General features: G+C 41.0%; 4 protein-coding genes across 23 annotated transcripts in view; 2 read left to right on the top strand and 2 right to left on the bottom strand.

Moving 5' to 3' along the window:
- The window catches only part of LOC135257025 (heme-binding protein 2-like), a 9525-nt gene extending 4537 nt beyond the window's left edge, over positions 1-4988 (bottom strand). Inside the window, exons 1-3 of the mRNA XM_064339396.1 lie at positions 4627-4988; positions 3009-3103; positions 2526-2667 (exon numbers count right to left, since the gene is read on the bottom strand). Of these exons, the coding sequence (XP_064195466.1) occupies positions 2526-2667; positions 3009-3103; positions 4627-4843 (454 nt within the window). The 5' untranslated portion in view covers positions 4844-4988. The remainder of the gene's footprint in view (positions 1-2525; positions 2668-3008; positions 3104-4626) is intronic.
- A 16895-nt stretch (positions 4989-21883) lies between these two features.
- On the bottom strand, positions 21884-35911 carry LOC135257024 (mitochondrial basic amino acids transporter-like). 6 transcript variants are annotated; one of them, XM_064339395.1, is made up of 6 exons: positions 35552-35911; positions 27632-27675; positions 26798-26835; positions 25792-25829; positions 25330-25413; positions 21884-24563 (listed from the first exon to the last, which is right to left on the bottom strand). In XM_064339395.1, exon 6 carries the CDS (start codon positions 24561-24563, stop codon positions 23808-23810), a length of 756 nt encoding a protein of 251 aa, XP_064195465.1. In that variant the 5' UTR covers positions 25330-25413; positions 25792-25829; positions 26798-26835; positions 27632-27675; positions 35552-35911; the 3' UTR covers positions 21884-23807. The 6 variants fall into 6 exon arrangements, with proteins under 6 accessions (XP_064195465.1, XP_064195459.1, XP_064195463.1 ...); XM_064339389.1 differs by having other exon boundaries at positions 26798-27675; XM_064339393.1 differs by having other exon boundaries at positions 25330-25829.
- A 13-nt stretch (positions 35912-35924) lies between these two features.
- On the top strand, positions 35925-44979 carry LOC135257023 (solute carrier family 25 member 47-B-like). Of its 15 annotated transcripts, none has more exons than XM_064339378.1 (7): positions 35925-36057; positions 38906-39006; positions 40494-40537; positions 40634-40705; positions 41241-41423; positions 43460-43724; positions 43844-44979. In XM_064339378.1, the coding sequence occupies exons 5-7, from the start codon at positions 41262-41264 to the stop codon at positions 44119-44121; spliced, it is 705 nt and encodes a 234-aa protein (XP_064195448.1). In that variant the 5' UTR covers positions 35925-36057; positions 38906-39006; positions 40494-40537; positions 40634-40705; positions 41241-41261; the 3' UTR covers positions 44122-44979. The 15 variants fall into 15 exon arrangements, with proteins under 15 accessions (XP_064195448.1, XP_064195455.1, XP_064195449.1 ...); XM_064339381.1 differs by lacking the exons at positions 35925-36057; positions 38906-39006 and adding exons at positions 39932-40137; positions 41036-41131; XM_064339385.1 differs by lacking the exon at positions 40634-40705.
- Positions 44980-49606: 4627 nt separating this feature from the next.
- LOC135257022 (breast cancer metastasis-suppressor 1-like protein-A) lies at positions 49607-58018 on the top strand. The gene is made up of 10 exons (XM_064339372.1): positions 49607-49882; positions 50857-50947; positions 51112-51239; positions 51820-51899; positions 52028-52124; positions 53013-53102; positions 53560-53624; positions 53744-53783; positions 53977-54103; positions 54274-58018. Exons 1-10 carry the CDS (start codon positions 49747-49749, stop codon positions 54389-54391), a joined length of 972 nt encoding a protein of 323 aa, XP_064195442.1. The 5' UTR covers positions 49607-49746; the 3' UTR covers positions 54392-58018.
- Positions 58019-71651: the final 13633 nt, after the last annotated feature.

Raw genomic sequence — 71651 nt, 5'->3', positions numbered from 1 at the left:
TTTCATCCCTTTATACCCATTTTATTGTTTTTACAAGTATGTGGACACCCCTTCTAATTAGTGCTTTTGGCTATTTCAGCCACACCCATTGCTAACAGGAGCATAAAATCAAGCATACAGCCATACAATCTCCATTGACAAACATTGGCAGTAGACTGGGTCGTACTGAAGAGCTCAGCGACTTTCAATGTGGCACTGTCATAGGATGCCGCCTTTCCAACAAGTCAGTTCGTCAAATTTCTGGCCTTGCTAGAATTGCCGTGGTGCAGTGGTGTAATAAAAGTGGTGCAGTGGTGTAAAGCACGCCGCCATTAAACTCTGGAGCAGTGAAAACATCTGACGGACGAATATGGGTTTGGCGGAATGCATATTGTAATGTTTGGTGGAGAAGGGATAATGGTCTAGGGCTGTTTTTTGTCAGGATGCGTGGGGGGTTTGGACCCAAACGCAGAGGGGGAAAAATGCAAAACTCCAAATGATAAGAACAAAAGACTTTACTTAAACAAGGGAACAAAAGGGAACAAAAAGCCTCGCAGGGCAACTCTCAACAAACGGAGGAAAACTTCAAAACAACACAGGAACAAAGAAAAATTCAGAAAATCCAAAAACACAAGGAAACCAGAACATGGGCAGGAACACATGGAGCAGGTACGAGTAGAGGCTTACGCACAGACACAACCAGACATAACCAAGGATCCAGCACCTGAGTCAAGGAAGAGGGAAACTTAAATAGAACAGACACTGACGAGACACAGGAGGGCACCATGAACAATCAGGCCACAGAGAGGGAAGGGAAAACGAGACACGCAGCAAACAATAATTGGATAATTGTACATAATAATACAATTAAACATGGTACAAGCAGGACACAAAACAGATGTGCCGCCATCTGGCGGCCCAACAAGGAAACACGGACAGGAACACAGAACCATGACAGTTTTTCATGGTTTGGGCTAGGCCCCTTAGTTGCAGTGAAGGGAAATCTTAATGCTACAGCATACAATTACATTCTAGAGAAGTGTGGACTTCCAATTTTGTGGCAACAGTTTGGGGAAGGCCCTTTCCTATTTCAGCATGACAATGCCCCTATGCACAAAGTATGGTCTATAAAATATGGTTTGCTTAGTTTAGTTCAGAAGTACTTGACTGGTCTGCACAGAGCTCTGACCTCTACTCCTGAAATACCTTTGGGATGAACTGGAATGCTGACTGTGAGCTGGCTCTTATGCCCAACATAAGTGACTAACCTCACTAATGCTCTTGTGGCTGAATGGAAGCGAACCCCACAGCCATGTTCCAAAATCTATTGGAATGTCTTCCTAGAAGAGTAGAGGCTGTTACAGAAGCAACACAGGGGTCCAATTCCATATTAATCTCTATGGTTTTGGAATGAGATGTTCAACAAGTACTGTACATATGGGTGTGACGTTCAGGTGTCCACATACTTTATGTCATAAGTATGCCAAGGGTTCCGATTGGCGAAAACAAGGTATTATTACACTTAGATTTAAGCATAGCATCTTAGCGGTTCACTATTTTTCAGGATTAACTGAGTTGTTAACCAAGCACTTTGACACTCCTAAATTACCTATGGAACCTCTAAATCTGCAATATATTATTTGTGGATAAAATGTGGCAGTTTCTGTTGCTGTGAAGATTATGCTAATTATTCAACAAATTTTCATATCATCTTATAAAAAAACAATTTAGGACATTTATCCATGGCTCAAATAAGTGTACAATCACTGTTTTCATGTAATTAATTTTTCCCTCCCAGTATTAGCTTTAATAAGCTACTATCTGATATGCAAGCACATAAATAAAGTACATAAAATTGCTTTGATTTTGAACACATTTTTACATTACATTACAGTCATTTAACAGAAGCTGTTTTCCAGATTGAATTGCAAGTCTTTTGCATTATTCACACAGAATCTGTTTATACAGCTGGATATTTTCTGAAGCAATCCTGGTTCAAACCTGCAACAAGCCCAGGTCCCTAACCATTACATTACACTGCTGCCCCTATGTTAACAACTTGCCATGCATTCTGACCTACAAATGTATACTGAGTCATGAATACGCTCATAAAACTCATTTAAAAAGTATTTGATATATTTCAAAAGCATGGGAAATTCCTGACTTGAGTCAATGTAGTGGCTGAACTTTGTCAGAAAGGTTAGATAGAGCTGATGTATTAGGGGCACAATATAATACCTTTCAATGGCTGTATATCATTGTGGCTCTTGAGTGTTTATGGTCTATATATCCCCATTCTGGATCTGGAGTAACAGTCTTTGCACAACTGTATGTTGTCCTCTCCTCAGTAAAACTGATCCTGAGGAGGGGAGTTACACTCCCTGTGTAAGTACACATTATCGCACATGACCACAGTCTGCCACAAAACACGAGTGCTGCAGTAATTATTAGATGGTCACAGGCACCTTTACTCACAGGTACACAAAGAGTTTTGTGCAACCAGCACCCCCTGGTGGAGACAGACTGCCAGTAACAACATTACTCACCTGAGGAGTTCTGCTGGCATATGTATCTCATGAGTTTCATGAACCCAAGGCAGATGCTCTGCTCGTATGTATCCTGGTGGACCGTGACACACGCCCATTTGGCCTTCTCGTAGTGACGTTTCTCGTACAGCACGCCCCCACACTGCGGAGAAACATGTGCACCCACTGTTCAGCCGCACGAGTGTCTCTTAGGACTAGGGATATGGTAATGGACTGCATTAATAGCGGTTTTATCCAAGCGCTTACAATGATCTCTCATCGCCAGACGTTGGTAGTGCTTGCTCAGGACCTTGAAGCCCAGGCGGGGTTTCAACGCAACCTCGCTGCAGACAATCGGTCTTACCTCCTGAGCTATGTCGCCCTCTATGAGTGTGAGAGGGGGCTAGACTGGCCCACCTTTCTGAGGACGTGTCTGTAAGCGTGGGAAAGAAAAGGAGAGAGTGAGCGTGTGCAAAAATGAGATAGGGACAGGGAGGCATTCACCTTCTCCTTGCTAGTGATGAGGGTGAAGGGGACATTCTCACGGTCCTGTCCCCTCTCTGTATTAGTGGTCAACTGCTGGATCGGTTCTGCCATGTCTAAGGGGAATGGGGAAGGAAAAAAAACTGAAATAATTCAGCCATGGTTACCTTGGAATATTATCCCTGTTAAAGGGAAAGCATGAATGAGCTAAATGGGTGTCATCCTAGAGTGAGCGTATACAACCCTATTTCTGAAATGCTGCAATTGATACCTTGCGTCAACCAAACACTTGCATACATTACCAATATAAATCTATGAATTCATGCAAGAAAACCAGAAGCACTGCTGTTGCTCATAATATAGCCTTGTTTCAACAGGGGGAGTACAATTGCAGTAGCTCCCCTACTGCACACTCACATTGCATTGAAGGATGGCATTCTGTCTCTGACAGAAATCAGAAAATGGGTACCGTTGCTTGGGCATTGCCACTGAAAGTGTGTTGCAGTTGTTTTAATAATTCTCATTATTGCTACTAACTGGACCGCAAAGTGCTGGCGTCAGCAGCTGCTCCACATGCACAGTGCTGAATTCAGGAATCTAAAGTATAAAATACATTTCCATTTCGATTAAAGCTAGAAGTATATCCTGTGAGTTGTCATGGGAAATGGAGGAGGGTTACAAAAACACTGGACATTTGAAGCATTCAAATGAAACTGAATATTGTGAATGGTGATGTCACTTTATTGAATGTCTTTGACAGTATTTGTGATTTTTTCCCCCCACTGGAACCTTTGTGAGGTAATTTGATGTCATATTTTGTCGCTGGGAAATACTGATATATTTATTTGTATTATTTGTGAAAATGTAAAATTACACCCTTTGGGGTAAGACCTCCACTCAGCATCTTATGCAAAATAAATCTGCAAGTATTATAGGTGGGTTTTTTAGTGGATACAACCATGAAGACCATACTTAAGTGAAAATAGCATTTGTTGTCCATTGTAGTATCACTAACTAGGAAGCAGCAGATACTATGGTTTCTTAATTTAGCTATACACTAACAACTGTTGAAAATTGCTTCATGAATAAAATGTTAAATGTCTTTGTTGCATTGTTTGTCAGTGGCCAATGTTATAATTAAATAATAGTTTACTGTTATTTTGAAATTTATTTACATAACATTAACAATTTAATAAATAAACAAATGGATATTTGAAATGTTTCATTGTTTTACTTTCTATTTCTCATGTGTAATGGCTTATTATAAATAAAAAATGACTGACCCAATCAATTTTCATTTAAAACAGGCTATTTATTGTAAGTGTAAATAACAGCAACTATGACCAATATAGTTGATAAAAAAATATTTAAAATATAAATTATGAAGTCTGTAAAAATCATATAGTAATACAATATTGAGGTAAAAGGGCCACTTTTTTGTATTAGAACACCAAAGATGCCCATTCGTACAAAAATATTATAGAAATACTAAACAGATTTATACATATGTTGTAATTTGGTAGTAATCAGTAGTAGTAATAATAGTAAAATAGACATTATTCTTAAGTCGGACGTCTTATCATACAACGTGCGCAAAATTCAGCCACTTCAAACCGACCTGACTCCTGTGTAGTCTTACCTTGGGGAACGCTCACTTGATGTACTCTTCCAATATCTTGCCAATAATTTAGTAGTCTATCCTGCTCTTCCTCTTCCATGGCTTCCTCCTCTAAAACGCCATCGCCGGCCGGGAGTTCCTCTTCCGTAAAAGATTCCAGGTCTTCCAGTCTGATCATCCCACTACGTTGGCTGTCGCCTCCACCACCGCTGCTAAGACGACAACCTCTTCCGTCCATTTGTATAGTCTGTAAAATAACCTGTTAAGAGACGAAACAAATACGCTGGAATTTACAGAAAATGTGAATTGTGCTACTAGCCTAATGGCCTTTAGTTATGCATGACAGATTGCTGATGTTGCGCGCGCTGTGCTGCAGGTAATCACACGTTTATAAGCATTCGTAGGAAATCACATGACTCTTCCCTCTCTTTAAAAGAAACACAGCTACAAGCAAAAGTGTGTGGATAATGCCGGTGACTGTAGTCCAAGGACTGCAAGCATTAACCTGGCGATAAAGCTAAGTATTTAGATGCTTTCGTGAACTGCAACATATAAAGGGTCAAAAGTGGTCTCAAATATCAATTTGTTAAGTGGAGAAGTCGTATGGGCCTATGCATTGGCGCTCCCAATTAGTGTGTTGTTGTAGAAATGGGTCAACTTGTTATTTAACTGCACAGAACCTTTGCTGTGGTTCAGGCATATGGATTTCTTATTTATAGCAAACGATAGAGGGGAGATTCACCGTTAATGTAACGTTTGATATATGTTACAAAATGTCAAATTCTGTACAATGCGACTACCGTAGCCATTTCAGTTTTGTACGTGTGAATTCAGTCGTATACCATTTCCCAAAGGAACGGAACAATATGATAACCATTGCGGGAAATATTTACACAAAAACTGTTTTTGAGCGCGCTGTGTAAAATACAGTAAAAAAAAAAAGGTAATTTCGGGTATAAGGCTTCGTCTTTATGTACAATAAATCAAATCATGCATCATTTAAAAAGTTGTCTGTCCTTGAAAAGTTAGTGCTGTTTTGGGAGTGTATTCTAGCGGGAATTGGATGCTAGGTGACCAAAAAAAAAAAAAAAGCTTGATTTCCCCGTCTGTATAAATGCAGTTATGCTGCCTCTGAGTGGCAATAACAAACAACGTGCTTTCTGTTATATTCTTACAGAATGCCATCTAAAGAGAAAACACGAGGTTGGTAACCAGGGAGGCTATGGATAGGATTTGTAACTTGGAGATTAGGGACACTAGATGGTGTTCATAACTACATGTTGTGTCCTTTTGGGGAGACCTTAGGCGTTTCAAATGGTGTTTAATATTTATTAACACAATTAATTTACCCATGAACATATTTCACTTAAGTTAGTTTAATGTAAAATGTGTTCAGCTAATTTGCTTTCTGTGTTGACATAGCCTCGTCTTCAAGATGTACCAAGTGATTCATGGAAAAGAAACAACCTCCTGATCTCAGGCATTTATAATAAGCACACACCAGATTGGTCTGTATTCTTTTGAAGGCTCAAGTTTCTATGTGAATGTTCAAAGAGAGTAAAATTATTATTGTAAAAAAAAAAAAAAAGGCACTGGGAAAATCTCACGTATGGTGCATGCAGATTTTGTCAAAACGTTCCTCATTTCCCTGATTTCGAATGCATGTCTAATTACTGCAACATCTCCATCAAGTCATTAGGGTGGAGAATGGCACACAAGTCGTCTGAAATGCATGCACACAGCCAATGCTTTTCTCTCCAAGCTGGGTTCACAAGCCGAGCTGTGCATTGACTGTGAAATTCTGTAAAACGTGAAATTCTCTTTCCCTGGCTGACACTTTTATGCATTGACTCACCCATTCCCAGTCAGTCATCAGTTGCATGGTCAGATTTGAATCTGAGCTGTGGGATACTTCACGAAAGAAAGAGCAAGCTCTGGAGATACCTTCTGTGAGCCCCATTTAAAGCATGTTTGGCTTATTTTTTTGTGGTCAGGAGATTTTTGCCTTGCCTTTCTTTTCTTTGACTCACTCTGGACTACAGCACTGATGTTTATATGAGATGACAGTGTTTTTCTGATTGATGTGGGCGTACACACTAGCAACATCCCAGCGAGCAAAACCCAGAATCTACATATCTACAGGGGTGGAAATCTATTTTATTGCACAAAAATGTTCACTGTGATTCAGTTTTTCAGGACCTTTTAATCGTCACACTGGCTTGGCAGCAATCAGATTAGCAATACGCAAAAAATTCCAGAAAGCTTCTCTTTTAGCAGAAGCCCTCAACGTTGCTTCTGTCTGTGTGACCTTGGTACTGTCATGCGTAATCACTGGCTGCACGGCCCACAGCAGGCACTACACCTAATAAAGCACTTGCTTCAGGGATTTTCTGTGCTAAGAGGAACATTGCTAAATTACTCATTAGGCCAAGCGCAACGCAAGTGTCTTTACTAGTTTCAGACCGACGCAGTTGTCATTTTCTCGTCCAGCGCCCACGTTGTTTAAATAGTGCATTATTAAGATAGTAATATGCGCCTACATAGGCGGGTGCACAACGCGCGGTATTTTAAAAAAAATACATGTCATAGTGGTTAGTCATAATATTTATCAGAATTATCCGCCAAATCCACCATTATAATAGCAATCCGCCAAGGTGCAAGCACACCTGGCTTTTAAAGGGAATGGGAGATGACACTCTGATTGGTTTATTTAATGTTACGCCCAAAACACACCTATGATTAATTAAGAGACTAAGAACAACCCATTTGAACCATGCGCCTTACTTTGCTCTCAGATTATCCGCCGTTAAACTAGCAAAAGTGGATTTGGACACGCCCTAAATGCACTTGCGCCGTGCGCTTAGATTGTTAAAATATAGCCCATTGTCTGTATTATTGTGCTTCTTTGAACGCTTTGAGCTAAAGCAGCACCTCGCCTGGGCAGTGCTCTGCAGGCCTTATTCACCTTCACTGGAAAAGAGCTCTTTATCCATCACAGGAAAATCTTCAACAATAACAACCTCAACTGATCGGGTGGGTGTCTGAGAGACCATTGTGTCAAAGAATAATGTTTATTGCTTTTTCCCACTTGCTGCCTTCTGGTAGGCCTTGAACACACTTCTTTGTCCTGTAGCTGAAATATTTTTTGTCAACTTTTGAAAACAGGCACGAATAAAGCAGTAAGGCTGAAAGCATTTACAGTTGTTCACACAAGAAAACTCCACATCAGTGGTAGCTAGAAATGAGCTGACAATCACCAGTGATAATCTAGTACAAAATGTTGTTGAAATTTTTTTACAGAATTGAAAAAAAAAAAAACCTAACTCGAAGAACACACACCTGAGTCACTATCATGCCCAAATTCTGCACTCAAGAAGATTCCCAATCATCTTTGTGTTGCTTTTTACCTTTGCTGTTTGTGCCTTACTTCTACTGTATCTTCTTGTAAGGCTCGCAAGCACAATATCATTTTTAACTGCCGGAAATGGCTAACCTGAAACAAATGCAACAAAAGTAATTATATTCTAGGCTTAATGTGTGCTGATCATACGGGTAATTTAATCCCCATGGGGGTGATGTCTGTCTTGGGAAACACTAGACAACTCCTGTTCTTCTCAAGGCACAACTCACTCCCCACATCGATTGCAAGACATGCTGGTGCCTGGAGCTTGGTTGAATCAACAAAAGTTATGGCTCATTTGTTAATGGTTTTCTAGTTTGAATGTGTCAACTGTTGATGAAACTGACAGCAATGTTTAATTAGCAGTTATTCTTTCAGATTATGCCCATGTGTACTCTCGGTATGGTGAATGGACCACCGTTTCTTCATGACCAAGGAAACCAAGGTCTCCCACTGAGGTGCTGAATGAAAATGGCATATTGTATCCTGGCTTTCAATTATGTTCACAGCAATGGGCCAGGAAAAAAACAACCTCATATTACAGGTTGATTTGGACTCTGAAATTGCCTAAATTGCTTCTTCCTCCCTCTGTAAAATGACTGTATTGTGTCTGTGTGCTTCAACACATCACTCCTGTTGCTATAGCGATGTTACAGTGTGCAGGCTGTGGCAGTTTGTTCCATGAAAAAATCTTTACCTCACATTTGGAAAATTAAATCAATGTTTTTTTTTTTTTTTACAGAATTGTACTAAGATACTTTGCATTCAATATTTCAAACTTATAAGTAGTTATTTATAAAACCATACTTTGAGTTTGAAATGATCTTATCTCTACGCAAAGTCTAGACTTGACGTAAGTGATTTTCCTGCTGGTTATGTAGGGGTATTGCAGTTTGGGACGCATATGCATCCAAGCCTGTGGTGAACTTTGCATTAGCTTTATGAATAATTTGATAGGAATTATCAATTAAAGGTGTGAGGAATTAATTGTTTGTCAACCCACTATTTAGTCCACTGAATAATACGTGTTGCCTGTCTTCAATCTCCTCTACCGTCGCCGTGATCTTGTCTTTCAAAAAGTTTGCTTTTCTCTTTTGGTCCATGGTTATTCCTGACTAAACCCTCAATTGTGCTAGCATTATATAAGGGGCAATCGCTAATTGTAAGGCACGTTCAGGTGCCGTCAAGTTAATTTGAGATTTATAGATTACAGGTGCGTAAGTTACAAATAGGCTTCTTGGAACCTGCGTAAGCAAAGTCTTTTATGCTCAGTATCTTTTATGAATCGAACGTAAGCACACCGTCGGAAATTATCTTAAGACTAAGTTCAAGTATAAATCTAAGGACATTTTTAGAAATGAGGCCCCATATATATATGTACTTTTTTGTGCAAGTTAAATGTTATTATATATGCATATAACTGCTCTGGGCATTTCTCAACTTCTAACAAAACCTCATGCCCTGTATGACAGCTAAACATACTGCAGCATGTCTATGGTAGTACGGAATTAAACTGAATTTAACAAGTAGTTGTCGCTTGTAAACATTGCTGTCAGTCGTCGTCTGTGCTTAATTAGTGGCAATTACTTTATCAACTTAGATTATTGTGACGGTGCAAATTGTATAATTGTTTGCAAAGGGGCTTGACAAAAAGACTATCGCAACCTCTAGCTGGCGCAGGACTAAAGTACCATGCAAGAAAACAAGAGGATTCAAAAATGGTGGGTTAGTAATGAGGGCTGACTATATTTAACCTTGTAAGATACAATATGTAAGAATATGTAAAGACACATCACTGTTGACAGACGAGAGCCTGGGCAGTGTGGTAGCCTTAACACAGTGATGGGTTCAAATGTAATGCAGCCCTTGATGACATCATCACATCTCTTCACCCTTGAGAGTCAGACTAATCTTATAATCCATAGCTGCTTTTGGGAGGGAAATTGGGAACACAGGTTTTTCAATAAGTGCTGGATGGTCACATTTTAGGGCGTTACTATGGTGACTGATGATACATCTAAAGCATTTTTCATTGCCTGGCTAGATGGTGACTGGTTGTATTCCCTTACATACAGCATAGAAGGCTGTGCTGAATTACTTTTAGCTTCCATGGTGACAGACATTGTGACCTTGTGCGCAGCCAGCCTGTCTGCGCACAGTAAAAATGTAATATGTTTTCTTTAATAATAAAATATGAAATGTACTCAGGTGGATCCAAATTAGGGCAAACCTTATTATTACCTGAATAAATAGTGAGAGAGAGACAGAGAGTGATGACAAAAGCAAACAAGGAATTTGAGTAAATGCATTTTCTTTACATTAATTCGCATATATCCCCACATAAAATGATGCGATAACCATTTGGCACTAATACTTTGTTGCATGGATTGTGAAAATTTATGCATGGTTTGGTTTCTTACTGTGTTTAAGGAATCTCATACCTCTTATGTTTAAAGGTTAAATGTAAGTAATAAAGCTGCATATAAGCATTTGGATAGTCTTACAAGAACTTTTACCCAGTAGCTGTACACTAACTGCTGTGTTATTACAATGGTTTGCTACAGTATCAGTGTGGTAAAATCACATCTAAACTGTGTGGTAGTCTTTCAACAAATCAGAATTTTCAGCTTTGTTCTTGTATATCTTCAGTCTGCTGCCAAAAGGACTGAAACCCCCTACTGTTAGCTGTTGGTGATATAAACATAATAGCCATTTGCAAAAAAAATTGTACAGTATGGTCGTAAGTGAGCAATGCTATACATAAGAGTACAGTAGGTATTTTCGAACCGTGAATTAATAATGTTCTCTGGGTTTTGAAGACCTCAGAAGCAGGAATGACTGTAACCCAGTCTGTGGTGCATTGTTCTGAACATGCTGTGAGGCTAGCACTGAAGGTATTCTATTGCTGAGAGCTGCTGAGAGCATCACAATGCAACCATGAACATAGCATACTATCTGCATGCTGCAGAAAAGTAGATGTTATGTTGCAATGTATGTCCAAAATATTTCTGTAATTTATTTTATGTCAGTCCCAGGTTTTGCCAATCAAATAATTTGGCTCAAAAGTATCTTCCCAAGGCTCCTCCTATCACTGTAATACTGATGACACAGCTATTTCTCTCCTTTCTGACGCATGAAAAAATTTGTCTTATGATATTTTGAGTCACCATCTCAAACTTATTCGCTCCAAAACTGTGGTGTGGTACCCACCTGCTACATCTCCCCCTTAAGGGTCCGTCCTTCACCCTTGACAATAAAACACTGTTACTGCTAGTACAATGTTGCTGGCCTTCCATTACAACAGTAAAGGACATTCGGCATGTTGGAGGTGAAGGTGATGTGCGGGAAAGGAAATATGGAGACAGCTGACATGCAGGTTTGTGGAATTTTTATATGTGGGGAAAAAACAGGTTTGGCTCTGGTTAGATAATCATGTGAACCTCAATAAAAAAAACCCTCTCTTTGAGCTTTAAATAAAAGATGAGAATGGACTTTAAACACATGAATTGTCTGATTACAAATCTAAAATTGTGGAGTAAAGAGCCAAATCAATAAAAATATGTCTTGTCCTGTATGTGGTAACTAGTGACAACTTCAATGTAAATTTGAGACTTTGCACTGTGTGGGCCCAATTTATTACATTAACTACTGAATGTACTGAATGTGGAATTTGTCAGTTTTCTTTAAAGGCAGGCCAGAGACAATCTGAAATTGTACCTCTGTGTTTAAAACTACATGAGTATCCTCTTGCTTCCCCAAATACAAACAGAGAGTGCAAATGCTAAATCCTGCATGTCTGGTCTGGCACATTAAACTAATGTGATGTTTATCATGGCTTCATTTAATTTTCAAACCTTTGTGTATAAACTTGACTCTGAAATTTAATTTTCCTTTATTGACAGAGACACACTAGGTCATCTTGCAGTTATGAAACACTTCTAAGAAATCTCAGTTCATTTCTAAGAACCAGTGCTTTAGCCACTAGATGCAAGCCTGATTGGCAATGAGCAGGGCATTATGACAGGCTTTGGGAGACATCTGTTCACCCTATCAGTTTTTGGACTATTACCTGTTTCCTTCGGATAATATGAAACTCACAGAGGTCTGTGGCTTTGATGTGAAGATTTGATAACCTGGTGTCAGACTTCAGTGTTCAGTGCTTGGACATCAGACCCCTTCTTATATCTCTCTGTTTTTAGTGAGGAAGTGATAATGTCTTGTACATTCAAATTCAGCTGCCATAAAATGTGTTACACCAAAAGGTACAGTACATACCCGTCTACAAAAGCAAGTGTTTAGTGCCTGAACAAATCTAAATGTATTTTGTTGTGCAGGCCAGAGGCTGTACCCATAAATTAACGATTCTCAGTAATGTCCTTGGTGGACAACGATGCTCCAGATGGTGTGTGTGCATAACTACCTAGGACGCTTAGAAGTTTGGAAGTTTAAAGCTAATTTTGCCAATAACTGCTCCAAAACGCAAAATGAAATGCATTTAAATTCCTCATGTGCTCGCATGTACTTGGGATGACAGAGTATCAGAATGCGCTGGTGTATCCATAGTGGTCATTCCCATTAGCCCTGGCTGTGTGATGCTAGTTACACAAATTTCATTGAAGAAGCAAGCACTGACAAGGAACAAAATTTTTGTACAAAATGTTATAAGCCATCAAGTAAATGTAACAAACAAAATGGAAACAACTATATTATGGTTTGGGCATTTTAAAAAAATTAATCTGGCTGTTCTTGCTCCAGGTTGAAATATGCAGTCAACTAATCTATGGTTATGGCTTATTTGCCTTTCACTTCAAATAAATGCAAGAATAGTCCTGGAGTATGCGCTTATATTTTGCTGTTGCCCTTTTGTTGTTGACATCTTTCCAGTGTAGAGTTCCATGCTGATATGACCTGCCATTGCTTGTGAAACATTAGCAAGGTGAGTTGTCATATATATAGTGCCCTCCAACAGAATGAGAACATTACAGTGGAATTTGTTAATTTTGCTATACTCAAGACATTTAGATTCCCCCAAAGGAACTGCAAGGATGCACTTCTCCTTTTGTACGTGCAACCTGGCATCTGAAAATTGGCGCAACACCTCTCGGAGATAATCTTTCCTGTGACAAGACTGTCGTTCAGATAGAGCTTGACAACTTAACCCCCAGCTAGTGGTGTGTCCATAAAACTTTATAAAATGGCTGCAGTCATTGATACTCCAAACTGCAACTGTTGAGCATGAAACAACCCTTTGTGCGTGTATTAACAAACTTGGTCCTTTGCTTTGAATAATGGAAAAGGGATGTGTGTACTTTGACTGTTCATATTCCACTTCCAGTAAACTTTTTCCAGGCACTTTCAATGGTTCTTGTGACCACTCGTGGAGCACACCATTGTCCTGGTGTATTTCTGGAGGTTTATGTGGCTACAAGGTGTAATAAAATGCTACGCTATTTCTGAAGCAGTTGGGCCGAAATGAAGTTGCAAACAGCCTATGACCTCCTCATGTGCAACTGTGGTTAGCAAACGTGGAGCTTGAAGGAGCCACAACGTTGAATGTATTGCACTGGTCCCTCAATAATTGCATTTATACTCATTCAGTATTCAGGAGGATTATGCATGGATTTATATCAATGTAACATTAATGCGCTACAAAATTTCTAAATGAAAGTAGAGCATTCAGTTGAAACTCTTCCTCCATCAGGCAGAGATGCAAACACACACAATATACAGTAAAGTGAATTATTGAAAGCACTTAATGAGCACTCAATGTTTTATTTAGGTTTTTAGCGTAGCACGTGTTGGTTTGGTTTATATTTTAATTTAATGGAAATGTTCATTTTTAAAAGCAAAACAATCGGTGAGGGAAATTGTTGATTATCTTTGTGCTTTTTAAACGTGTTTGAAAAGGGTAGTTTTGTGTAAAAATGCTTAAGCAACTTAAAACATTTTATTGTTTTGAAACACCAATGGCCACCAAATACACGAAAAGGCAAATGAATGCGTTAATAGGGTTACATGCGTTAAAAATGTTTAAAACAAGTAGAAATGATGTTAGAAAAGTTTGGTAGTTGTTTCGTAAAGTAAATTAGTTTATTAGTTAGACGAGGAGACAGCGTTAGTTTTGTGTCAAATAGAATTTAAGAAAAGCGAAAGCGTGTTAAAATATTAAAACAATGAAAATAGCAAATAGTTACATCTTAGAATTGTTTAAAAAGCAAGGCAAAACATGACAGTTGTAAGTTATCAGGCTGTGTGTGAAAGATAGTTTCTTTAAAAAAAATTAAAAAAAACTATGACAGAAGAGACATTTACAGAAAGAAGACATTTAGAGACAGAAACCAGCAAAACTTGGGTGTGGCGTATTGTCATGTGGCAGCATAGATTGTGGTATGTATTGTGACGTGTTTATGTCATGAGGCAGCATAGACTGTGGCATGTATTGTGACGTGTTTTTCTCATGTGGCGAGCACAGGCCGTGGTTTGTCATGTGTTGGTTTGCTTCCTATCTTGCAGATAGGATCTACCAGGTCACCTGGAAGGGGTCTGCCTCTGCTTCTCATCCACTTGTTATGGGAGTGCCACAGGGATCTGTACTGGGTCCTCTGCTGTTCTCCTTATACACCAGATCTCTTGGTTCAGTCATTAATTCACATGGCTTTTCCTATCATTGTTATGCAGATGACACACAACTCTTCTTTTCTTTCCCCCCCTCGGCCACACAGGTCAATGATAAGATCTCTTCCTGCCTGGCTGACATCTCCACCTGGATGGCCAGCCACCATCTGAAGCTCAACCTTGACAAAACTGAGCTGCTCTTCTTCCCGTGCAAGACCTCCTTGCTTCGTGAACTCTCAATCACGGTTGATGGCACCACAGTGACTGCCTCTCACTCTGCCAAGAGCTTGGGGGTGGTCCTGGATGACCAACTGGACCTCAAGGAGCACATCAAGGCAACATCACGGTCCTGCAGATTCCTCCTGTACAACATCAGGAGGATTCGACCATACCTGACGACGCACTCCACCCAGCTGCTCGTCCAGGCTACGTGACCTCTCGCCTTGATTACTGCAACTCTCTCCTTGCAAGCCTGCCAGCTTGTGCCACACAGCCACTACAGATGATTCAGAATGCCGCTGCCCGACTTATCTACAACCTCCCCAAATTCTCCCACGTCACTCCTCTGCTGCGATCACTTCACTGGCTACCGGTCGCTGCCAGGATCCGGTTCAAAGCCCTGACCCTTGCCTACACTGCTGCCAACAGGACAGCCCCCATCTACTTGCAGGACATGACTCAATTCTATGTGCCTGCTCGACCACTCCGCTCTGCGGCAGCAGGGCGCCTTGTAACCCCTCCCACCCGCCCAAAGGGATCACAGAGCTTCTCCACCCTAGCTCCCCAGTGGTGGAACGAACTCCCCGTCCCTCTCCGAACCTCCCCCTCACTACCCATCTTCCGCCGTGGCCTGAAGACTCATCTCTTCAGACTATACCTAGACTAACCACCACCACGCTGTATATTTCACTCTTTTATAATAATAAAAAAAAATAAAAAACCCTTTCCTGTCACTTGTTACATGTTACCCCATCCCTGCACTTCTTGGTAATTTGTATTTGTCCTAATACTGTAGCTTATTCTTCTGCCTAGTTGGCTTTGCAGATGTTAGGCCAGAATAGTGTTCATTGTTCTCGGCTAGAAATAGCTGTACAAAATAAGTATTGTACCTTACTGAACCCGTGTTCAGCAGTTGTCTACGACCATGATATGCACTTTTTTTGTACGTCACTTTGGATAAAAGCGTCTGCCAAATGAATGTAATGTAATGTAATGTGACAGCATAGTCTGCCGCTTTTTAAGATGAGTCTTGAATAAAATAAAGTTGAGTTGAGTTGATAGGGCCTCCGATTTTAAATGTATAAAAAGCAAGCAAGTAAGCTTGCTATGATACAACGTGAACGTTTATAAAAAAAACAATGAGGTTTAAAACCAAGGATTTGCAAGTGTTGAAAAAAAAGGAAAAGCTATATTAAGTTTTGTGAAGTTTTGTTAAGTTTTAAAGTGTTAAGAGTTGAAAAAAAGGAAAAGCTATATTAAGTTTTAAAGTGCAAAGAGTTTTTTTTTTTTTTAGAAAGCTAAAGTAGAATAGGTAAACACGTTTTTCACTTTTCCTGCGACAAGGTTATGATTGCCTATACAGACATCAAACTATTTGTTAAACAAAGCTACTCTGTGTTTATGTATCAATCCCTATCTAAATAAATTATTCTTATTATCATAAGTCATCGAAATAATAGGTCAAGCCATTAACAAAGCGAACGTTGTGGGACAACGGTCTCTTTTAATTGCTCAAAATTAACTGCAAAAAGCGGGGAGCATGTTGGTGGGAGTGTCGGGTGCAGAGTTACAAATGAACCTCATCCACAGGGGATAAATTAGGTCAGCCAATCACATCAAGACCACATTATAACTTAATTCCACTGAGAAGCCATGATCTATGGACAGGAAACACTCGAAGAACAGGGCAGCCTATCAGGTATGTAAGTTGCTAGGCCTTTAGTTTAATTTTGTATCTATAACTACATGTATAAGAAAATTATTAAGACTCCATGTCTTGGCTTATTTCGAGTTCCTGCTCGCGACAGACGCACCCGATTCGACCCTTCACGTGTTTGACCCGTCAAACTTTCATCTTGCGTGCAGCCAGGAAGGGTCTATTCGTCAGAGTACGTTTGTCAGTTCTGTGTGTGTGTGTTTGTGTGTGTGCTTTTAAAATGTTTATTTATTTATTTATTTATCCTCTTTTAGCCGACAAACAGACAGAATCGACACGCGTAGTCGCGGATTTGGAATTTTTTGGACGCAATTAGTAGAAGCACAGGTTCACGCAGCAGTGGACTCCGAAATATACAACTTTCTACAGAGTGTGAAACTTTAATATTTATGTTCACTTTTTAACTTTTATTTTTCGGTCATATGAGTTGTGTTATTTATTTATTTTTAAAAGCCCCACGCAGCAGTGGACTCCGAAATATACAACTTTCTACAGAGTATGAAAATTTTAAATTTATGTTCACGTTTTAACTTTTATTTTTCGGTCATCTAAATTGTGTTATTTATTTATTTTTAAAAGCCCCTGAAAGTCAACCAGAAGCGGTCACTGAGGCCCCGACTTCTTCGACGGATACCGTTTCGGTACATTTACCAAGTCTGAAGAGAAAACGAGATTTTATTAATTTATGATTTTGTAATTTGTGAACCTGTAGAAACAAATGTTCTCAAATCATAATTAATGATTAATTTATTTCTTTCTTTCTTACTTTATGCGGCAGAGAATGGCATTTCAGACTCCGACACGGATTTTCTAGACGTGGATTTGGATCGAGAAGCGCTGCTTCAACCTTCGGAGGCGGTACTGAGCCCCGGAACCGCAACACCATCAGAGGGCTCAACGCCAGCTGCAACACCCCCGACAAACGTCGAGGACCAAGAAACCGAAAAATCATAACTGTGTATGCAAATTGTGTCACTGTTGAAGCGTGAGTTGGACGCTTCCAGACAACGTTTGAATATTTTAGAAAAAATATTAAATGGCACCGAAACGCCCGCGAGATACACGCTCTGAATCTGAGAGTAATAAAAGACACAATGATGAAAACCGGGTGTTGGATGCTAATCATGATACTAACCATGACACTAACAGTTTAAACTTGCAACAGCAGCAAGCAGAGGTTAACCCTCACCTGTTACACGTTATTAATGATCTTAATCGAGGCACAATTAACACGCATGCAGAGCTTGAACCTGTAGAGCATGGGGATGTTGATGTGTTTGGGGGGCTGCTACGCGCTTTGGACGCTGTAAACCGTGCGACAGGTAATTACGTAGAACCGGAGATAAGACCTAAAGCCGGGCACCCACCGCACGCGTATCGACCGCGAGCGCACTACGCGCGTATTACGCGCGTAACTGAAGCGTAGTTGAAGTACTGTTATTACAACGGCAGCGGGCGACGTCGTCTCCACCAGATGCGAACGCGTCGCGAACCGGCTGCGAAGCTCGCGCGACACAAGCGAACTGAAGCGTAGTTTTCCGCTTCTGTTCTATTTTTTCGGCTTGTCGCGCGTCACGATGGCCTGTTTATACACAGAAATATGCTCTAAAATGCTAGGTATACATGCTCTGATTTATATTTCATCCTTATATTACTGGGGGTGTGTCCCTAGTTCCCTCTTGCAGTAGTGGAGAAAGATAAAACCAGATAAACACCAGATATTTTATAAGCAGCTAAAACATACAAGCCTTTGTTTTTCTATTGTCCTGGCAGGAAAAAAAAATTAAAACTGGAACCTGGGAAAAAGGCAAACTTAGTTTCGCTATCTTATTTTGTGGAGGGGGCGGGGTAAATTTGAAAATACACCACAGAAAGACGTAGCCTATTGAATGATGTAGAAGTGAATGCACCGAGCAGCGGTTTGTTAGCTCGAGTGTTGGAAGGTAGTTTTTAACCAACCATTGCTCAGCCTATTTGACTTTTCCGATGTCTTCGTTCGCCGTGCTTTCAAAAAGGGCTTGTTAATAAATTCAGATAATCCACAGTGCAGATTTAGTGGTCTTGCCGATGAAAATGCACCTATTTTATAAATGAAGTTGTAAGCAAGCCTTTATTGCACTTGTACTTCAAAGCTTCCGGTGTTCATGACGTTGTGGTGTTCATATCCCTTCAAGTTTAAACTGTTACGCTATCTTTTTGACGATTAACTGATTTTACTAAATATGATCATATAAATGTTTTGACGTGAAAACAAGACGACACCGGAATTCCCAATGGTTGATTATGGATTATTTATTATTATTATTATTATTATTATTATGATCATTACATATTCTTCACAAAGTTGGTACGCTTGTTAACCAAGCAAATAAATTAATGCAGTTTGAGATTGATTATTATGTAGGCTACGTTGCGATTTAAGCTTATGGTAATTCTTTAAAGCGTTTACTTTCTCACGTATTTACATGTGTTAAAAATATAACCTAACAGACTGAAAAAGGTCTCTCACCAAGTATTCACTTACCCATAATCAACAGTCGTGAACAAGGAATATAGAGCTTTAAGCAAGCCTTTGCGCGACACAAACGGAACCAGTGGAGACACGCTACGCGCCGCGCCGTGCTGCTTACGCGCCGCTTACGGTGAAGCCACACTATAGGCGGCGACGGCCGCCTGTGGCCGCGCCGCGTCCCCACAGTCGGATGTTTGTGGGCGTGTCACCTATTTTTGACAGACAGTTGTGTTCGTTAAATGTTGACCGGGTTTAATATCGTGTTTCATATTCATTGTCCTGTCTGAATAAAAATCATTTTTGCAGTAACCTAGATCTGAATTTTTAGTCAGCTGCCTAGCTAGGCTGTTTAATATCTAGCTAGTGAGTAACAACCAACAACAAAAACATTGTCTGGCTAATTAGCCAGATGCCTTCAGAGTTACATCTGGTCAGCTAGCTAGGTGGCTGGTAGAAACGAACAACTTGCAACTAATACATTAGGAAGATTTTTTTGTTTGTTATTGTTTGTTGTTACTCACTATAGCTAGACATTAGACAGCCTAGCTAGGCAGCTTATTAACATTTTTCAGAGCTGGGTTACTGCAAAAATGATTTTTATTCAGACTGGACAGTGATAGTAGCCTAGCTAACGGCGATAACTACATTGCAGAGCCACCGACAATTTCAGGGACTTTTCTCCACGCTGCGTTCCTCTTATCAATGTCTCTGTAGGAGATTTTATCAAGTTGCGAAACCCGATACGGAAATTACGAGTTAGGTTACGAGTTGTGGAACAATAGAATGTGGAACTAAAATTAGAAAAAAATAGGGACAATTTACTTGACGGATCATTAGATCAAATCAGATTGGTTACCGAGATGCGGCGAGGGGGTCAAAGTTGAATTTTTGCCATCTCCCCCGCGGCCTCACCGCCTCTCGCCGGCAATCCCAACATGCCTTGCGGGGTCTGGCCGCCTCCCCTCATTCAAAATGGGGACGCGTATAGTGTGGCTTCACCGGAACGCTACGCATGCGGTGGGTGACCGGTGTAAGTGTGGTTTTACACACAGCTTTCTCAGAAGTTATACAAGCATTGAGTGTATATTTCACAAACCGATTGTCCAAGACAATAAGTGCTGAATTTTGAAAGGGACATCACTATGTGTAAAAACAATGTATTGTGTATTTATTCCATATCAAGTAGCTGATATTGATAATAGAATGATGTTGTGTAATTATGCAAGAATTTCACTAATTTCGCTATTTAGTGAGCAGCGTTTTCACCGCTATTTTGGCATACTTCCGGCATATTGTTGGTCTTGTCTTGTTGCTGTGATGAAATATGAATTTTGGGGATGAAACTATATTTTTTATGAACTCCCAGATAGGCGCTGTCATCCAGTTTGTGACGCTTGGTCGGTATGGTTACCGACCAAGTTTGGTCGGCAGATGAAACTGGGCTGGAGATGCCTGTTAAATGGACAAACTGTGTTACAGTGGTGGCACTAAGTGGCATACTAAGTGGCATCGATTTGGTATTGTTGTAGTGTATTGTGTACTAATAAAGCTAGAACACAGAGTTTGTTGTTTATATTCATAGAAGCAATGAGTGCCTCAGTCGAGAAAGCTCAGGACGCCCGCGCCCTGGCCACTAGAGGGCTTGCGTGAGGCAGTTAAAAAAAACAGCACGCACATTTAGACCGCAGGGCAGAAGTTTGACCTCGCTGCTTTAGAGCATATGTTCATCTGCCTTCTGATGGGACTACGGGAAAAATACATGTTGAAAACATTTTTCAGAGATCGTAAAGGTAAAGAGGTAAAGCACACTGTAAGGTGTCCAATAGCTGGGTTTTCGTTTTGTCTCATCTCTTCGTGCACTTGCTACATCCACAACTACTGCTCTGACATGTCCACACAGTATCATAAACACTGAGCCATTGTGTATGTATTCTAGTATCATGTTCAAGCAATTAAGAATCGCAAATCTAATACTACATTGTGCAATAGAAATGTGAACAGTGGTCGGGCGATTTTCCATTAAGAGTCACACTTGGGCCTCAAACACTAGCGTAGCTCTGACAGTAACCATTGCAATGAGAAGCACATCTCATTTAAAAGGTTTTTTTTTTTTTTTTTTTACACAACTAGCACTGATGCTATAGATATTAACCCACTTTGCCTCCCTTTTTTGGAATTTGTGTTAGCAACCCTGGGTCCTCACCATGAATCTTCAGGGCAACGGTTGCCAGTGAGATGTGCTTTTGCTCTGATTAGTGAAATCTATCTTATAAGCTGTGTGGCTATTACAGGAAATCAATGGCATTAGATCCAATTAAGTTTCACTTACAGGCAATATTGTACATGCATCCTAATTGGCCTCCAGTGGAATACAAAAATGGTTCAAACCTCAACAGAATATCTCTTTTGACCAGTCCAACTTCTGTTCCTTGGTTTTGCAATTAGAAATCTGTTGTGGTTAATTTATTTTGTCAAGGGTGTTTCTGCCCTGAAATCAGCTCTCCTGACACCATCATAGCAATGTGCATGATCATGACAATCTGGCAAAGTACCATAAAACCGTACCTGGATATGCACTTTAACTTACACAACCCATTGTGTATGTTCCAAAGGGACAGAGCAGATATCGAAAAGCATTCATATCATGTCAAGAACCAAATCAGCATTGCACTAATGCTAATTTGTTTTTTAATTATGTGGTAAATTCCTGGTTATTTTTGGAAGAGGACATTCATCCACCAAAATGGCATCATAAAACATTAAGATCAGAGAATGATTTGATGTCACAAATGAAACTAAGCAAGACAGGAGAAAGTCAGATAAGAGCCATTATTTATTTCTTTCCCACATTTTACACATGCCGATATTACCCTGTTCATCAATACTCAAGTCATTGCTGTAGACTGAACCATGACCTCACCAGGGACCAGGAAGCACTTCCCATTTTTAGGCATAAAAAACCCACCAGGATTGAGGACAGTTGCCTCCCTGTCATCCCCAGCCCTTCAGTAACAAGTCCAGCTCTACTTAACATGGGATACTGCAGCCAGGTGACCATACCGTTTTATGAATATAGCCTTCACCTCTTACACTGCCCTCTCCTCACGCCCATACAAACTACATGCCAAATGCACAAAAGACTCACGTTGACACCATACATATTGCACCTTTCCATTACATCTCATTTCAACAACTTCAACCGCTTTTCTTCTTAGCTTTTGAAAAATGACAGAAGTGATGAGCTATGATGCCTGTTAGAGTTTCTTTTAAACATCATACACCTAACCAAACTCCCTCAGAACACAAGTAGCAATAAATTTGCACCAAATGATTCTAAAATATGTATTGTGGTTACATAATTCAAAGAAACACTGACTGAAGTGCATTCAGTTCATTGTGAACTCTAGACATGGGGGGGTGCATTGTATTCCAATTGAAAACAAATAACATTTACTCCCGTTACCCTATAATGATACATATACACATTATATACATACTGTACAGGCATACCTCTGGGAATAAATATGCAAATGTGCAAGGATGTGCTCTTGGTCAACAAGTCCTGCTACTGCAACTGAAAAGTAACATTTGTGTCCTCCAAGCGCACTGCTGCACAGGAGAACCGCACACAAAACCTGCTCCTACACATGTGCACTCAAGCTGCAAAGGGATTTTACATTCCAGATGCCATCGAACCGCAGGCATCTTTAAAATCGCACAAAACAGTCTTCAGCTGCCACCTGGTCAAACATCGTTAAGAATGGGTCGTATTTTCCTTACAGGAAAAGGACGCCTCAGTCGATGTTCTGCAGGACATACTTATGTCAGAAACACAAGACCCTCTCTCTCAGGTAACAGAATGTCCCATCACCAAAGTGATGCTTTAACTTTTTAAAGTACAGAAAAGAAAGTTCTAGTTTTGGATAGCACTGTTAAGTAAAGTTGCTTGTTGCTTGTGAGACCGCATATTTATCAGTGCCAATCTCCCAGAGACTAATGCTTTTGCAAAAGTTTGCCAATAAAGCAAGAATTCATAAAAGAAAAAAGACAGTTTCTCATTTTCATCACCTAACTTCATAGACAAACATGCATTTACAAATATGCAAACCCTGTGGCTTCCAAAGTGTAATGTTGTTACTTTCAGAGCTTTTTCTCACCATAATAAGATGGCTACTTTTCCCCCAGAAAGGTAACTACAAACTCCTCTCCTCCACACCAATTAAACTTATGCTCTACACTCACCAGTTAAACTTATGCTGTACGTCAAGCAACTTGCATTCAGACATGTGACTTGGTCACTGTGGATGGCAGTTTTGCATCAGTTAGGAGATAATCAAGATAACAGAAAAAACCCAGAAATATAATGGCCAGTGATTTCACTTTTTAGAGGACCTTTTTAGGAGTAGCAGGTAGGGCAGGGGGAGCAGGGGAGTGGGCTTTTCATTATCTTCACATATCAGTGGGCCTGCAAAATATTACTATAAACCAGACATATTCACATAAGGCTCCTTAAAACCAAATAAAACAACAACTAAGACTAGTTTTATACAAACCAGAATAGAAATTGTGGACACATTGTATACACAATTATGTAGAGGTTCACTCTGTCTGCACATATATATATATATTTGTATGTATTATAAAAATATATTCCATCAGGCAACGGAGAGAGACGGGGAGCGGAGTAACCTGGCCATAGCAGCTGTGGGGGGACTATCCCCCAGCAGGGGGCACCGGACTCACAGGCTGGAGGCCTGGGGCTGCTGCTGGAGGCTCCTGGGGGCAGGCTCACAGTCCTTGCCTGCCTCGTCCTCCCGCATGTACAGGAGGAAGAGAGTCACGGTGGCGAAGGTGGCGGCGTTGACGGGAAAGGCGCGCAGCAGCGTGGAGGTGAGGCCGCGCGTGAACACCCGCCAGCCCTCCCTCTGCATGCTCTGCCGCACGCAGTCCCCGATGCCGCTGTACTGGTTGACTCCGCCCACCCCGTCGGCCTGCAGGCGGGACTTGATCACGTCCACCGGGTAGGTGGAGAGCCAGGAGGCGATGCCGGACATGCCCCCGGCGAACAGCAGCTTGGGGATCAGGTAGGGGTCGTCCGGCTCGCAGCCCAGCGAGCGCGTCAGCACGTCGTACGCCAGGAAGTAGACGCCGAAGCCGGGCGTCTCGCGGATGAAGGTGGTCACCATGCCGCGGTTGATGCCGCGCATGCCCTCCCGGTTGTAGATGCGCAGCAGGCAGTCCAGGGAGTTCTTGTAGAGCTTGCGCTTGGACTTCTTCTCGCCCGTGCCCTGCATCTGCATGCGCGTCTTGGCCAGCTCCATGGGGCAGCAGATGACGCACTGGATGGCGCCGGCCGCCGCCCCCGCCAGGAACTGGTGGGCGGGCGTGTCCTGGCCCAGCCTGCGCAGAGTGTGGCCCTGGACGCCAAAGACGATGGCGTTGATGAAGGTGAGGCCCATCATGGGAGATCCGATGCCCTTGTACAGCCCAAGCATCTAGAGACACAAAGCAGGGCGCGTGACAGGAAGTCAAGTTCATGGGTTCGCAAAAATTCACACACGTATGCACGCGCACACACACACACGTACGCACGCACGCATACACACACACACGCACGCACGCACGCACACACAACCCAACGTCCTTGACCGGGCAAAGCACTCATTTCAAAATGGAAGTTAAATCCAAATGCATTGAAGAATGCGATCTCACAAAAGAAGGCTGTGAACCTGCATGACCCCACCTACCCCGGCTTTTAGAGACATCAAACCGAGCCAGTAATACGATACGGTCCGGAGTGTCCCTTTCACAGCCTGCGGTTGGCATGGCGAGGGCGGGGCCTCAGCATACTGCCAAGATTCCCGGCCACAGCGCGCTTTGAACGAGGAGAACAAAGCGTCTCCACTAAATGCCAGGGCCTAGGGAGGCACCTCATCACAAGCTGCCAGCACTGTGAGCAGCAGCAGAGCCTGGTCCCCAGACCATGAGCCCATAACTCACTTAATGACAGATTCATTCCTTCGTAAGGGAGTCATCTTACACAGAAATCAAATTACGGAATTCGAACGCTTTGCACACAGCACTTAACGCTGTGCACATACCTAGCGCAGTTTTGAAATCAGGTGTGAATGTCCGAGTTAATTTTATTACATGTATAATTTCACGCATCTCAAACCATGTCAGGACCCGCCAATAGGTAGTGACGCTCAGCTCGAGCACCGCTGCTGTGGGGCACGGCCGGCGTCGGTGCCGGGCGCTTACCGATTCTTGCCGTACGATGGACTGGAAGCAGTGAAAGGTCCCCCGGTACAGCGGCTTCTCCACGCTCTGAACCTGCAGCCGTACCTGCAATAGAAACACCGCCGGTCTTCAAAGAGTTGAACCGCGAGGCTGCGAGAACACACCCTCCACATCTCAGCGACAGAGACCACAGACATACTCTAAACATCACACCATCAGCATAACAGGAAAGAGGAGCAAGGAAAAAAACAAGACAATAATGCTAAATGTTGTGTCTTACAATGAAGTGAATGAAGATGGAATCTTATCTCTAACACGTGTTGCTTAATTTATTAAACAAATAAGTACAAACTGGGATGATCTTAACCGGACTGTCAAAATACAACTACGCTGTTTACTGAGCGTCTTTCCTTTTTTGGGGGGGGTCACAGAATCAAGACTCAGACTGAGAGAAACAGAAGGATTCACCATGACCGTACTTACGAGGTTACACTTCCGTACAGATGATGTTAATCCCTCATCTACAACAAAGTAACACTTTTGCAGGTTAAATCATACGGCCCCTGGCTCAGAAATAAAGGTAGTTAAAGGCAGCAAAGCAGTTGTAGAACGGAAAATAAAATGAGGAAAAAACGGAAATTAAAGAGCTGTTCTGTGAGAAAACTCCTTCGGTAGCTGTCCTTAGCTATAATTTTGCAATCGCTCATGCCAGCATTTAAATAGGAACTTGAAATATAGCGAAGTCATGGGTCAAGTCTGAGTGCAACGGTAAAGGAGCCGAACTTGGCTGCAGGTTCAAATCGCAAGTGGTACAATATTATGATACCCTTGAGCAAGGTACTCCAATTTCAGGAAGTGCTCCAGATGTGTTAATGGTGTATGCAAAATGTTAATTATACAAGTGACCCCGAATGAGGGCATCAGCTACACTCACAATAAAATTGATCGCTGGGCTTTGATATGGAATCATAGCACTCTGCCCAGTCTTCACACCAGTTGCCATTAAGGTGAGGGGTAATGACGAAAAATGAAACCCTTTGGTTGGCCTGGTAAATTCTGTGTCACCCTGTGGAACTCCTATGTTTGATCTAGGGTGCAGAAAGTGCCTTGGCAGATGCGTCCATCTGGGAGACTTTAATCTGCTTTTAACAGCAAGGTTTGCCAAAACCATAAGCAGGGTCAAAGGGCCACGTTTTTCTTTATTTCTACAGGAATATGCATATGCAGTCAACAGATTGGGTTAGCCTTTGGTTTCACATGACCAGCACTGTCCTGCTGCACCCGGCTCTAGGCCAGAAACAATCTTAAGAGAATTGCAGCCACACAAATTCCAGCACAGCAGGGACTGCAAGTTACACTCATATCAGATATTAAAATACACACACAGTTATTTCCCTTGTTAACTTGCCAATGTCAATTATAAAACAAAAGAAGAAAAAAAATATACATTAAAAAAAATTGTGTTATCCAAAAATCATATTAATTTTACCGGTAAGTTGATTGGGGCATCTTGTATACAGGGGGATCCTGGAGTTAACAAAACAAAGCATTCAAAAATACAGACCCCTAAAATGTTAAGAAAAATACAGCAGAAACAGTAGTACACCTGCACTGTACTATTTAGGGGTACTGTCTAAACATACATCCTCGGGGTAAAAATGGAAAAAGCAAAGTTATTGCAAAGGGGGCAGGGACACAAGAGGTTTGGAGATGAGGCTTCGAATAGGCTTAGCTGTTCTTTAAAAGAAGTGGAACTTATGGACAGTGCCTATAAACCTTGCTGAGCAGATGTGTATGGCAGACTATAAGTTAGGCAGCAATGGCATTCATTTACATCTCAGACACTCAACATCTCCATTTTTTTAAAGGAACAAACTGTGCTCTACAGATGCCAGTTTGAGGCCTTTGCTCGAGAGAACTGGCTAAATGTGCCCATTGAATTTGTCACAGTTGTTTAAGGTAGTTCTGCGAAGCCCTTTCTACTGCCCAGAGAATTCACTGCAAACACTGAAGAGCAAATATTGAGCACTTTCGTAACTGAAAATGGGTGCCAGATATCACTTGATAGGGCTGGAGCAGAAAGGTTGTAAGGGTTTAGTGAGAATTTAAGCTGAATTTTAGAGCTGGATTATAGCATGTGTATGTGGGGGGTGCATTGGGGGAGGCTTCTTATTGTTCATTATTTCCTCTGTCTGCCATTGAGATTTATTTTACTTTTAAAAAAAATCATGCATCAAAACTGCTGTAAACCCGTAACGCAGACCAGTAAATCAGGTACACATGCACCACAGAATACGCGGACCAGATAAAAATGAAAACCCACCTTGACCGTGTCAAAGGGGTGCCCTACAAGGACACCAGCGGCACCTGAAATTAAACAGGAGACACAAACATCAGATACGACAACCCCAGAAGAGTAGTACTACTACACCACCTACCTTCACCACCTAATTCAAGAAAGGAAAAAAGGGGGAAATACAGACAGCCATTGTAAACAAACTGATACGTCATTGATTTAAATGAACTATTTTAATTATGTGAGTGAAGACAAGCTTGACCAGGCCAAAAAAAAAAACAAAAAAAAAAAAAAAACAGCATAACCACACAGGCAATTACCTTGCACAGTTTCACAAGTCTGTTCTATCCATTTGTGTACACAAGGGCCTATCCTGGCATGAGATACACTTTCTTAACTCAACTTTTGGACTTCAGTGACCGAACATTACGTTTCAGAGAAGAACACGTGCTTGCCTGTGCTCGGCTTCACATTAGCAGAGCTTGCAGCTGGTAAATATGCCAAGGCATTACAAATTGTCACAAAAAACATTAAAAAATGTTGGAAAATAAAATACGCATATCTGATGAAGTCTCCTGTAGGTTATATCAATAACCCAGCTAAAAAGCATATTCCCTAGCAAGGGAATCCCGTTAACAGTTCTAAACTTTTGTTACATAACATGGAATTAAAGCAACATTAGCTTGACTAATATGGTCACTTGCTAACGAACATGCTAATGACTAACGCTACTGCTAGGATGCAAGTCATTTAAAAAAAAATATTTATGAAATATGAAAACATATTTGATGGCATTTTACAATTCAGTTCACAAAAAATGCCAGATTGATGCCAGAGTACGATATGATTCACTGCTAATCTTCAACAGTCTATCTCTTGCGGACCACATTAATTATTTGTAGCTCAACGCTAGTTGCATAAGCAGGTCTATCATACAAGATAAGACTGTGCATAGTGTGGAAGACACATTTTCTCCAGCGAGCATCACACATTTGTGTTCTTATCACCCTCTCTTTTTAAAATGTTTTGGTTTGGAACCACTGTTAAATGAGAGAGATGGTTAACTTCATTTCGCACAATATTATACCTGATATTTTATTGTAGTATCTTCTGTCCGCTTAAGTGCAGTGCATGAGACACAAATCTATAGACTTAAGTCTAAATGTTCGGCAATCTTAGGCAATGATTTCTAATATTTAGCCTAGATTTTTTCTATTTTTATGTCTTAGTTTCCCAGAATAGTTAAATAAAACTTATCAAACAATGCCTATAGTGTATGCGCCTACTGAAGCCTGATAATTATTGGAAAGGAGATGGATAGCTGTTGACGCTAATTCACTAATTCCTGTCCTGGTGTTTTGAGTGAAGTAAAGCCGGAGAAATACGCTGACACCTTTAAGTGGAACTGCTGCCGCAGAACAGGCTTTAGGCTTCCCTCAAAAATAAAAAGGAGTACTCCAGTAATTTTAAGGACAAATCCGCCTGTAATTGTGTAGAGAAAATCTAAAAATGTCAAATCCCTACTTGCCACAGTTCAGTAGGTCTTGCACAACCACTTTTTATGTGTTATCAAGTTGCTGCTACTGGTCAAGGCTAATATGCAACCCAGCCTTAACGCTCAGTGTAACAATAACCTCCGGGAAGCTCAAATCTCAGGGGCATTACTATTGGGCCCCCCACCATGGCCAGTGCTATATCAACAGCCTATCACAAGCCAGAAACCTTGTTAACTCAGCTGCACCACGTCAAAAGGGGGCTTGGCTGTCCTAACCAATACAGGGACGTCTCTGGGAAGCTTTGAGCAACAGGCGTGCTGCAGGGTAAAAATCAGCTGTTTACTAAACAGGTCATAAACACCAGCACCCTTGAAGTATGAAAATGGAGAGGGTGGGGGGTGGAGGGGGTCTATGTACCCAGGGGGTTCATGGCTTGATTTTCACAGCAAACTGCACTTTGAAAACTCTGAGAACGTAGCCCCACCCTCTCCATTTTCATACTTCAAGGGTACTGCCCTTTATTATTTGTTTAGTGAACAGCCGATTCTTAGCCTGCAGAACTGGCCTTGCAGAAAGGAGAGGCACGGAGAGGCTGTGGCATATTTGCATGTCCATTCCTCGAAGCAACTTTGCATATGCAACAGGGCAAACGCTGGTTGTCTCGTGGGTTTTTCAAGATGAACCCTTGGATAAACAGGATGTGAATTTACAGAGAATACCAACTGTCAAAGTATGCAACCAATTTACCAAAAGCAAGTGCAGTAAATAAACAATTCAACCCTAATTTAACCCTTCCTGTCAGTATACAAATATACAAAATGCTGAAGAGAGCTTGATATGGCTTATTTTAAAGGTCACAAACATCTGAACGAAAGGATTAAACAATCAATCAATGCCGTCACTGTCAGATTTCCATCTATGGTGGCATGACTTGTTCAGTATAGCTTATAGATTCAGCAAGCAGCTGAGACAATGCTAGCCATAACACTTTGTTGACGGGGTGATCTAAATTGCAATCGTGAAGGGGGGGGGGGGAGGGTTAACGTTTTCTTTGTCATTGGAAATAAACAAAAAGTTGCCTTTCCTTGCCTTGCCGACGTTGTGGATTTCTATGGCCATTCAAGTGTGATGACTGTGTCCTCAAACACACCGCTTGTCAATAAATCCTGTTTATAAACTGTAAATAAATCTTTGTTTAGCCCCATCTCAAACAATTAGGCCTATCCCATTTTCAGCACCTCAGTAATGTAAGTTGATGAAGTAACTGCTACTAATTAAGAACAGATGATGATTAACAGTGATGTTTACAAGTGACATTCGCATGTATTTTAAATGTTTGTTTGTACTGTTTAATAAATTGTATTTTAACTATTAAGATGTTATTACATTTTGCTGCGCAGACAGAGTTCATTTTATGTTCGGGCACTTATATTTTGTTAGGAAATTTTATTTATTTATTTATTCACTGTGGCCGTGTCTCCACATGAAAATGAAATATACGGCACTTTTCGCGTCAAGTTGTCTCAGTTACAGACAAACATTTTTGCTATCAGAATGATTTGAATTAGAATTAATTCTAAACATAAGTTAAGGGCTTTAAAGTTACTGGTGCCAGATAACCAAAATGCCCTAATTTCTAAACACTATGATTTTCATCCATTTCAATTAAAGTAAGTAGGCCAAACTGTTAACCGTAACTGTTACTATAACAGTAATGTTATGGCCACATATCTGTGGTGCAGTTTCTCCCCCCTCCTCCTCTAGTCTTTTTTTGAAAGAAGAATTATTCTACCGGCTACTCATCTCTGAAAAGTTAATGTTTTTATTAGCTAACTGGGTGAACGCTGATACTTGCTAAATGCTAGCTAGCAGTAATCAAAATAATGATGAGAACGTTTCCAAATAACCTTGATATCTAACAGTCTTGGCTAGGGGAGAGGACACATTCTTTTGAAGAAACAAAGCATAACAACGGGCGTGGAGAAATCGATTTGGGCAGGCAACCCAAATGAATTCATTATATGGGAAACATTGAACTGTGTAATCGACTGTTTTAATTTATCAATTGCTATGCCACTCAAGTTCTGAGTAACCATGAAAGCCAGCAGACCCTGCAGCTCTCCATGACCAGAAGTGAGGACCACTGCCTTAAAGACATGCTTTTCGTAGTATTTAAACTTCCATCCATTTTCACTTTCCTTCCTGACTCTCCCCATATTAGATCAACTAATTGTTTTTATCAATGTCTTAATTAAATGAAATTTTAAAAAACTGTATATAGTCACTTGACTGTGCTGTTGGTGTGCCTATAGGAACCCCTGGAGGATGACCATTCAAATACAAGTCTAAATCCCCGGAGGTCACATAGTGGAGATACACTGGAGGCCCTACCCATGATTTATTAAATAAGAGTTGCTTTGATGGAAATTAAAGTCAAGAAAATGAATCATGACCCAATAACAAAATCATGAGTTGAAACCCCAGTTTGATGCCGATACTTGCTAGACATCTTTTATCTGAGGGGTAGGCTACATGTAGAACTGAAATGCCTCCCTCAGACAAAATTAATTTGTGCCCATTTATTGAAGGCGCAATGTGGAGAAGCTATTTCACAGCCTAGAACTGCCAAAAATGAAATGGGAGTTAATATGAATACGGATGTTGAATGAATCCACATGAAATATGTACATGGTATCTACAATTGCAACTTCACCTTAAAGGAATGACCACTCACGTCCCACACATTTTGTTGATTACCTTTTAGACAAACCCTGTAAATATGCATGCAAAAATGAACCCTATGGACATATGTAACTATTTGTCTGAACGGAAGAGGGGTGGGGGGTCACAGAGTACTGAATTTGCACTGTGGAGTTTATAATTCAAATATGTACCAAGGATAAATATGTTCTCATATGTCAGAGCATACAATCACCACAGCTAATACTAAGCGAACACCACTACGTCAGCCCATTACATTCCTGAATGCCACAAATTCCATGGTTCGATACTGCATTCCTCTATTTTGCACACAGAATGCTGGTTTATACACACCACATGCTTGCTTCACTCCTATGTTTGTACTGTAATTATTGTTAGCTGTATGCTTCCATGTAATTGGTGGTAGTAGCAACTTGGGCTCATCATGCCCTGCTACACTTGGTATGAAGATGTAATTTGAGTGCATCACTGGCAGAAGCCCTGGCATAGCAACAGTGACATCGTAACTAATGATATGATTGGCCACCACTGTAAGGGTGTGCACATAGCTTATCCCTTTTTTGGAGGGTTATTATTGCTGCCAATTCTCAGAAGTGGTGTTACAGTCACTGAGAGTTTATGATCCTTAAAAGAGTGTGTTAACCTCAAGGTGATTGTAGGTGATCAAGCGCTTGTAAAACCTTTTATAAGGCTTTTATTTGCCTTTTGTAGGATGGGGGTAGGGAAAATAACTTTTGTTGAACCTCAATTATAAATGAACACAGGCAGTCAAGGTCATCAAAGCGTTTGTGTACAAATTGAGACATCGGCCCACTGGAACTCTGATGTTACGTGACATCATCCCCAATGTGATCGTCATTACCTGGCAGAAAAAGTTCCCGCCTCGTCAAGATTCTAATCGTGAACAAATACAGAAAGGTAAACGGTCAAGAGCAGAAAAAAAAAAGGGGGGGGGGGGGCTTTGTAAACAGCTTCTGTCAACTGACATCAAGAGCCAATCACTTTACAGAGGGATAGTCAAGTGTTGCACCTGAAGATGTGCCAAGCAAATTTATAATTTACTTTTCACCAGTCACTGTTAGGAGCATTGTAAATATATCAGTTCAAATTGATTTCTGAAAAACAGAACCAACTTAAAATACTGAAATATTTTAATGATGCTTCTTAGTGTGTAAGTACAACTATGACTATGGCACTCCAATCCACACTCGCACCACAAACAAAGTATTTTGTGGTGTTTTGAACTCACAAAGCTTTTTCTATTGATATCACAAGTACCACAAATACTGTCAACATTCCCAAGACAATTAACTGTTTACAAATCTTGCCAGCCAGGTTGCTGATGTTAGATAGGAACTGCATGTTGTATTGTGCATTCTGGGGTATTCACTGGAGCAATACTTGCGCAGTAGTGAAACAACCTAAATAAAAGTTGAACCGCAAACTGCAGTGAGATGAGATGTCGCCAATTATATTCAAAGAAAAGTTTGATGGTCTAAACTCTACGTGCCTACTTCTAACTCTAGTCTTTTACCACCTCAATTTGCTGCCATCAATCTGGCTAACACTAGCTGTGCAAGTCCCCTACCAAGATAACACAACGTTTGGGCTAATACAACCATCTTGTCATTTCCAGGCAGAAATAACGACACTTGCATCAAGAGTAACAGTACCTATTCACTTACTACAGGAATAAGCAATGCCATTTACGTAACTTTTAGTATCAACAACGACTCTGACTTAATTAGCTCTATATAACAAGGCCAGTTCGCAGGCAGGTACTAGCAACTGCCTATGTTGCCAATATCTAGAACAGCCCAGCCAGTTTGTGTAAATTAGACCACAGTAAAAAGTAGAATATCTGGATACAAAAAAAGGTGCCAGAAACCATCCTGGCCCATACCTGCCTTACTGCAAATGGGCAAGAGTATCATAGGTGTTCTAACACTTCATCCTACCCGTTTTACCAAGGGGTACTGCGCATGCGCAGTCACAATTACGACAATAAATTTACGCTACCTCTTTTTTGGACCGAAGGTTTTTAATTGCAAGTTTTTCATTATTAGTGTGGTTTTCATTTAACTTTTATTCAATTTATGGTGTTAATTCAACCTTTCTTCAAGTGTATTGTACAAAACCAGCTTATCGTTCTGAGTAGCCTATTGACTGTTATCCAAATCCCCAAACGTTGATTGTAGTCAGCAAACACACCGATAAATTCAAGCACGCACTTTAAGGCATATTTGATTAGTGATGTTCATACTCTAATTGGTCGCTTTGTCGTGTACAGGGCAGATAACATAGCTTATAGGCGTGCCTATACAGCCATACCTCAAATAAGTAATGTTAGTTCCAAGTCATGGTGCACCAACTTTCTGCACGCAGAAGTTACAATAGGTGATGGCGGCGGGGAACATAACTTAGTCCGTACAAGCCACGTCAGCCTTATTCGTGTAGGCCTAATACAAGCAATAGGGCAGCACAATTTTGCTCTTTTTGGCACTTATGCATTTCATAAAGGCAAGTTGTTTGAATTGATATTTCATATAAAACACCAAAGGTAGCATTTTCTGATAGGGCACATTAGGCCACAGAAACAGGCTTCCTGTTTTTTTAAGGGCAATATGTCACTACTAACAATATTTGTATAATGGTCGTTTTGTGTTGGAAGCATTGTTTGTGTTCAAGAGAGTTGCGATGAGAGGAAGTGAACAGGCTTTGGCTCTTTGGCAACGAAGTCTCCGGGAAACCAAAGACAGGATATTTTTCAGATTGTTGGATGAATTGATGAAAATAATATTGTGTTATCTTAGAAACATTGTCTGATAAGGTACAAAGGGCCTACCTACTTTTCTGGCTACAAAAGTAGCACTCATCACCTGCGATAGTATTTTCCGATAGGGTAACAAAGATTGATAGACATGACTATAAATTTGCCCTACCGGTAGGACATTTCGACAAGGTAGGACAAAATAGACAGAACACCGGATGCCGTCCTGACGCCTGGCCTGCACCATCTTAATATCTCATTAACAATCCCAACACCTTAAAAACCACCAATGACTAACGTTAACTAAATTTCGAACTATCGACGACCGCCGATTCAGTTTCATAAACGTTCATTTAGCGCCACAGAGCGGAAGCGCATAAGTTCGCGCAGCATCAAACGTGCAAATCATTTCAAACGGGGCACGCCTCAACATAGACGTCGCTACCAAAGCTTACAATGAGCTGCGTCTGTGTACGACAGACTTCAGGGCTATTTTTATTCCTAAAACACATTATCAGGCCTATTCTCATGCTTCAGTGATTAACGTTACAGTAATATACGAGAAGATATTTTTCTAGCTAACGTCAATATTGTTAGACTACTGTTACGGAAACATATCCTAGCGGTACTCATGGCTTGCTAGTTGTCAGCCGAAACGAATGTCATTGCAACTTATCTACTTCAGCATGAATGAGACTTAGCAAGCAACCAAAATCAGTATCTGAAGTGTTTTCACAAGCCCAGTTGCTGAGACAGTTAGCTAGGTACACAGTTACAGCGACTAACAGCTGCTACCTTTAGCGAAGTAGCTAGCTATCATTATTGCATCATGCAACCAGCAAAGTAGATTTACAAGGTGTCGGCTTAATGTCAACGTTGTCTAGATAATTAGGTTGTCTTAAGAATCATATTAATTTCGATGTATTTTATATATCTAACGTTAGCTGTGTTTCAGCTTACCTCCTATACATCCCGCGAGGAAGTCCATCGCAACTCTTGTATTATTTGAGGATCTGTTTGCTAGCTGGGTAGTTTACAGTGTAGCTAGCTAATTCCCTGTGTTACGTCCTTTGCTTTAGTCGCGGCAGATAGCTCTTGTTTGGCGTTGCGTGACTTGCTAAATTACTAGATGCGTTTACAGTTTAAATCTTCCTCTGCATTAACGTAATGTTTGTGTTTATTCTATACAGTGAGACATGAACCGAGTCGTATAAATCTGTCAACAATGTAAGTACTATGAATTGATGTGGGTGTCTACAGCCTTCAGAAATCGCCGTGGAAATTTTTGCCCACGACGTAGCTAACACTGGTCCTTTCTATTTCGGTGCATGGGCGTGACGTCACTGGAGGTGTTCATGTATCCTTTCATGGAGGAATCCTCAGACCAATCTCGACATTGTGACAAAGACAACTCCCCCGTTTGCAGTCCGCCCAATGCTCTCATTGGCTCCCACAACAATTTACGAGTAAGCTTGTTTATTATGTCTAATTGTCACAGTGATGTGGTAAATTAGCAATTGCTACGTCGCTTCTGGCCGTTTCAGTAAACCCCACAGATATGTTAGTTATCAACGTCTACACAGCAAAGTCAACATGGAATCTAACATTTTAATTTCAGATGTAGTATGTGGTATTTGTACGAATCATGTATGTCGTAGGCGGTATATGTGACCCCTGCTGCCATGACAGGGAACTTTTGAATCTGTAATTGATGCCTGTATTTCAAACCTTATACTTACGTTGCTGTGGTCTTGAGTTTAGAAATATGGCACAACAACAATAATAGTTTGCAATAACCAGAAGTAGGCAGCTTTTAGTGTTAATAGGCAATCATTTTGGTTACAAGACATGACAGAAATAAGGCACTATAATCAGAAAGTGTAACAGAGTCTTATGACAAAGAAAAGGAACACAAAGAGAAGACTGATGTATACCCTACGTTTTTGTATGAGAGGACTAGCACATCCTCCCAAAATGTATATTTAAGCTTCCATTAAATTCCATATATATTTGGCTCTGTACTGCACAATTTTAGATTTGAAATCAAACAATTCACATGTAGTTGAAGTGCAGATTCTAAGCTTTTATTCATGTTCTCTTGTTGGCAAATGCCAATAACTGACTCCAAAACCAGTCAAAAGTCTATAATCAAGACTAGAGACTGAAAGCTTTCTTCTACCTGCACTAAGGAAGCAACTGAACACAGCTGACTAATCAGAAACACCTGTGAATTCTTCTGCCCCAATTATTATGGTGCTGTCCTACATACGCTGTGACAGTAAACCCCTAGGAAGACAGCAAGATGCAGGGAAATGAAGTTTGTTCAACTTGTCTTTTGACCTTTTATTAGAGGAGGGGAGGACAGGGAGAGAGCCTAGGCACATGCCAGAAATAAAACAGATTTTGTCTTCACCCTCACAGGTTCTGGTACTGAAACTGCAATAATACAATAAACTAAAATAACACAGAAAAACCCAATGCCCTTTGGTATTTAATATGTTCAGCTTCTCCCCTCCATTTTTTGCTCTCTCTCATCGCACGATTCTGCGCTCAAGGCCCCTACTCAGGAATCAGAGCAGTTTATATGTTAACAAGTCAAGCTAACAGGGCTCACCTGTGTTGAATTGCTGCTCAGACAGTAGGCATGGTCATAATCAGTCCGATTCCCCTGCCCAGGCCAGTGTCTTCCACAGGTGCCCTGAAATGTGTGTGTGTGTGTGTGTCTTTAACAACGTCAATTATTTTATTACAAATCTAAATGGAGGGCACTGAATGGTCTGACCTGAACTAACACCACCGCCAAGAGACCCGGCTCCTGCAAGGACAGGCATGCTGCATTGTTGGTATTCAATTGAGGGCACATAGCACTGTCCTCTTCAGCACAATTGCAGTTAAGCGGTTGCAGTTAAGCGCATAGTGTTCCACTGAGTCATGCAAAACCAAAGTGGTGCATGTCTGTCTCTACAGTTGAGGCCAAAAGTTTACATACACCTACGCTCAAGATATTCAAACTCATTTTTTAACAACTCCGCAAATTTTTGGAAAGTCAATTAGGGCATCTACTTTGTTCACAGCAGAGGTCATTTTAAATTAATTAGAGACAAATTTATGTCAGCTTTAATTCACTATACCAGAATTCCAGTGGGTCAAAAGTTTATATACACCAAGTTGACTGTCTCTGTAAACAGTCTGGAAGATTCCAGAAACTGATGTAATGACTTTTTAGAAGCTTCTGATTGGCCAATTGTCATAATAAGGAGTTCATTTGGAGTTAATTGGCACCTGTGGTTGTATTTAATGGCCTACGTTTAGAGCCACTGCCTTGGCAACTCAGCCAAGACCACAGAAAACAAACTGTGGACCTCCACAAGTCCGGTTCCTCCTTTGGAGCCATTTCCAAACAACTGAAGGTACCATGAGCATCTGTACAAACAATTGTATGCAAATATAAAAATCTTGGGACTACACAGACACTGCATTGTTCAGGAAGGAGGCACAAATGGACTTCCAGGGCTGAAAGAACTTTGGTCCAAAAGGTTCAACTGTACCCCAAGACAACAACAAAGGAACTGGTGAAGGCATCAGGTACCAAAGTATCAACATCCACCATTAAGAGAATCCTACATCAGCATGGCCTGAAAGGCTGTCGCTCAAGGAAGAAGCCCCTACTCCAAGACCGGCATAAAAAAGCCAGAATGAAGTTTGCAGGTGATCACCAGGATGAAGACCTAACCTTTTGTAGCAGTGTTCTCTGGTCAGATGAAACATAATGATCAGCATTATGTATGGAGGAGAAAGGGTGAGGCTTTTAATCCAAAGAACACTATCCCAACTGTGAAGCATGGGGGTGGCAGCATCATGTTGTGGGGGTGTTTTGCTGGAAAACGGACTGGTGCACTTCAGAAAATCAATGGCATCATGTGGAAGGAGGATTATCTCGAAATACTGAAGCAACACCAAGATATCAGCTGGAAAGTTAAAACTTTCCTCAACTGAGGAAACATTGGGTAGCATTGCTTTGGAATACAGCTTATTTAAATTTGGTCAGGCAAGATAGCCTATATTGCTTTCAGTACAGTAATTTGGTGTCATTTTTATATCAATACTTTTAATGGCAGGCCTAGATTTTTCCAGTTTGAATGAATGAGTTCTAGACAGTGTATGTCTTGTGTGAGTAACTTGGCATTTTTGTATGTTGAAAACGTTTTTTTTTTTTTTAGATATAGTTTACTTTGTACATTTGTCTGTGATCATGTCATAATGCGAGATGAGTGTGCGTGCATGCCTTGCTTTAACCTGTTCTGTTTGTGGCAGACAGTGTGGATCGCAGATTGGGCTCCACAGCCACAAGACTCACAAGTAGCAGAGGCAGGATTGTCATCGTCGGACACGATGGACAACCTAAAGCAAGCAAAGTGTGTGTGTGCATGTGCCTTGCTAAAAACACTCATTAAATATGCTGTATTCCAAAGCCATGCTGCTACCCTATGTTTCCTAAATTATTTAATGTAACTTGGCCCTGTGTTAGAAATGTTGCAGATTGAGAGCTTGCACATTTTGTAAAATGAACTTGACAAGTATAAACATGTTTTCTGGTGTGTATGTGTTCATCAGGTGTTTAAAACATTAATTTAAATTGTGTTCTTCCATGCAGCTGTTTTTTTTATTTTTATGTGATACTTTGACATGACACTTAAAAGTTTGAATGACCACAATGTGTTGACATGGTAAGAAGAAAAAACACAGGGCCACAATTTAGGAAACATTGGGTAGCAGCATGGCTTTGGAATACAGCATGTTTAATTAGTGTTAGCTCAGATAGGCAATGTTGTGTATTGAAACTTGGCCTGTTTTTGATATCAGTACTTTTAATGGCAGGCCTAGATTTAGCAAGTCTTAATGACTAGACCACTTAATAGTGCTTTGTGTGTGTGTGTGAGTAACTTGACATTTTTGTACGTTGAAAACGTGTTTTTTTTTTTTCCAGATGTAACAACCACTATAGGAAGCAATGGATTTCTAGAGCATTGACTAAGAATTTTGGGGAAAAAAAGACAAACCTACTCTTCAAAGGGTTAAAGGAGAATTCTACATGAGGATTTCGCTCATAATTGTTACCTGAATTTAAGCGCACGTAACACGTTTTGATTTCCTAATTTATTTTTATACTTCATTTGAAAATGCATTTTGGGGAAAGCGTAAGCACGATTGATATGCTATTCCTGCAACTTTGTTTAAATAGTCTACGAGTGTTATATAAAGTGTTTTGCAGTTGTTACGGCAAATTTTCCGTGGGTGTCCTTCCTGGAAAGTTGTCAACAACAACACTCGATGGTACGCGGCTGCGTGCAGCTTTCACTACCGCAGCGGAAGGGCAAGTTTAGAGGACGGGCGTACCGATTCAAAACGGCATTTTATGACTACAACATTGCTTACTGGACTGTGTTCGTCCCAGTTTTCTGGATTGACTGCAAGTTTCAACGGGAATGCACTTTGCGGATTTCGTAGCTGGGTCTGTGGGAGGTGACGTACCGTCATTTAATACGGTATCAATGCTGTTATGCAATTACACCAGTATATTTATAGCGCCATATATATGTTTTACTCCCCGGAATAATTTTGTTTTGCAAATTTACGCTGCTGTCTACTCTCTCCAGCCCCTTTGTGACATCTTTTATAGTAGGCTAGGCTACTTGGGGTAGAAGTGTATTGTTTAAACCTGTATTCTGTTGAAACAAGCCCAACCCTCACAGAAGCGAACACACTGAAACATATGACAGATCGTCATATTCTGATTTCGCTACTCATTTAACCATAGTTCAGCAAGTTTCACTATTCCGATGCGGAAAGTCATAAATTGTAGCTTAAATTTAGAGTGGCTTTTTTCTTCTGTCCTCTACAGGAGCCTTAGGTGTGGCCGTAGGCTACCCTTTGGACACAGTCAAGGTAAGCCTACAAAATGTAGAGGATTGAAATTTCATTTGCATTCGAATGCTGAAGATAATGAATACGTGAAATCCGTAAAGTCAGTACATTTTTCAGGTGAGGATACAGACCCAGCAGAAGTTCACTGGGGTTTGGCATTGTTTTCGCTCCACCTGTAAGACTGAAGGGGTAAGGTTCATAGCACTACATGTGGTTCCCAAAACTGTGGGTTTGAGAGGTTGAAGTGAGTCGAGAATGCATAATGCATTTTGAAATATCATAAAACATAAAACATTTTGTTCATGTTTTTATAATATACTTTATTTTGATACTCATGCCAGTCAAATGTTGCACTTGTGTATGCATCAATGGACAATGATTTCAATGGAGAAAGAGTTTAAAAAAAAAAAAAAAAAAGTGCAAACAATTCATGAACAAAATGTTTTATGTTATCTAAAAATTTTTAATGTATTTGTTTTAGCCAGTAAACAAATCTAATCATGAAATGAAATTGTAAAGTATACCCAGGCCCGCTGTGTGTCTTGCTTCTTCCCGGGACAAGATGATCTCAAAAGCCCCTGCCCCCCTGTAGGCCACATATAATCTATTCCCTGAGTAAGTGGGTTGCAATCTATGAATGTTTGGGAACTCCCCCTGATTTATACTTGTATGAACTGTTGCAACTTTGTGCAGGGATATTCTTATGCCCCTCTTATTTCTTTAGGTATATGGGTTCTTCAAAGGCATGTCAGTGCCCTTGACCACGGTGTCTATCACCTCCTCTGTGGTCTTTGGAACCTACAGGAACTGCTTGCAGTGTTTACTGCAACTGCACTCTGGTAGCCCAGAGGCCATGCCAACCAAGCTGGACATCTTCCTATCAGGGCTCGCAGGAGGCGTAACCCAGGTGACAGACGCCTGCTCTGGTGGTACTCTTACCCTCACCTTTATGCTGGTCCCTGTCATTCACTCTGTTTTTGAATGCATTCTTATAACCCTGCAATTGATTAATGAGTGGATATGGTGTGCAATGGTCACCACCTGAAGCCCAATATTACACATTTTTGGTTGTGCTATAACCAGCCAATCTCTCAACCAGTGTTAATCCAGTAATGCCACAGCACATGTCCCCAACAGCATCAGTCAGTGAATTTTGCCATTCTGAAAGGCCTGAAATTTCTTCCAATGCATGTTTTTGCATTCTGTAGCCAGTTGTGGCCAACTACCAAAAATGGCACACTGTTGGGGTACAACTAGTACAACTGGTACAACTAAACAAGTCAGTATCAGTCAGTCAGCTATATTGGTCAGAGATTGGTACTTATGAATAGCCCAGAAATGTGTCGTTTATTTACCGCAGCGAGAACTCTACTCCGACCAGCTTGGATTATTTTTGGACTATTGCTCCAACAATGGCCACCAGCAATCTTGTTTCCCTTTGGATTGCTGACAAGCAAATTTACGTTGGTCTCACTGATAAAAATAATATAAGGAAAATGTTTGAAAACAGGAGATTGAACCCTACAGCAGGCTTACATTACAGGCATTTGGCAGACGCTCTTATCCAGAGCGACGTACAACAAAGTGTATAACCATACACTTAACACTTGGCAATGTCATTGACCAGCTATGACTAGACACAGGTAACTTCATCTTGTGAGGGGTGAGGTAGATTTAAGTTAGTCATGGTTCCTTGGGTTGCTAATGTATTAGCCTAGTTCCTCCTAACAACACACCAGAATTTCAAAACTGGGGTGAAGGCAGAGAGAAATAGTTTTAAAAATCAGACATAGGACCACACAGCAGAGGAACCAATGTAGAATGATGGTCTTTGGGTATTCTCTGCAAGCCCAACCAAAATTGGGGAAAATTTGTTTTTTTATGATTAAATCTGATTGTTTTTATTAATAAAATAATTATTTACTTTTGAGTTCATAAATAGCCAATTTTTCAGGAAATTTAAAATGGGACCGTGCATCAGCCGATCATGTTTTGATCTATAATGATTAGAACGTCCCCAATTCATCTACTCTGTTTTAAGCTACCCCTGTTTGATGTTGTTACGTTTGCACCAGCATAACAGTTGTTCAGGACAGGCAACTACATACAGTTCTCAAATACAATGGTGGCAAATGATGGTGAACTTAATCTCATTCTGGAATCTATAAACACAGATATTCTATGGTCTTTTTTAAGACTACAAGAGGCAATGACACAGACTTGAACCACAACAAAATGGTGTTTGACATCTGTGTTGTTTATTTATCATAATATTTACACAGCCATTCATAGGATTGTGAAATTCAAAGAGACAGCGCATAGTTTGAACGAAAAATCTAAAACAAGATTCCATGCTCTAACTAGCTTGCTCAGCATGAGTAAATTAAAATCACTCCTAGCAATTAATAATATAAATATATTATTGGCCTGTTTTGATCTAAATGCGAAATCATTATTTGTAGCTTATTTAATTCCGGTAATCTCACTGCTTCATCTCACTTCAGCTACAAGTGGCAAAATAAAATTACAAACAACATACATTTGTTGTGTTATTATTGTGAGCTGGCAAATTGGCAAACATATTTAATTTATTTTATGTATTTATTTATATTTTTTTTATCAGAACACATTGAATTATAAAATTGTAAAAATTTAGATTTTGAAATGTCCTGCATTCCAAAGATGCATGGGCTAGCATGACCACTGTAATACTTTGGGCATGCAATTAGAATAAGCCTTGTGTGTATGCTATAAGATTTGGGCTGAGTTGTTTGTGCGTGCATGGGTGGGTGGGGATGGGTGGCTGTTTGTGCGTTGTTGCAGACTGTCTCTGATCCTGTGGTCCCCTACTGGGTTTTCCTTACAGCATGTTTGTGGTTAAAAAAAAAAAAAAAAAAAGATTTTGGAACCTACAAAGATTGTGACTGAATATATCTGGTGAAGGTGTTGGTCATGTCTCCAATGGACACTGTTAAAGTGCGGCTGCAGTGCCAGATGGAGCCACGCCAACTTTCAGCCAACCAAACCCTACCCAAATACCGGGGACCTATACACTGCATGCTGACCATTGGCCAAGAGGAGGGGGTGTTGAGCCTGTACAGGGGCGCCCCTGCCCTCGCCCTACGAGATGGCCCCTCCTTTGCCACCTACTTCCTGACCTACAGCACCCTGTGTGAGTGGCTCACACCAGCCGACCAGAAACAACCAGGTAACCATGAAACTGAGTTTGCACAAAAAAGCAATCACTTGTGAGAGGGCGGGATGAGAATTGTGGGAAGGGAGGCAAGAACCTGGGAAATTGCCTGATGCTGTGCATTCTTCCTCTAGCGTGGCCTGTGGTTATGCTGGCTGGAGGATTGGCTGGGATCTTTGGCTGGACTGTTGGGACACCCATGGATGTGATCAAGGCTCGCCTGCAGGTGGACGGGATGGGGAAAAGGAGGTATAACGGCTTCCTGCACTGCATTGCTGAGAGCGTTCGCCAAGAGGGACCTGGTGTCTTTTTCAAGGGTTTGGGACTTAATTGCATGCGTGCCTTCCCAGTCAACATGGTAGTATTTATCACGTACGAGCAAGTGGCGAGCCTACTCAGGACGCTGCCCTAGGCCACCAATGGCTTCCCCTCACCGTTGGCCCACGATTTTGGAAACTTTGGAGACTGTCAGACCTGGAATAAATGCCTGCCTTCAGTGAAGTTTCTGGTTAATGTGAGGTATGGAACACTTGGGCTTGTACAACTACTTTTGTCTGTTTAAAACATATTGACAGAATCACAGTATATGCAGATTTGTTTCCAGATGATGGTGCTTAATTTTAGCACTCCTCTGCATCACACCCCTGTACGACAGTTGCTTAATAGAAACTGCAGGAGTTCACATGTCTCTAAAAATGGCTCAGATGCTCCTTGGTTGTTCTGTAGTCCTGTCACGTGGTATATCATGCTAATAAAGCATGACAAAGGGGCAACATATTAATCTTACTAAGCTTTTCGTAGTAAGATGAATATCTACACCAAGACAGGTAGTTGTTTAATTGCTGCAAATGTAGCATGCACCGTATGAATCATACTGTACATGCTCCAAAGACAGGAGAGTAAAACTGAGGAGAACTTGTCTGCAAGTTCAGGTCTTCAAATGACAACCAGATAATAAACTTATAAACTCATGAATTCAATCAAGAGCTTAATCGTTATTGTGCAAATTGAAATTTGTTCATATGAGACACCTGGGTCTTATGTTCCATCATAACCCATAGAGTAATCAATGGTGAGCCACTAGAACTTAGCTACACCACACTACAGCTCTTGATACTGCCTTTTAGTTCTACATTTTTCGCTTCGCATAACTGACCCGTAACTGTATCAGTGTACTGCAAACTGAAGCCCATGGTAGCCCTTTTTTTAAAACGGGAAATACAATCTGTTTGGACATGCACTCAATGAACCAAGACCTGGGATCATCTGACCATTTCTCTGAAGGAGGGTATGTGATTATATGACTGTCCATATGTGTTTGCAGTGGTTGCTAAGAGGAAAACTGTATTTCTCAGGTGCAATTTTGTTAAGTTGATTCAGTTGTCTTCCACAGGAGTTTATTTTTGCAGTTTATCAATGTTGGAATATAAAATATAATTTAAAGCCTTGGAAATATTTAAGCCTGGTTGCAATATTTCATAAGTATTTTGTGGGTGTGAATTGTTTTTGTTTTCTTTTTTTTTAATTGAAATGCACAAAATATAACAAACATATTTTTTTTTTTGTAAAACACAATAATACAGCTACTGAAACTAAAAGCCTTATGAATACTATGAAAATAATTCTGAAATCTATAGATAAAAATTTTTTAATTATTATTTTAATGTGTAATTTGGTTTACTGTATTGCTTTATAATGTATACATTTTACAGTAAATTAGGCTTCAGTTCAGCTTTTAACTGAAGTAGCAGAACCAAGCTGTGGACACCTTTTGTTCTGTGAGAAGATTAAATAGAGAGAAAATGGTTGGTTGCATCAGGCATTTTAATATCAGTCTTCAAAGGGCCATTGACTTTCACAGTGTGTGTTTGGTATGTTTTACCCTTTCTGTATCGCCCCCTTTTTTAAACACAAGCCTGACAATGACATACCAAAAATTTAAATGATTACTATTCTTGAACCCTTTTGACTTTAGGCATAACACTGGTCTCTTCGCCAAGGTAACCCTTGGTAGTTTGTTTTCAGAATTACTCTAAATGTTTCAGAAAGAAAGTAACAGAAGCCCACAGAGTAAGTTTTTTTTCTCCGCTAAAATATTCTTTTGAATGGATATGGTTGTGGGTATGCCTGGTGAGTTTATAAACACAATGGCGTCACAGCCACAATACTGGACAAATCCTGGTTCACATTTGATGACAATACCACCACAAATAAGCATTCTGCATTGCTTTTTCTGAGCTATGCCTCTGTGGGTTTCCAAAAAGGCCATGTGGAAACTCCAAAAGGACGCTTGGTAACCAAATGATGTTATGGAAGTCTCATGGAAGCCTAACAAAACTATGCACTGTTAGAAATGCAATTTCATCGGCTAAATGCTTTTGAATTGTTACTATATATTTTTCTACTGGCTGGCTGTGTACTGGGCAGAACTTATACTGTCCAGCTCGTCGTTACTGGCGCACGGTGGGTCTCATCGGCTATAGTGAGGGACTGCTTGGCCAGTACTTGTAGGTGGACTCATTTTGTTTTAAAGAGTCTATCCAAACCAGAGATAATAACATATTAATATATTCACAATACTTTTGGTGTGTTTGGAATGGCAAAACGGACAACAATGATAACTCCTCAGGAGAATTGCTAAGTAAACAATGGGCATTCTATTAGTGCTTCAAGCACCACACCCGAGGCATCACATGTGACCACTGTGGGCGCATCCAGGCTGAAGTGTGACAGTATTGATGATGACGTGAGCTGCTGCTGGATGACACGCACCGCCTCCTGGCAGACGGGTCCAGACCCACGCAGCATCCTTCTTTAACAGCTGGTGCAGGGGAGCCATGGTGTCCAAGTACTGCGAAATAAATTGGAGGAAATAGGTGGCCATTTCAAAAATATTAAGATAGCTGGGATGGAGAAAGGGTTTCAGGCAGGGAGAAAACAGCCTTCATGTGAGACAGAATGGGGGTAATGCCATTGCAGGAGAGTCTGAAGCCCAAGAACTCTTATCTCCTCAACCCCTAATATGCATTTCTCAGTGCACGGGGTGACGTCGTACTGCACATATCACTGAAGCACCTGCTCCAGGCATGTGTCATTCTGGCCTGTCATAGCACTGTGGATAACCACATTATTGAGATAAATGGTGACCCCTTGGATGACTACTAAGATGAGCGACATTATTGTCTAAAAACAGCTTGGGGCAGATGACATAATAAAAACCATGTGCTTATATCTGAAGAGCCCCACATGAGAGACAAAGACAGTAAAGTCCCTACGCTCAGGGGCGAGGTTAGTACCCGTGGCGCAGGTGCTTCTAACTGAAGACTTTTGACCTGTGGAAGTGACTGGTCAGCTGTTCTGCGGTAGAGAGGAGATACTCATCAGGTATGATGGCTTTATGTCACAACTTCCCTGTCCTCTTCCAGGCTACCATTAGGTTCGACAGCCAGTGTGAAGTGTTGACAAGTTCAATGACAACTTCTTTCACTAGGTAGCATAACTCCTCTTGCAATACATCTCAAAAAGACAGTGAGAGCCGCCACCATTGGGTCAACTGTGAGCTGGTGCACAAACCCAGAGATGCAGCCCAAGCCTTCAAAGAGATCAGGGTGACGATGTGGCCTAGCGACAAAGATCTGCAGGATGTGCACCCCAGTGGTGTAGTTTAGTACAAATCACAGGCAGTGGAATAGGTCCAGTCGCATTAGGTTGACCCCTTTCATGATTAGGAAGAACCGTGTGTCGGGCCAGACTGATCCTTGTATTGCACGGGAAGACACACCCTTACCAAGGTTTGGATAGGGCCGTGGCCATTGCCTGACGGTGGGACAGCTGCCACTTCCAGGAGCACATGGGGAAAAAATCTTGTCATGTGGTCTTATTCAGAGGTAAAGCTTTTGCCCCTGTATCTTCTATTAGGGAAATGGGTGTGTCATTCACATCACATTGTTTGAACGCTACCTGCTCGTGCTGCACAGAGTTTATATGCACGGCAGATGACCTCCTGGAACACACTGAATGTGTCGGAGGAGAGCGGCACCAGTGAGCTAAATGATTCCATTTGTGACAGTTTCTGCAGGGCATACCCAGTGCTGGGCATGATGGAGGTTTGATTTCATGTCTGATAGAATGGTAAATGGTAAATGGACTGCATTTATATAGCGCTTTTATCCAAAGCGCTTTACAATTGATGCCTCTCATTCGCCAGAGCAGTTAGAGGTCAGGGGTTAGGTGTCTTGCTCAAGGACACTTCGACATGCCCAGGGCGGGGTTTGAACCGGCAACCCTCCGACTGCCAGACAATCGGTCTTACCTGCTGAGCTATATCGCCCCCACAGTTTGCACAGCACCGTTCCAGTCACTGTTGGCACAACTTGGCCCTTGTTGTCATGTATGCCTCTTCTGCCTCAGTGACTTTTTGAACAGCTGGTGATGACGTCATGCTCTGCTGAGCCATGGATGCGCAGGCAGACTTTTCAGACGCTGCCAGTGTACATTCCAACTGCTTGCCGATAACCAGCGCGCCATCGATTTTCAAAGTATCTGGTTCCAACATTAGCCTCTCTCTCAGCTATGCACTGCTGGTTTTCTAAACAAGTTGATCAATAATAACTTGTCTTGTAAGTTTCCAAAGTTGCAGTGCTGAGCCAGCTCCTGTAATGCAGAGGCAAATTATGCAACAGAAACACTGGACCACTCGGCTCTCTGTCAGAGTTTGAAGCAATACATCCGGCGGCTCTGACCAGAGCTGAACCAACTTGAGAGGACTTCATTAGTTGCAGCAAACGTGGTCGTTGTCGGTGACAGAGTTGCAAAGATATGCTGTCCCTCATGGCGCAAACTGTTGCAAAAGGGCACACTTTCTAGCATTCGACAAATTCCCTTTATCCATAGCCAAAAGATACTGATTAAAAGAGTTCAGCCATCTGGTTGGAGTGCATAGGCGGAGATAAATTGAAATCCACCATTCTCGTTTGCCAAATATTGTGTTCAGACAAGAACCAGACTGGGGTTAAAGTTCCCACGCTTTACTCAGCATTGATTTTCATGCTTGTACAAAACATAAACCAATACCACAACACTCAAACGACATGTCACAAGAACATGACAGTCTCTTAAAGGCATATTACAACAACTGATTTGAACTAAATCAGACATAACAGTTGTACTGGGCTAAAACAAAAACCTGACCAACACCAGTCCTTTTGGAAAAGATAAGACACCCCTGGTCTAGATGTAATCGACATTGTACATATATAACATTTTCTATTATATTCCTTTCATTCTGTCTCTGCATTTGAATTCCTTGCTATAACTGTTACAAACCCCACCAAACTGTTAATTGTCATTTGCTACCATCTACCAGACTCCCTGTATAACTTGTATTGAAGAGCTGGACAACCTGTTCAACTAATTTTCAGTGGATGCCTGAAAACCAGGAAACCAACTGGACCTCATCAAGGTGCAGCAATTGGCCACTCAATTTAATGATCACCCTCCTGCACTGATCACCATCTTCTGTCCTTTTCTCCTTCACTTTTGACTATATCGCTGTTTTCCCTACCCACTCCTACTGTCTCTGTTCCAGAAAAAAGATCCTGAGAGGGATGTTATACATGCAATCTAACACCAATGTTTTAGATTTTGTATTGGGGGCGGGGGGTTGCACACAAATCAGAGATGATACCGTGTAGGGAGCGAAGACGGTATGCGTAAAATGTTCACATGTGGGGGATGTAGTTCCGGTGCACCTTTTTTAGTTAAATACAAATGGCACCCTGTAACTATAAAACTACAACTCCCGGGGGTAATTTGATGACTCATTGCACTGTAGTCTACCACTCAGAATACCTTTTCTGATTGGACTGCACGTTTGACAAATCGTCCTCTGTATCGCTTATGATTGGTTACTTAATGTGGCCATTTTTCGAACTCTTTTCTCCTTTGTTTTTTAGTTTGGTTTGTTTATTGTTTATTGTGAAACAGCAGAGTATTTATTTTTTAAATATCGTTTCTCGCCTGTTTTCGAAGCCTCACGATGCCGGTTCACTCGCGGGAAAAGAAAGACAGTAATCATGAAGAAATGGAGGTGGATTACCCGGAGCAAGACGCTAGCAGTTCCGACGAAGAGGACACCGAAAGCTCCTCCGTTTCTGAAGATGGAGACAGTTCAGGTATGATTTTTTTTGTGGAAAACGTTATCTTATTAGATTGTCACCATTGCTTAGTTTTGCCAGGACACGGGTTGTTAACTAGTGACACACATAATGTGTTTGCTTCACGTTACTGCTGACTGCTACTAGCTAGGTAATGGTAGTGACTGGAAAGTAGCTAACGCTAATTTACGTTCCCGAGCTACTTATGCTTGTGTCGTTATCTGCACGCTCTGATGGCATTTAGCTAGCTATGCTTTTGGGTATAATGCAGAGATTTCTTACGAATAGCTAAGTATTTATTTTGGCCGTGCCCATTTTTGTTTGCTTGCTGACAGTTTGGTTTAGCTAACAATGAGTAAATATGTATCCATTGTATTGCCACTATGGTCCTTTGCATCACTTGACTGCTGTAACCTGCAAATCATATTTCTCAAAAAATGCATTATGCATGAGACTAGTGAACTGACTGTCTATGGCCATGTGTGCGTAGCCAGAACAGGCTAGCCTTGATTAGCTCCGTAATCTGTATGGCTGTGTACGGTAATCATGTAGGCTAGATGTGGGCAGGTCATGTATGATCAATATGATAAGGTATGAACAATATTTTAGTTTTGTTCTTTTATGTACGTGAATTTCGTTTAGTAATTCTTTAAACAAATTATTTGCCAGCAACATTTGGCAGCGGAAGAGTTTGTGCCAAGCCTGACTGACAGCTGATGTTGCACATAGTATAATGTTCAGTGGTTGTGGAGACCAATAATTAAACATACTGTGAATCCGGTTTGGCCGCTTATTTTGTTAAAAATAATTAAACTAGTTGCACCATAATTCAAGTAGCGGCATGTCATGTTCACTATTATCAAAATGGATGACTATCAAGCCTGTTTTTAGGTGTCTTGTTTTCTCATAACAAATCCCATCAGGCTGGTTTTGTTTGTAATATTGTCATGCACTTAAATGGGTGCCTGATTGTTGCAATGCCTATGATGCAGAGATGGACGATGAGGATTGCGAAAGGAGAAGAATGGAATGCCTAGACGAAATGACCAACTTAGAGAAACAGTTCACTGATCTCAAAGACCAGTAAGACATTGCCATGTTCTGCTCTTTCTTTCATATTCTTCTTGGATGGCCCTAAACCTGCAACAATTGTGGCTGTACATGGTTTATATCTTGTAATAAGACCCATTTAATATTCAATCAAGCTGAGATTTTTAAAATATGACTTAATCTGTTTTGTTGGACAGGCTCTATAAAGAGAGACTCAGCCAAGTAGATGTTAAGTTGCAGGAAGTGATGGCGGGCAATGCCCCTGAGTATCTCGAACCCTTGGCCAACTTGCAGGAGAGCATGAAGATCAGAACAAAGGTTGCAGGTAGGCTTTTGCTGTTTGATTCCAGTAACTGTCACTGTTAGTGGCCTCACCTTAACTGTGCTCTTCCAAACTGAAGAAAAAGTTCATAATGAAGAAAAAGATTACAATTATGAGACTGGCTCACAGCTAAATACATCTGGAAATTCAGAATTTGTGGACCCAAAATCACTGTATAAATCTATGCAGTTATGCTGGCACATTTATAGTCAGCTCAGTAACCCCAATGAAATGCAGCTTGCTGCTAATGATAATACTGCATAGCAGTATTTAATTTCATTTACACAGCACTTTTCTACTCTTGGTGTCCAAGCATGTACAAAACAAAGGGGGATGGGGGAGGCTTCTCTCACCCACCACTGATGTCTAGTGCAAACCTGGACGATTCGCGGCATCCATTTTGTGCCGGAATGCTTAACATTTGTCAGCTGAGGTCGAGGAGGGGTATTTCAGCTCTAACCTAATAGTAATTAATCGTAAAGTGATTATGTTTTTGACATAGTGAATGTAGTGGAAGGTGTGCTATCACTTCTGAAGCGCTCTTTCTGGGCAGATGTTGAATACAGCCCCTCTCTGTACTCAGGCATCTATCGAGAGCTGTGCCTGGAGTCTGTGAAGAACAAGTATGACTGCGAGGTCCAGGCTGCCTTCCAGCACTGGGAGGTGAGCTTCCTGGCGGCATCATTTGGTGCCCAATTAATATCTCTCTCGCCCCCCTCTCTCTCGCTCTCTTGCTCTCTCTCGTTGTTGTTTTGGTGTGCGGAGCTCATAACTGTGGTGTTGCCTCGCAGAGTGAAAAGCTGCTGCTGTTCGACACTGTGCAGAGCGAGCTGGAGGAGAAAATCAGGCGGTTAGAGGAGGATCGCCACAGCATAGACATTACCTCAGGTACTACAGCCATTCAGGTACCGTTTTGAAAGTACTCTGGGCCCAGGAGCTATAGCCATCACTGCGTTTTCTATAGAACGGTGGTTCCCAAGCTAGCCTTTACCCTCAACAAAGTCTAATGCTCACAACTATGTACCCCTAAAATGAACATCCTTTAAACCAGTTTTTTTTACCCTCTCTGTTTTTTCTGGTGATGTGTACTTTGCACACTAGAGGGCGGATTGGAGCCATTTTTGCCAAAGAACCGAATACAGGCAGACAGCAGCTCATTGTGTGTTTGGCAATACAAAACAGTTTATGGAAATATTTTTCTTCTTAAGATTTGTTTTGTATACCCATTGAAGTTATTGTGTGTACCCCTATGGGTATGTGTACCACAATTTGGGAAGGGCTTCCTTAAATTTCACCCCAGGCACTGTACACTTTACCACAGGTACCACTACTGCAGGTAGTATAGACATTACCCCAGGCAGGGGTGAACATATCAGTTGCCCAGGCTCCCAGGACAACCACTTCCTAGTCCCGGGCAACCAAAAGATGACAAAGGGTTGTCAACCATATGAATTAAGGTTTTATTCATCCCTGCCAGGTGCTCTTAACTTTACCTCAAGTACCATTACTGCAGGTACTGTAGACATTATTGTAGGTACTGTTCAGGCATTGCCTCTCATTCCATGGAGATATTACTAAAGGTACAGTGTTGACATTGTCACCTGAGATGCAGAACAGACTTAGCCTAATACCTTAGGTTCAGCAAAGACCACTGTTGTAATTCAGCTACAGAAGATACTGCCTCTAATATGTGTGTAGAAGTAGAAAGGAGGTCAGAGGGGGTTGCGCGTGTTGAGAGCAAGCAATTAACCTGTAATCTCCCGATTCCTGACCCAGAGCTGTGGAATGACGGGATGCAGTCCAAGAAGAACAGGAAGAAAGACCCCTTCAGCCCTGACAAAAAGAAGAAGCCTGTCGTCGTCTCCGATATCCTGTCTGATGTTACCAGCCTTAATGAATTCTCTTTTGTTTTTTGTTTTTTTACAACATGATGTCAGGTATATTTTTGTACTTGCTTGGGACTTCTAATTGTAACGTGCCGCCGCCTGTAGGGCCAAACCTAGCGAACGCGTGATGTTTAGCCCTGTGATTCACATGGCTCGCTAAGGGAGAGCTAGCTAGCAGATGCATCTCTCGCCAATGCTGTGACAAGTTAGGGGGCGATGGACTGCAAGGGCTCAGCCTAATAACTGTGGCGACTCAAGGAGCCTAATACGTGTACCTCAGATGAGACACCGCAAGTCTCCTCATATTCTCAGCGCTGGGCACAGCTGCCTGCATCGCTGGTGCGTTTCATTTGCTCGGGGAAACGGGGAACTGTAGAGAATAGTTTCCCCTTTCCTCAGGGCTCAAATCATTGCAGATTTTTCCTTGACATTCTCACGACCCTATATTGTTTACATGCTACAAGATTTGGACATTCTGGAAGACTGGACCGCGATAAGAAAGGTATTTGGAGCATATTAAAATAATAATATGCTAATACTGTTATTAAATGGGGGGGCGATGTGTTTAAGCGGGAAAAAGGAATTTTGATTGTTAATTGCCATTCCATATTCCCCTTGCAGGCAATGGCTACATTGGCACCACACAGAGTCAAGGCAGATGGTGAGGACAGCATATTTTTTTTTTTTCTCTCGCTCAATAACACTGGGGTGAAAAATGTAGTAGTCATATCCTCACTGGTGCACTGATATTTCTCGGGTTACTCTTCTGTAAGGAATTGGCTAGATAAAAATGTTATGAAATGATTAGAAATTTTTTTTAAATTGTGAATTGAATTGTATTACTTGTATATCAGTGCCTGCTAAGAATGAGAAGCACCAGCACAGCGCTAGGTCTGAGGACGGGCGCTTGTTCTACGACGGCGAGTGGTACAGCCGGGGACAGGCCATATGCATCCACAAGAAGGACGAATATCCCACCAGGTAAGTCACCAGGCTGTGTCCTCATAGGACGTGCGGAAGGCAGATGGGGGGGGGGGGTTCTCGTTTGTCTTTCTTTTGTCGTGTGCGTGCCTGTGTGTGACGCTCATGTTTGCAGTTTTAACCGTGTGTGGGTTCGCCTGACGCATCTGTAATCTCCCTCTGCTCCGCAGTGCCATAATAACCACCATTAACCATGACGAGGTGTGGTTCAAGCGGCTGGATGGCAGCAAGTCGAAGCTGTACATTTCCCAGCTGCAGAAAGGCAGATACACCATAAAACACTCCTAGCGTCTGTCGCCCTCTTCTCCTCCGTCTCGTCCAAAGGGAGCGTGAGCGTTTATGGCCCTCCCGTGATTTTCATTGTTTAAAGCCGATGCTCCCTTAATCTCCCAGTGAAGTGTCTCCCTTCTACTGTGTGTTTTCATGTATGTGTGTGTGTGTAAGGGAGAGAGAGAGAGAGTGAGCCGCTCTGTTGATCCTCCACATGGGAGTGCTGCTACAGGAAAAATTGGTTTCCAAGGAAACCTCAGAGGGTGGGAGGGGCAACTTTGGCTGAGCAGGCGAATGCTATTCCTGCCCTATTGCTGGTTGTCTCTTAGTCTCATTTTTGTCCTCTGATACATATATTTTGGGTCATAATACTCAGTGCATGCTGGAACAGATATAGCGAATTGTGATTGATGCTTCATGACCAAAACCACAAGCCACGAATGCAGGTACTGTGACTTGGTGAAATGAAGCAGTCTTGGTGTTTTTCTGTGGTGAGCAAAACTATTGATTGGCTCATCGAAGCTTGTGAGTGGCAGCCTAGTATAGCTCCATCCCTTTTGGGGCTCAGGATGCCGTGCTCTTCTCAGTATTGAAGGGCCTTGTATGACAAACTAACCTTCAGAGGCCCAAATTGTTCTCTTCTCACAAAGCATTGATCTGCTTACCTCATCTGAATATTGCTGCTACTCCACCTACTTAAAAATTCCCGCCACAATGCATTCTCACACGCGTGTGCGCCGGTCAGCTGTGGGAGAGACGTTCTCCATTTTGATTGGTTGCTCTTCTGACTGCAGGCATTGCACAGATCCACTGAGCTCTGTCTTCAGATGCGTCAGTCTAATCATCATTGTGCTCTGTGAGCCCATCCTGCTAGTATAGACATCAGTGGGTCTACACAAAGCCTTCTTGGAAGAGAGCGGTTGGTGAAAACGTGTTGTCCTTAAAAGTGAAAATTTGAAATTTGCATGAAGTTGCATGATTTATTTTAATTTTTTCTGGGATTTTTACATTTCAAATTTTTTTCTTTTTTTAATTTCTATGTCCTATGTCTGTATGCGCAAGCCATTATCAAAATGCTGGGAAATGTTCACTTGTTTTTTATTCGCTTTTAGAAAATGTGAGAGTATAGATTTTCCTCGTCCCTTTCCCTTCTAAAAGGTCATACCTGCATTACGGATGCAGGAGAGCACATACTGCTCATTGTTGCTGGTTTGCTTTTAAGACTTTATTGAGATGTCAGTCCGTTAAATTTCACAACCGAATGTGTGAATCTGCCTCCCAAGATTGTTAAAGTGCTGTTAGGTCATCTTTAAAAACAAAAAAATGTATAATCATAAATGTCAAAAAGAAGAGCTACCAACAATTTCTCGTAAGTATAATATAACAAAAAATGAATATTCTGGAATATTCCAATTCTAAATGCGAAATATTCAGTGCTGCTGATAGCGTGTTCGTTTGAGGTGTCTTGAGCCGTGTGATTCAGATCATTGGCAGCATTTGCCAGGAAGGGGAACCTGAGTCATGGTGAAGCTTCACAGTTGCTCCTTTCTCCATTGTACAAATGGAATCAGTTTGGCTCAAGCTGGATCCCATCCTCTCTGACCCCACAGTACAGCAACATTGGCTCCATTGCCCACAATCTGCTGTTCCCCGGTCAAATCGACTGCCTATACTTCATCTGAAGTTCAAGGATCAAGGAGGTTCTTCCCAAATTAAAGGAGACCCTATATGGGTGGTGTACAGTGTTGGTCCTTGCTCACATTAAAATTAGGGCTGACGCTTTGGAGGGCTTTTCACTTCAAAGCTTTGTTGACCATTTTCAGTTAAGCTTTGGAGCTTTGTAATGCTATCTGCATTAAATAAATGTGTCTGATGTGTTTTTGGTCCTCCAAAGTAACTGATCGATTTACCAGTAGAGGGTGCCATTTGAGATGCTTTAGTAGTGTACAACATCAGTTCTGCTTGTCATTACCTTTTGAGAGGAAATACAAGATCATTCACGTTGGAGAAAGGCCATATCTTTTTTTTTTTTTCTTCTGTGAATCTGATTAACAGTTTACATTACCTGTTTCCAAACGTCTAGTTGTGTATTAACTTCTGTCCCCAACCAATGAATGATGCATCACGTGAAGTCATTCTTGTAAGCCCTACCTAAAAACAACACATTTATTCCCAAGAAACAGGGTGAGGTGTAATTGTCTGCATTCTTTGATAAATTAAATGCTGTTCTCACCCTTGCTCTATATGAACTTTACTGGTTCCTTTGCGGTGGTCACTGATGGTGTTATAGCTTTCGCCCCCTTCTTTGAGAGACTCCTTGGTACTTTTGGCAATGCAGATGGCGGTAGCTTACTGATTCTTCCCATGGCAATCTCGTAAACGGGCTGGCACCTGTGACATTGGTGGGCTCATCAGACACCGAATAGCGTGACAGTTCGCTCCAAATCTGATTGAAGTGAATTGGCTTGGTTGTTGCTCTAATGACTTAATGAGCTGTAGACTGGAACAAGCTGATTTAAGATGGGTTTGGTTCCCCCCTGTTGCAAGCCTAAATATTGCTTAGCCTATAGCTTATAAAGACAGGCATTAACGGTGAGTTTATAATACTGTACACACAGGAGTGTATAGTGTACCTCCTGGACGGCTGCCATGTATGTTGGCTTTCGCTCTTAATTTGCAGCATTAATTTTCAATTTTGCATGTATAATCTGTACTGAATTGCCTTGCTGCACCATGGGAAAATGCATCAGTCAAATTGTACAGTTTAAGCCAGGGTGATGGGCTTAAACAGAAACCTGTGTACACACTGGGGCTCTGAACATGGCTGCATACTATTGAATCATGTTCACCTCAACTTCATACTATTGGGTCTTATGTGTGTGTCCATTCTACATGAGTAACTTGAGGAAGAGGCATGCTTACTTCTTTATCAAGTAATAACGAAAGTGAAAATTGTGCAGTGTGCTCAAATCTATAGGTGGAAATTATACCAATTTTTACAGAATATTCAGTTTTCATACAGCTTAACTCTTACGAAACTGATGTGGCATGCGCGTGGCACTGTGTTGATGACCTGAACAAATTGGTAGAGAATTCTATTGACAACAAGTAATACGTTTTCTAAAAAGTGATTGCTTAAAAATGACCAATGAATTAAATGTGTGTGCTCCAGTTGCTCTGATACATTTCTGTGCTGACGGGTCCGTGTGTAGTGGTGTCAAACGTGAAAATGAATTCAGTAGAAATAAAGGGTTTCTTGGGTAAGTTGTGGGTTCTGTGTATGAATTCATACCTCAAAGACCCAAATTGTGTATATTTACTTGTGCCAAAAAATAGTGTTGCATTTTTGTGAATGCAGTGTGCTGCTACAAATGACATGCCACCTCACAAGGGCATTATGACTGCAGCCCTAAAATGTTATTGACTCCATTCACCAAGCGCATTTTCACTGTTGCATGTTGGCAATTTTGGTCCTGCAAGGTATTGCCCTTCAGCCTGTTACAGTCCCATATTGGTTTGATCAAAAGATTTACTGTTGTAAATGTGTCACTGTATTTTCCACATTACATTTTAATGTTTCTATTGTAAAGACAAAAAAAATTGCAATGCATGTACAGCAAATTAAATATTTGTTTAAGAAGGCCATCTCTGTTCATCTTACTTTTTACTGTGAATCTGCTAAATGTGATTGGGCCATCAGGGCCTGGTAGAAACTTGCCTGCAGTACCACAACACAGCCAGGTAGTGGCAGTAATGACTGACATTTACATTCTAGAACACTACTGGATGGACCACCTATGTCTGGAGACTTCTGCCGATAAATCACTGCTGATGCATCAGCCTTGTCTGCTGAATCGGGGACCAATCGCACATCACTGACATGACTGGTGAAGGGATCTGTATGGCGCCAGAATATGTCCTCTGCAATTTAACTCTGCTCTCCTGAGTTTGATTGCCTATGCCTGCATTTTTGTCATCAGATAAATAAGTGAAAAGGACTCTGGTTGCCGTAGTACCACTTCTGATTGACAGTGTGGCACGGTTGCTCAGCTCTGTTTGGAGTAACACTGGAGTTCAGCGAAGCCAGGGAAAGTGCCACTTGTTTATGAATTACTTATGCGCGGCCTGGCACCGGAACCCTCCGACTCCCCGCGCAGATGCCAGCCTCCCGAGTAACCGTACACCGCGGGGGCGTCGCGGGTCCCCGCTTCTGATTGGGCCGTTGCTCGCTTGGCCACCACGGATTGTTCCGCAGAGCGCCACCTGCAGTACACAATATCACTGCTGAATAATGCAGGGCGATCGAGTCCATTAAAGCTAATTACACTGATAAGAAACCCAAACTGCTCTGCCCCACCCTGCTCCACGCTATCCCCAGATAGGGAGGGGAGGGGAATGCAGGCACTCTCCCTTGCCCACCCCAGTCTGTCAGCAGTCTGCCCTGCACATAAACCTGTCTGGCCCCCTTACAGCACTTACCTTCCACCCTGCCAGGCATGCTTTGATTAGGCTCACTGGGCTTTCAAGATACTCTTTATTCTATTTAATGCATGAGATGAATGCAGTGCAGTCTGTGAATTTTGGACACTGACACAATTTTCGTTGTTTTTGCTCTGTACTCCAGCACACTGGATTCAAAATGAAACTATGGATATGGTAGAACTATGTATAAAATAGGCTGTAATTCAAAACTGATCACCCCATATGGATGTGAATGCCCTCAAATCAAAGCTTATAGTCTGCACTAGAACTTCATGTCAAATCCATTTTGCTGGAGTACAGAGACAAAAATTGTGTCACTGTCCAAATACAGACTGCACTACATAATTTATTTGCATAACATTTTTCCTGTGCTCTGCATAATTAAACACAGAAAGATAAGAGAAGTTAAGTAACACAACATGTAACATATTTTAATCAAAGTAATTTGTTTTGAAATAAGATATAGCTTATAGTAAGTTTCCTTTCTATTACATTGAGCGAGAATGTGTCTTTTTGCATGTCTGGTTAGTCTGAACTGGCGTGGATACACACTGCGACTCGATGCACAGGGTGGGGTTGCTGGGTAAGGCCCAATCACCCGTTGTATTTTCCTTTTTTTATTTTGTCCATATATTTGGGAGATTTATGACACTAATACAGAATTCAGACAACATCCTGCATCATCATTATTCTCTGCAACATTGCCGGACAGTGCCACCTCTGCCTGGCGATAAAACAGCCACTGGTGTATCAGCCTGGCCTGCCGAATGCAGGGTCCAATCACCCATCAGATAAACAGCTCGTGAGGAGATCTGTGTGAGGATACTGCTAAATATTCTGTTAGACCAAAATCTCACTGGAATAACATTGTCGGTTTCATACAGACACCTGAATATGGCATACAGCCGGGCATTAGCCAAGATGTGTGTCATTTATTTCGGCCAATCCAAGTTACCTTGAGCCTCAGGAGATGCTAGCACAGTTTAAATCTTCACAGAGCCTGTGTCGCGTTGCCCTTGTGACCGCAGGTTTTATAAAACATCATAAACTCCCCCCCCCTTTCAGGCTTTTCCATTCAGAAATGTGAGACAGCAGGCACGGGAGCAGAATCAAAAGGGTTTCTTTTTTCTCTCTGTCTCTCTCTCCTTTGGATGATTTTGTGTCCATTCCAGTCTTGTCTGAAGTCTCCTTGGGTGACATGGCACACTCTCCTTGGACTGCTGACCCAGAACTGTGGGACACTGGGCCCTCACCATGTTAAAGTTAAACTCAGTGTGAGATTTCAGGGTGAAGTGCCCCAGGCGACTGATGCAACATTCACGGTCTCTCCATGGCCCTGCAGCTTTTTGACACAAACTTCTCTTTTTGCATTATTTATTCACTTAGCACTTTCCACTTTCTCTGTATCATATACCATTCATTTGTACAAAAGATAGGGGAGGACATTTGCTGGTTTTTACTATTAACAAAATAGACTACAACATTCCAGGTCGAGTTTTGTCAGTGGAACCAGGTGGCACAGGTAGGTATTGAAGATGGTAGGCAAAATGACAAGGCATGATGAGGTGAATAGACTGTACTTGTCATCAAACATTTGTAATTTTAAGTTCTTATCCATGTATACCCAGAGTGAATTAAACACATTTCAATTCAGGTTGTATGCGCCTACCTGAAATTAATAAATAAAACTGACCACAAGCAGCAGGGTTGAGTGGGTGCAAGAGCCCCAGCTAAATGGATTTTCTGTCCACCTGCACAGCAAGTTTATGTAATCTTGACGTCCGCTTAATTTGCTCATAAACTAGACAAGACATTTTGCGGAATATATATTAAAAAAATTCTGATGAAAATGCTAATCTGGGAATAATTTTTATGACATTGGTGCCATCCTAAATGGTGCTTTCTTTTTCCCCCCCAGCAAATATTCATTGAGTTTTTACCCAGAACAGGTAGATGACTATGATTATTTGTTAATTATGTTATTATCATGTTAATGTACTTTTTTCTACCATTTCATAAGTAGGACCACCATGTGAACCTAAAGGATAAAAACTTGTATTTCAATGATTATCCTCCAGGGGTTCCCATAGGTGCTCCAACAGCACAGTCAAGCGACCAATCACAAAATTCAGTTTCTAATTGAGACATTTATGAAAACTATTAATTGAACTAATATGAGGAGAGGCAGGAAGGAAAGTGAATGGGTGAAGTTAATTGTTATATAGAAGATCTCATTTTTTATGTACATGCATATATATATATATTCTTCTTAGCAGATACTTTTGTCCAAGCACACACAACCTTTGCAATGTTAGTGCAATGCTCTACCAACTGTGCCATTGACTACTGTTTTGCTGATAACTAGTAGATGAAAAGGAGATGCTTTTAGTATTTCTTTATATATAACAGATACGCATCCCTTGGACATACCAGAGATTGTTTTAGAGTTTTACTACAGGGTCTTCAGCAGGATGGGTCTTCCAATGTGCACAATAAGCAAGCATGGCAGAAGGAGTGTAAGGAAATAGTATTTCGCACCACACTGGAATTGCATGTGATATGTTGCACTGTTTCAAAGCCAGCTTCATAGAAACCAGCTCTTGTAATGAAATGGGAGAGACAATATTTTTCTCCAGAGGCAAACATTGGGCAGATAAACCAGTTTGAAAACATTTCAGGATGGGGCACATTGTCAGAGTTTTAAAATTAAGTATAAAATTAGACACTGAGGGGTCCCTCATTTCTATTCCTCAGAAGAAAAGAAAAAATCATGAGTTTATTCTCAGCTAGATGATGTATTTTTATGCAGTAGTTTGGACATTTGTTTGGGAAGTTACTTTCTCGGATTGAATAACCTAATGAATTTGTTCGTGCCATCACATTGTTTTACACCACTGACAAATAGACTGGCTTGTGAGCTAGCCTTTGATCACTGTTTTGCTTAATGTGCTGTTTGAATATAATTTTAAATATTCATATATAAAGGCTGTTCAATCTCAACAAATGTGCAGTAAATTCCCAAAAAAACTGCACTCAGACACCATTCTCCACTGATTGCATATAACATGTCTATCTTGTCAGGCCCTTTGTCACACCATCTTAGCCAATAATTCCTATGCTGAACTAAAGAAACAAGGAAATTATCAGGCTGTCATTCCAGCAGGTGGAGGACTGAGACAGTAGCTGCCAATAACTTATTAAAGCAGGTACATTTTTTTTCACTCCACCTAACCCAGCCTTTCAAAATGCTGGCCCCCATGAGTTTGAAATCCAAAGAATGGACTGAACACATTTCAGTGGGCACAGAGCTAACATTTCCTTTTAGACTAAGAACCTGGGGAAATTGCTGTGGCAGCATCTGTAATTTGTGGATCTTTTTTACGAGACGGTGGGTTGAGAGAAAAAAAACGAAAGAAGACAATTTTGTGGAGTGAAAGAAAATGAGGCTCGTGTTCTGGAAGCTGTCCTAAATGCGAGGAAGTGAGCCCAACGGGGTCCGTGGCGCATTGCTGACTGTGCAGTTCTGCTGCCAGAACCATGTCTAACGCTTCTTCCAAGAAATCCCCCACTGTCTTACTTTCCACTCAAACCTTCTGATGGGGTTAATCAAGTTAATAAGGGGAAATTCTGCAGTGTTGTTGCTTATCCATTAAGGATGAGATTGCTGATTTGAAGGCGTCATTCTTCAACTGAAGATTTAATATTTGATGATCTCTGGGGGGACATGTACCTGTGGGGCTACATGTCGATGAGTTGATTGATGTAGCCAAACAGAATTAATGTAGCTATTTGGGATTGATGCGGCCATATGATTGATGTAGCTGCGTGGGATTGCTTTCAGCTAATCGACCAGTTGTCATTTAAGTGTGTAGGCATGAGAGGTCTACTTACAGATACACCTGCTGTGCCAGGCATGTTCATTAATGTCTCTCTCTCTCTCTCTCTCTCACAAGCCATTCATTACTGCAGAAAAGCACGCAAAGTACACATCCTTATCCTATGTGCATGTGCTCAAAAATATTTTCTCATTTCTAATAGCCATCCCTTCAGATCTGATTATATATTAAATTGTGAAATGGTTCACCACTTCTTCTTGGGCCTATAAAATCTGATTTATTGGCTAGTTGATTAAATGACTGAAACATGTATTTTCTGTGAGAATACGTTTGCTTTTAATTATATCCTCTGTTGCATGTTTCTTTTGCAGAGAAAATAATAAATATATAATATTTAAAGAAATGTCATGAAAACACAAACCTTTCTGTATTTGTATTTCTCCAACACACCAAATGCACCATTTATGGCTAAAGGAAACCTAATCCTGTCATTTTCATGTTTCACTACATGGGTGTGTTCTATCAATTATGTGACAGTTAACATGAGCAAAAATTGATCTACCTTGATAACTACCACATTTTGACAGCCCTGTCTTTGATCTGATCCTGGTTTATAGGGTGGTGTGGGCCATTAGTATGCAAATTAGTTAAAGATATCGCACATAAACAGATGTGCATGGCTGTGGTTGCTAGGCTGCACACCGTCCTTATTTCCACTGTTGCCAACTTGGCAAGTTTTCTAGTTTTAACAACTTTTAACAAGATTTAACGAGACCCCTTTAGCGACTTTCTTTGAAGAAAGAGCCTAACGACAAATATAACAGCTTTCTCATCAGCTTCCTTGGAAACAGTCGCCAGCACTGCTCTACAGCTCACATAGCAGCTACTGGTTAGTGAATACAGAGAGAAGCTACCATCCTCCAGTGAGGCACACATTCTCATATGCAAATGAATATGTGATGTAATCATAAATATTATCATGCACATTAGCGCATTACATAATTTATCAACTTTTAGTGACTTTTTGTGCATGTGTTAGCTACCTTCTGTGGGAAAAAAATTGGCAACACTGTTCACTGCAGCTAGTTATAGATGCGGAATGCGGTGCTGGTAATATGGTGAGGTCATATGTATGAGCGCTGAGGTGCCTGATCAAACACAATAAGATGTCATCATGGAAGATGCGTTGCCACCTTCAGCTCAAGTTGGCGAATGGAAGGTTTAATTTGCCTGGCAAAGTGTGTGTTGCTGTTAGTGATGCTACATTATGGTATATAGCAGGGCTACCAAACCCTGTTCCAGGAGATCTACCTTGCTGTAGGTTTTAATTTCAACCCTAATTTGAGCACACCTCATTCTACTAATTAGCAGCTCAAGGCAATCTATAGCTGTTGAATGTGGTGTGCTTTGTTAGGGTTGGAATGAAAACCTACAGGACAGTGCATCTCCACGAACAGAGTTGGGCAGCCTTGATATATACTGAGTCAAATGAAAAGACACTTGTGTCTCATTTTCCATAATTTTTCTTGTTCTCATTGCATTCAATATTTCGATATCCCCCTTTCTAATGACGTATGGAAGTAAGGTTGTCTGAACCTGTTTGTTGTTTGGCTGAGCAAAAGGCAAAACAGTTTGGAAAGGATTTTAATTCAATCAGGTTACCAAAGCATATTTGGTTGTTTTTATGAGATAAGACCAACAACAGATTTGAACTTCAACTTCATCAGGAGCCAGATGTGTTTAAAGCATCTCTCAGAACATGGAACCAGGATGAATATAGGTCACAGCCTCTAGGAAACTTGCCAGCTCATTGTAGAAATGTAAATTCCAAAAACATTTTCTACAAAGACGGGAAAATTGAATGGAGCCAAGTGTTGAGGGGCAGCCTCGGCCTTGAGGGAATTTTTGACGTCTGCATCAGTTGTTTGCTGAAGTGATGGATCTGAATTTCAAAACAGTTTAACTGGTGTGCAAATAAAACACAGGACAGATCTCATTACTGCCCCAGCACAGCCACATAAATAGAACAAATGCTGTATTCAGCAGCCTCTCCCTCCAGAGTAACCTCAGCCAACCTCTACCTCACAAGGCGGTTTTCTCCAGGGTACATTCAAATCCATTCAAAGGTCTGAGAACCTAGAAAGAGATTTCCAACAGCCAATGGGGATTGGATGGCACTGACTACATTTGCATGCTGAGTATATAATATTGGAGAATTACAAATTAGCTTTCAACGACATGCCAGAAAACCACAGGCTAGCAGCCGTCCACACTGAGAGATACGCCTGTCCTCCTATTGGTCATAGGCTAGCTTTCAGAGAATTGCAACATTTTGTTAATTGTACTACACAGCACGTGCCCCAGTGAACAATTTTGTGGTGAGACATCAGTATAAAATTGGTGAAACATAATTTAGGCGTTCATGTGAAAACCCATCTACATTTGGTTGAAAAGTGAAAGTTTTCTAACTGACTAGGAGGTAGTCAGTCTATATTTGGGTAAAACCTAAACTATATTGTGGTCAACCTGGACCATTTATGGCAAAATACCTCTCACCGTGACAGAACACAGGGATGCATTGTGTCCAAATAGCTTGAATACATATCCATTGAAAGCCGATATTAATTCAGGCCAAGTACTTTACTCAAGGATACAATAGCAGCATCCTAACAGGGAATCAAACCTATAACCATGGCATTATGAGCCCTGTACACAAATCATTGCACTGTGGTACTGCCACTGGGATTTCTTAATGATCTGACTGTACTCCGTCTTATGCTAGTTCTCACATCGTTACCGTAGCTAGATGAAGAACAGGTTTAACTGTTTTTAAGAGCATTAGTAAGGGCCTTTTTACCACACACTCTTCTCATTAATTTCTCTTCCTATTACTGAAAAAAAGGGTCTGTGAGCAATAAAAAGGCCCATAGTATTTGTTCTGTCTTTATCAAGAAGAGCAATTGCACAGAGAGATCAGGCATAAGTCTAAGAACCACCATTTTAATTCAATGGTTTAACACCAGCTAATGCTTTATGCTTTTAATACAATGGTTTAACACTAGCTAATGCTTAATGCTTTATCCAAGCACCCCCTACTCCCTGCAATGCAGTGACTGTTTAACATTATGATACAACTCTACCCTGCTTTTTTGTTTCAACCCTAATTTGGCACACTTGATTCTACAAATTAGCAGCTCAACGGGATCACTAGCTGTTGAATGAGGTGCGCTTTGTTAGGGTTGGATAAAAACCTACCGGAGGGTAGATCTCCAGGAACAGGGTTGGGCAACCCAACTTTAGATTTTTTTTTTTAAAGCGGGTAGCTTTAAGTAGGCATTTCATGTAATTTTTATCCCTAAGAAATTATAATGATCTGAACATTGTCAACGATGTGTTAATGAGACAAGTTTTTTTTTAAATTTAAAGGTCTAAAATGTTTAATTTGTGAAATTTTAAAGTATAAGTTACTTTGTATAGGAAAGTCTGCTAAATGAATGTCATGTAATGTAATATATTCTTTATGGGAACAATATATTTTTATTGTCACAGCTGAAGACTGACCTTGCTTTCCCTTCACAAACTGCTGTGGATTCCCGTACCTCAGTTTGGGAGTCCCTGCATGACAATAAGCTTTACATATTATTTGTTTACAATGGTGTATTTAAGCAGTAAGGCCATACTATATTGTGAATATATTTAAAGGGTGGAGTGCCTGCAGTCCTTTTACCTGTGGTCATACTCATACATAAAATAGCACAACCTGAAGCGCCTTTTATTGCTTTGTAAAAATAGTTACTATATAACAAATACTGAGGACATATTTTCATTGAAAAGTATTTTAATAAGCAGATGTATTAATACTATCCATCCACCACAAGATATAATGTCTGGTACATAAACAATGCAAATAAATAAGACATTGCTATGCAACAGATTAATACTCTGCTAACATTAGCCAGCTTAGATATTGAATACTAGCTAACATTACTGTACCCACTAGTGGAGTGGCACATGGCCAGTTAGACAAGTTATTTTTATTTAAATTAATTTTGCCATTTCCATTGTCTGTCAGGCCTTTGCACTTCATATTTCCACTCTCTCTAGCCTCCAGACTGGCATCTGACTATTTCTGTCCCAGCATGCAGTTGTGCCAGTGATAAATGTACCCTGGTGGTGCCTGCCACTTTATAAATCAGCAATAGTTGCCAGGTATAGTTCATACCCACTGATTCTCTGAAAAACCAGCAACAAATCAAAAGTCACTTTAAATGTTGCCTTTCTGGTAGCTAAGCTACACTGGCTAATCAATGCTACATACCAAAGGCCTACAGTGAAGTTTTACCACTTGTTTGACATATTGTTTGCAATGGTATAATTTGTAATATGTGTGTTGTGTATGGGGCAAGTCGTACACACACAAACTACCGCACACACACACACACCAGGTTGTGGAGGGGTTGATTGCTATGCGATTTCGCTCACACTGAGTTTAACAAGCATGTCTCTGCTTATGCTTTTGATTTAACTAACTGGCCCTTTCAGATCGAACTGTTTAATATGACTCATAAAACACAATCACAGCCCTATAAAACACTCATCAATTCTCTTGGTGAGTTCTGCTAAGTATGCAAACATAGTATATAGCTGAACATATATGGCCTGACTTTAAATTAGTCATTGCATAATTTTTTTCTGTTGATGTATGTATAGTATGACAAGCAAGCAAGACCTTTAAATCGATAAAAATAAACCTGGCTGTACATACAGTGATTCATATTTGTCTCCAACCCTCTTGTGAAATTGATATTCCCACTTTATATCTTTATTTCAAAGACTCTCATCGCCATACAGGCTCAGAAAGATTTTTAGTCCTTTGACACCAACTTCAGAATAAGCATTGCACCAATACCACCCCTTCTCTACACACTGAAAAATTTCCATCAGTTAAAGAAGAAAGGAGATGACATAAAATCCCTGACCTTTTCATTTCCATTTTTTTTTTAACATGAGGAGATATAATAGTATTGTATGGGACAAGATGATTTGTCCCAATGTGGATGTGGTCAGACATGGTCATAACTTATGCAACAGCATACTGAAGAACGCACCTGGTGAACTGATCATTAGGGTAATTCTGAACATCCTTTTTCGTGTTGTACGTGTTACAGTATACTCAAAAATATCCCTCTGACGTATGCCATTGTGGCCTTTGTGTGCACAGAGTGTAGCACAGTGGGTAAGGAACTAGACTTGTAACCGAAAGGTCGTAGGTTCGATTCCCGGGTAGGACACTGCCGTTGTACCCTTGAGCAAGGTACTTAACTGAAATTGCTTCAGTATATTTCCAGCTGTATAAATGGATACAATGTAAAATGCTATGAAAAAAAAGTTGTGTAAGTCGCTCTGAATAAGAGCGTCTGCTAAATGCCTGTAATGTAATGTGTGCCTATGCAGCACTGTTGATCAAGTGCTCACAGCTATTATTTTTATTTTTGGGTCTAGCTTTTCTTACTATGCCCCCTGCTGATCTTCAAACTCGTGGCCTGTCTCAAGACCGGACATCCATGTAACTGACTGCTATGAGCTGGCCCACAATGTAAACAGCAGTGTCAACAGCAATGTTGTAAAACACACTTTTATATGCAAACATTGTATGGAATTGTGTTTGGGCATAAGATTTACCTAAATATGTCCTTGAACTGGGTGGGTGAATCTCCTTTCTTTGAGTTTTGTGCTGCATTTGTTTTTGTCGTGGTCTTGCTCGCTGTACCGTGAGTTCTGAATGGGTTCACTCAGTTGTGGAGTTGCATTATTAAAATGGTGGTATCATTTCTCTGGGTCCCTAAACACAGGATCCCCTATCAAATTAGCCGAGAAAGCTATTAATTTAACAGTACACTGAGCTCGGCACGCCTCTGTGTCTGCCATGCTAATTCCCACCTCAGCTTCAGTTTCAGGAATTCCGACAGATGCAGCCCTGTCAGTGGCAACAGAATATCTTATAGGGGTCAGTTTTATTCATCTGTCTCATCTCTTAAACCTATATTAAGCCCCCATTGTTCCTAACAACAAAAGACAATGAATGTGCTCTTTCATTTAATCTTCATTTGCGTTCAAACAAGCTCCACAAGCCTGTGACTTATATGAGTGAAAGGAAAGTGTCCTTGTTCAAAACAAACAGGCCTTGACAAATGGACGTGGTTTTGTTCAGAATTTCACCATTTTAATGTTACCTTATCCCCTTAAGTTCACTAATTATAGTTGTTTTGTTTCAGTGAATGAAAGTTGAGTTTGTCTTGTTTTTGGCTAAATTTAAATTTGGCTAAAGTCTGTGCTTTTTTATTTACACCCACTAAAGGAACTGCTTTTTGACTAGTCATTTTCTAAATATGGAATGAGCGATTGTGTTAGTAATGCTCGGCTCCCATTACTGCCAGGTACTCAATTCAGAGGGGCAACGCAGCAGAAAACCCTTTCTTTGCACTGATGACCACTTTTCCTTTTCACTCCACAGTTCACCAGCTGAGCTGCAGTCATTGAGTCAGAGAAGCATGTGCAATGGTGTAGCCGGTGAAGGCAGTCCTCAGGTGCTTGATCGACCAAATCTGCTTTCGCACGAAGACGGATAATCCTGCCGACTGGGTCCCTGCCATCCCAGGCGATGCTGCAATTTATTATGTGTTTATCATTTAATGAAACCCTGTGTTTTAACAGGATTAGACTCCTGGGAGCCCCTGTGTTTTTTAACCACCACAGACTGATTAACCAAAATTTGATTAGATTTTTTTAGGTTAATTGAACCAGAATCTTTACCACAACAGAAAAGGATGCCTAACTGTTTCATCCATCCGTCCATTATCTTTACCCGGTAATCCTGAGCAGGGTTGTGGGGGGTGCTGGAGCCTTTCCCAGCTGTGTTTGCTTATAAGAAAATAACTTGGGCAAGAGGCAGGAATAAACCCTGGACAGGCCACCAATCTATCGCAGGGCACACACACCATTCACTCTCACACTCATACCTGTGGGCAATTTAGTGTCTCCAGTTAGCCTACCTGCATGTATGAGTATGTGGACACGGGGAGAACATGCAAACTCCACACCGAAAGGCCTAGGCCGGATTCAAACTCTTCAGACTTTCTTGCTATGAGACAACAGTGCTGCCCACTGCACCAGAGTGCCACCTCTGTTTTAGTAAAGATAATAAGCAATGCAAAGCCCAATTTGGATCATAACTTTGACAGTAGATAAGAAAAAAAAAAAGGTTTTCATGAAAATATCATAGAAAGTCACCAAGCACAAGTTACTTTGTCAGCATCAAAATGGCAGGTTGTGCAGATCCATCTTGTCTTTACTCTGAACTCAACATTTGACATGCTGAATTCTGGATACCATAACAACAATAAACATACATTGTAAAACTCTCACACTGAGTGAAATGTCTTCCTCAACAAGGGTGTGTGGCTTAAAATGATTTCATGAGAGCTTTCACGAAGGTACAGCAGAAAGCTTCAGGTGTCAATGCTCTGACCTTTCTGCTGGTGCAAGGATAGATTGAGGGCTCATCATGACAGCCCAGGCAATTTTTACCCCTTGGGGTAACATGCCTTCATTCTCAGATTCTCAATTTTGCAGCTGTTTTGAAAGAGGTACTGGTTAAAAACCAGAAAGACCTTTTTGAGTTTAATAGTAAATAATAGGGCTCTTGATAAATGCTAGTAAAAGCTTGCAACACACAGGAACTCCAACACACCTTTACTGTGGAACATAGACAACGTTTCAATCCCTTTGGATATTCATCTGGTCTAATTTTAAATGGTACTTATATCTGGGAAATAGACCCTTTAATGCCTTACAAGGAGAAAAGTAAGTAAATTAGGCCTTCTACTAGGCAACTTGATAACAGCATTGGTTTGTTTCAATTATGTGTGAAAAAATTCACTGTACACTATAATCCACTGGAAATCTAGTCATTGGACAAGGTTAGAAGTGATCCTAGGATAACTGCGGTTGCTGTGTGTGTACTATGAAATAAGATACTAATTATTTTATAAAAGATTTCTTATAAGCAATTTTGCGTTTGCTTATAAAAAAAATCATGTGGCATATATAAGGGATATTTCATATTTAATTTTAAGAGAGAATTTATTCATTTATTTAAAAAGACAGTATTGTGTTTGTGAAAATTGCTACATTAGAAACACATAATACATATATTCTGAGATTATATAATATAATCTAATAAAGATTTTTCAGTTTTTGTTGTGCATATTTTCAGGAGTGCTGAAAGATTAAGAGGCACTGTGGGATGTAGAAACAGACAGAGAGAAAGAGAAATAGAGTACCTGTGTGCATTTGATTGTTGTGGAACTCTAGGTGACAAAAACCACAACCAAATGCAGTCTATCAATCTCTGTTTGCCCTGCAATTCATATACCACGTTTGATAAATCTAACCTTTTCTACTGTCAGTCAATGAACAGGCAAGTACAGGTCAGTTTGAATTTAGATTTTTCTGACAAATGTACATTGTTAGGTTTCATTAATGGAATGATCTGCATATTGCATGTAAAAAAGAATGAACAAATCTGCTAGAACTTTCCACTGTGACTGTTTTTTTAGGTTGTTTTATTTTTGTGTAAGAGGGCAAAACCACTAATTGTAACAGTGGGATGGGACCAAGCGGCCAAAACCAGACTTCGGTACAAATGCGGTCAAAATACAAAGTCAATAAATTTTTCTCATGAGAACAAATAGTCACAATATGTGTGTTTTATTCGTCTTATGACTGTCCATGGGTCGATTTCATGATTTGTTGTGTCATTTGGGCACTGTTATAATATTTGTTGTGGACCAATGAGGTACAGTTTGCGTCACTTCCTGATTACTGCAGAGAACTAAGCTACAGTAGGGGCTACAGTCTATGGTCACTGGGGTGGACGGTGGCGCCTCTTGGCCTTGACA

The sequence above is a fragment of the Anguilla rostrata genome, chromosome 6 (assembly GCF_018555375.3).
Source record: "Anguilla rostrata isolate EN2019 chromosome 6, ASM1855537v3, whole genome shotgun sequence".
Taxonomy (NCBI): domain Eukaryota; kingdom Metazoa; phylum Chordata; class Actinopteri; order Anguilliformes; family Anguillidae; genus Anguilla; species Anguilla rostrata.
Note: the sequence above shows the minus strand (reverse complement) of the source record. Positions and strands in the feature narration are given on the sequence as shown.

Bases quoted from the DNA above. Each gene is read 5' to 3' on its own strand.
- LOC135257022 (XM_064339372.1), top strand. From the start codon at position 49,747: ATGCCGGTTCACTCGCGGGAAAAGAAAGACAGTAATCATGAAGAAATG. The intron at 50,948-51,111 runs GTAAGACATTGC...TTTGTTGGACAG, and splicing joins TTCACTGATCTCAAAGACCA to GCTCTATAAAGAGAGACTCA. The intron at 53,103-53,559 runs ATATCCTGTCTG...TGACATTCTCAC, and splicing joins GAAGCCTGTCGTCGTCTCCG to GACCCTATATTGTTTACATG.
- LOC135257024 (XM_064339389.1), bottom strand. From the start codon at position 26,858: ATGCTTTGTTTTGTTAACTCCAGGATCCCCCTGTATACAAGATGCCCC. The intron at 25,414-25,791 runs GTAAGTACGGTC...TTTCTATTGCAG, and splicing joins CTGTACGGAAGTGTAACCTC to GTACGGCTGCAGGTTCAGAG. The intron at 24,564-25,329 runs GTAAGCGCCCGG...TTGTGTCTCTAG, and splicing joins CCATCGTACGGCAAGAATCG to ATGCTTGGGCTGTACAAGGG.
- LOC135257023 (XM_064339373.1), top strand. From the start codon at position 39,772: ATGCATTTTGGGGAAAGCGTAAGCACGATTGATATGCTATTCCTGCAA. The intron at 41,424-43,459 runs GTGACAGACGCC...TATCTGGTGAAG, and splicing joins TCGCAGGAGGCGTAACCCAG to GTGTTGGTCATGTCTCCAAT. The intron at 43,725-43,843 runs GTAACCATGAAA...TTCTTCCTCTAG, and splicing joins AGCCGACCAGAAACAACCAG to CGTGGCCTGTGGTTATGCTG.